The sequence below is a fragment of the Lichenostomus cassidix genome, chromosome 20 (assembly GCF_008360975.1).
Source record: "Lichenostomus cassidix isolate B80296 chromosome 20, HeHo_3.0, whole genome shotgun sequence".
NCBI classification, from domain to species: domain Eukaryota; kingdom Metazoa; phylum Chordata; class Aves; order Passeriformes; family Meliphagidae; genus Lichenostomus; species Lichenostomus cassidix.
The window spans coordinates 8,458,299-8,522,342 of NC_139500.1; the positions used below are offsets into that span (position 1 = coordinate 8,458,299).

Below are 64,044 nucleotides of genomic sequence, written 5' to 3' on the forward strand. Positions count from 1 at the left end.
ACCTGCCACCTCTCTGGTACAGCAGCCATTTGTGAAGTCACACTGACCACACTGACCCAGTTCCTCTAATTTACTGGATGCAAGGTTCTTCCAAATACCTGCAGCAGTGGAGACCAACCCACAGTTTCACCCAAGCTGCCTGGTCATGTCTAATTGTCCCTGGCACCCTGTTGCTCCTTTGTATTGGGCAGTGGCTCTCTAGCCAGTTTCTTCCTTCTGATATAGTTAAATAAAGATTTTAGGAGATATTTACAAGATCTTTGCAAGATATTCATGCTCGTTTTTAGCCCTCTTTTCTGTCTACTCTTTACTTGCCATGTTTTATGGCTTTTCCTTTTCTCCTCATGTGGGAAACCTTTTCACTTCTAAAACACCGACCTTCTCCCTGTGATACCTCCTTAACCTTAGCAGTGAGTCAGGCAGGGTGTTTTTTAGGACCTCTTAGTTCTTTTTTGAGTTGTGGCACATGTTTTGCTTAGGCTTTAATAGAGCATTTTTTAATCGCCTCCAGACTGCTTGCAGGCTCCTTGCTTTCTGCCTGCTCCATTTGGGTTTGTTGTTATTGACTAATCACCTTATTTTTTCATAGTTCCCTTTCTTGAAATTGTAGAGCCCCAGGCTGGATTTATTTGGTGTGCTCTCTCCCACTACAGCATTAAAGGTTGTTTTGTGGTCACTAGCAGAGACCAGCTCTCCCACAAACACCTTGTGAAGCAGGTCCTGTGCACTGCTCTCCACCAAACCCAGAGCAGCAGCCCTTCTCACACTTCCAGCACTGCTCTTGGTCCTGGAGACCCTTTATTGTATCCAAACCCACTTTTTACTCCTTCCTGATGGATAACTGAGCTGACTAACTTCTCTAATCTCATTTTATATTTGCTATTCATTACCATTATCCTTATCACAGCTCAGTTACACAGTACCAGCTCTGCATTTTTTTACTGGAATCTATGATTTCCCATCTCAAGAAATCTATATTAGTACTGGGATTGTTATTCAGGGTGATTGGAAAGCCTGGCATTATCTTATCACACCTCCTCTCTCCCGTGGCTTGGCACACTGTGCAAGCACACACACCCAAAGCCTTGTGCACTGTGTGACAAGCTGGGCACCTCTCGTAGATCCTCCTCCTGGGGGTTTGAAGCTGCTGGGTTTGGAAAGTGCACAGTGGTTTGGTTTTGGTTTTTTTTTTGTAAAGTGGGAGTGACAGACCTTTACCCTGGGCTCATTGATCCCCTTTACCACGAGCTGTCTCAGAGCTTTCTGTACCGTCACCCCAGCACAACCAGCCGCGCTCGCTGCCCCTCGCTGGGTCTACACGAAACCCCAGCATCGCCATCCTCTCCCCTTGCCTTGTCCCCAGCACAGCCCCAGCCGCCTGCGGTACCCCGAATTCCCATCCGCATATCCCTCCTGTCCAGCCCGTCAGGCACAGGGCACAGTGCGAGGCAGGCAGGGAAGGGGGTCCGAGATGTCCGAGGGGTGCGGAGGCTCGGATTTTGGGAATTGCGGGGTTCGGATTTTGGGAATTGCGGGTTCTGGCAATTCCCCCAAATTCAGCGCACGGGCGGTGCAGGGGCGCCCGCTGGCGGCGGGTCGGGGGCGGTGCACCTCCCCGGCCCGGATCGCGGCGTTCTCAAGAACTGGAAAATAACACACCTTGCTCACAAATGAGCCTCGGGATGGAGAGCATGGTCAGCAAAAGCCGTGCTTTAATACCTGCGTATAAAACCATTGATCTCTTAAATGATAGGAGGGACAAATGAGGGAAAATTAAAAAATATCAAAGGAAGGATGTGTTCCCTGCCTGGGAGCAATGTTTCTCCAAGGACCCAAAGGACATGCTGTTGGCATATTCCCAGATCCAAGGCCATGCAGGGAAAACTGTCTCTGAGCAGAAGTCACCAGTTAAAGGCCCCAGAAAAGAAGTGTCCAGCCCACTCCTCTGCTGGTGGAACTCCTCAGACACGATGCTGTGGTCACTGGTTTCATGAGCTGCCGGCGTGCTCCACTCTGTGGTACTGTGCATGTGTGCAGCTCACTCCTCTTCCACGTCTCTGCTTGAACACATTTCCTTCCCACACCCTGCTGGGCAGTGATGAGGGTCAGGAGCAGCACCCAGGGAGCCAGGCAGGGGCTCACAGCAGTCATCCCTCCTGCCCCCTGAGGGATGTGTGCTGCCTCCCCTTGGCATCAGCTGTGAGACAGCACAACCTCTCCTGCTCCAGCAGTGCCTGCCCTGCCACCTTCCATCACAACCAGGATGGCACAAACACCTTTTGATCTTCCCTAGCCCATTACAAGCTTTGTGCAAAAATTACCAGGTGGGAGCCTGTGCTCCAGATGTCTCTGCCTCAGAGAAGGACTAGCCTCGGATTATTCTAAGATCAAATCACAGGACTATCATCCCCTCCTGCCTCCTCCCAGTCCTGACCTTTCTGTCCTGTGTTTGGATCCTGATCTCCTCTCCTCGTTTTTAGCCCATTTTTCCTGAGTGTCACTACTGCCCTCCAGCAGCACAGCTGCAAGGCTCAGGGCAGTGACCTGCTGATGAAGGCACTACAGCTCTCCCACCCTGTCCCACGGCCCTGCCACAAACTTGAGATTTTCTATTTTCTCAGTAGCACTGAGAAGACTTTGCATCAGCCCAGTGCCACAGACCTCAGGGGCAGTCAGTGGGAAGCACCCAAAGCAGCATTCCCACTGGGACAACAGCACACATACCGTTTCCTGGAGAACTGCTGGTCTATCTCCTCTAGGGACTGTCCTTTTGTTTCTGGCACAAAAAGGTAAATGAATATAACAGCCATGGCTCCCATCAGTCCATAGAGAAGAAACATCCAAGAGAATCCAATGGCATCTGCAGAGATTGATGAAGGTAGGAGGTGGGTCACATTGTGGGGTACAAAGGAAACTGGTTGCTCACTGTGAGGTAGTCATTGGTGCCTCAGAGGGGCACCTTATTTTGTGAAGCCTTCAAGAGGGCTTGGAAATTGCTTATCTGTAGGGCCTGGACTGAGAAGTGGCAAAGAGAAAGGCTGGTACATGCCAGGATTTGCCAGCACCAGGGTGAAGAAGGCAGCCAAGCTCCAGGGCCAGCAGTGCCTGCCGAGAAATGCTGTGAAGCTGCTGGAATGGAAGCTGCAAACTCTGTGTTTCCTGATACTGTGGTGCTACAGTGCAGCCCAGTGGGCAATGGGTGATTCTTCTAAACGAGTGACAGAGGGGCTCTGACCAGTGCTGCTGGGGCCTGGCTTCCCTTCTCTCAGCCACAACAGGGTCACACCTATTCCAGCCCCACGTCCTCAGGGTTCAAAATGCCACTTAATGTCCAAATGGCCCTTGGTGGCCACCTTCCCTAACCAGCTGTGGGAGATGGAGGGAGGGGAAGTGGCTACTTACCAATAAGGTCCAGGAAGGAGAGGCTGATCAGCAAATTAGCAGCCCAGTTAAAGCTGTTACAGAAGGCAAAGGCTCTTCCTCTTATCCCAGCAGGGTAAATCTCACTCAGGACCAGCCAGGTCACTGCACAGATTAGAGAGATCAGAAAGACAGTGTGGAGTTAAGCAATTTGTTTGGGAAATGGGCAAGGGAGATTTCAGCAGGGGGTTTAAACTCTGGCTTCACCCAGCACCTGCTGCTGCTGGTGTCAAATATTCATCGATCTCAGAGACAGATCACAGCAGAACACTTCAAACCTCCTGTGTTCAACACTTCATGGAGGAATGAAATGGCAATAAACAGGCCCAGGGAGTAAAGAAGAAAGCAGGCTAGCTGGTCATTCCATTCATAGGAGATGGAAGAGATCTGACAGACCTGCTGTCAGGACATGCTCTTTGTAAATAAATGAGAAAAGGGGGGAATTAGGGAGACAACATTGCATTTGGGCTAAAATCAGAGTTAAAGCAACATACATCTTTAAGAAGTCTCTCCTATCCTGCGGTTATTCTGCTTGGAGTAATTTGCAGGGTGGCTGTCAAACCCATGACACTCACTTAGCATACTTTTCTTGAGTTAAATGCTGTTTTCTCCCATCAAGGCATTTCAATGCCAGAAAACAGTAGAACTCACACAGAAACAAGAACTAATCTTTCATCTCATCTGACGAAAAATAAATAATAAATAGAATTTAAAAAACCAACTGATACTGAGAAACCATCAAAAGAGGTTCAACTTCCAGTTCCTCATTGACTTTTATAATCACACAGCAGAAGCCTCTCAGTCCCTCTGTCCTCAGCCCTGTGTTTTCCTCCTCACCAGGCTGACAGGAAGATTACTTAATGCTTGTAGGGCATGTAGGATGCCCTGATTTTCCATTGAACTTCAGAGAAAGAAGAAAAGCTTCACAAGGGTAGTGAATAGCATGGAAGAGAAAGTTACTCCAATGCTGTAGATGAGAGAGCTGCAGTGCTAGAAAGTGATTCAGTGGGCAGGAGGAGTCATATTTTCAGTTCCCAGACACTGAGCTGCTCAGCACAGCAGACACATAAGAAATGGTTCAAACAGGCAGCTTGCAGATCAGCCCTAGTTTTCTCCTCTGGGTTACTGCAAGGACAAACACCACACTTACTTGGCCCAAATCCAATTGAGAAGGCACTCACGAAAGCCATCATGCTCAGCAGTGTAATCCAATTTAAGACCGTATGTTGTGCCCAGGGAGCAGCACCGAGAGGAGGGCCTGTGCTTTCCAGTGGTCCTTTCTTGGACTGACCTACCAAGTCCCTTTTCTGAGTGAGGGAAGAGTTGGGAACAACCTCTTTGCTTTGAGTGCTGGCAAAATTTTTCGCAAGGCCCCTTGCGGCAGCAAAACCAGGACTTGCCTGATTTTTGACAGCACCTGACGCTGGTGGGATGGGTGACACAGCTGACTGGGGGAACACAGGTGTTGGGGGGTGCTGGGTGAGGCTGTGGGATGCATTGGGGTCTGTGGCTGCTTTGCAGTCCCTGGCCATGGCCAGGGGAGCCATGCAGCTGCTGAGGCCAATGGTGGTGACAGAGATGGCCATCACCACACAGCCAGCCATGAGCAGCACTCTCCTGCCTGCCTTGTCTGCCAAGGCCATTGCCACCAGCGTGGCCACCACCTTTATTGCTCCCAGCCCCACTGAGGCCAGGATCGCCGAGGAGTTGCTCTGGAACCCCACTGAGTGGAAGATTTTGGAGGCATAGCCCAGCACATTGGGCTGCCCAGTGAACTGCTGGAAGAGCACCAGTCCCAGCCCCACCAAAGTCCGCCTTCTCATGTTGTCTCTGGTCCTAAAAAGGTCAAGAAACGAGTAATGCTTCTCCTGATAGGGTTCCCACTTTGCTGCTGTTCTGTCCTCTGTGTCCTGCAGTGGGATGAGGCCTTTCTGACAGTCTGAGTCCCATGAGCTCAATTTAACAGGGTTCACTGGGAGGAAGAGGATGCTGAGGAACTGCATGATGGTGGGGGCAATGGCCAGTCCAAACATGTACCTCCACCCCTCGTCCACATCCGCAAAGATATAATTCAGTGCGTAGGACAGCAGGATGCCCACGGTGATTCCTGCTTCGTAGAGAGACACCAGCAGGCCTCGCTGGTGAGCAGCCACCATTTCTGAGACGTAGATGCAGCAGGCCATGGACGAGACAGAGATGGCAAAGCCCACGGTCATGCGCCCAACGACCAGCACAAGGAATGACCTCGCCAGGGTGAGGATAAGGCTGCCCAGCAGGAGCACCAAGTTGCTGACCAGGATTGCTCTCCTCCGGCCGTGGCGGTCGATGAGGATCCCCCCAGCCAGCGAGGCGAGGAGCGCTCCGATAAGGACGGCGCTCACCACAACTTCTTGCTTGAAGCAGCTGAGCTGAAAGTCTGTCTGCAGCTGCAGCAGTGCACCAGAAATTATGCCCAGCTCGTATCCAAAGATCAGCCCGCCCAGGAGAGACACTGTTGCAGACAAGAGGAGGACCAGCAGTGCACGACCTGGAAAACAAGGAGTGCTTGGTTCAGTTTTCTGATGCTATAAGACAAGCTACCAGCATGCACAGGCTGGAAAAAGCACTCCCAGGACACCCACAGCTTTCCATCTACAAAGCCATGATGTGGAATTTCCCCAGAGGTCACAAGGTCATGGGTGGAGAGGAACTTGCAGACGGTCACACAACCCACCGGATCTGCACAGGCTTCCAGTAACTGCAGAGGCACTCATTTGGGGTGCAGAACTTTGAAATCAGTTACGACTTGTTTTTAAGTGCAGGACAGTGATTTCTAGTGCCTGGAGCTGTACAGTGGAATCTTCTGTCGTATCTTTTGATTCTAATTACAAAACATGTTCTGGGCAGGAAATGCAGCTTCTGCTTTCTGGTTCTGAACTGTTCTGCATTACCATTTTTTACATTTCAGGGCATTACCATTTTCACATTTCAAACCAGCTGTCCCTGCAGGTTTTGCATTCTCACTCCCTACATTGTCGTTAAAAGTCCTGCTCACAAAAGTTTATTTCTCTGAGTTAATCTTGCACTCTTAGCATGACTTTGTGGTGTGGCCTTGATTTCTTCATCTCTCCTACTACAGCACATAGTTCCCAGGATCCCTGAGTGATGCACGTGTGAACCATGAGCCATGTTACAGCAGCAGGGATTGCACTGAGGTGAGAGCCAGTGCTGATGTAGGCACCTGTGGGAATAGCAGTGACAGTGACCTCCCCTCCAGTTACAGTTTTGAAGCACAGGTAAAGTGCATTGGTATTGGGGTTTGTGCTGGTTTGCAGCATGTAGGACTATATGCATTCTTTAATTAGAAATACTCACAGTTTTGGTAGACTGTATGTGGAAAAAATGTGGGCACAACCACCAGACCATGGAAAATTTTCTCACCCTGCCTAAGGACTTTTTTTCCTGTCACAAGCTGTGTTTATTGGGAAGTGTCTCCGCTTGGCCTTTAATTACAGCTAGCAATAAAGGCTATTTCTCAGTGATGGCTGTATCTAAATAAAAATATTTTTATTTATTCTGCAGCCCTCTGTGTTTCATTTGTGCTACTTATGCCATCCCAGATATCCCAGTCCCTCCCACCATGCTCTGTGACCACCTGCACTTTTAACACTCCTTGTACATGTTATACAGATAATTAGAAAAAATATCTACTGAGAACAAAAGGCGTAAGTGGCCATCCCATTAGCTTCAAGCCACAAATTCTATTAGACACAGACAGTCCCACTATAAATACCACGGCTGATTTCATCAGGTTTTGCTGTATTTCTTGTTAACTTAATAAGCAGTCACGGCTTATGAACTTTGACTGAAATCCAGTTTGTACATCATCTATTCTGACGTAGCTGGGGGAACTTGAGGACTCTTCAGATCTGCACATGAGGACAGAAAGTTTGATGGGTCTCGCCAGGAGCTGTGGCCGGTGATTCTCTGCCTGGAGCAAACTGGTCAGCAGGCCGTGCCCCAGGACAGGGCAGTGACCCGCTGGGCTGAGCTGAGCCCGGACTCTGCTCACACCAACGCCAAGGCCAATGGGCGCCGCAGCGCTGCCTGCAGCAATTCCCACTCCACGGCAAACCCAGCTCCCTCCACACTCCTGAGCCCCGCTCCCTCTCCCGGAGCGCTCCGGAGATAGCCCCGGGAGCGAGCCACAGGAAATTCCTTGGCTCTTATGCTCGCTGTATGCGCTGCAGGGACCGCTAAAAAAAGAACAGAAAGAAAGGAAGGGGCGGGGGATGCATCCCCAGCCTCCAGGAAAAGTTGCAAACTTTGGGTTCTTTTTGGAAACTTCTCCCCGGGGCAGGACGCGCCCGTTCCACCCCGGCTGCCCCGTCGCCAGCGGGGCTCGCAGCCCCCCGTGCCCCCCGCCCGTCCCGCACTCACCCATGGCGGGGCCGAGCCCCGGCGGGCGCGGAGCGGAGCGCAGCGCAGCGGGCGGAGCGGGGCGGAGCGGGTCCGGCGGCCGGAGAGGGACCGCGCCACGTCGCTGCCGCCCTGCCCCCGGCCGGGCAGCCTGGGGCTTGTAGTCGCCCTGCCCGTCCCTCTCGGAGGCGGGGGGTGCTGCACCGCCCCGGAGCGATGCCCAGCGCCCGGAGCAGAGCTGGGTCCGGGGGTGGCTGAGCCCGTGGGTGAGCCCGGCGGAACCGGGGCGGGGCGGCTGCGGGGTGGCTGGGACACGTTACGGAGGTAGGTGCCGAGTTGGGCTAGAAAAGGGGATGCGGCTTTGGTGGCTGGAATGACAGCTCTGTCCCCAGCCTGTCTCACTTGAGGGACACAGATGTCCCCGCTGCCTGCAGAGCTGCTCTTGTGCAGAGCTTCACCCCTCTAGACGAGAAAGCCTACAGAAAGTCCACGAGAGATTGACAGTTTGTTAATGTTTTTAGGTAGCTCGGCTGGAAAACCAAGGAAGCCTGCTAGGAAAGGGGTGGCCACTTCAAAGCTAGAAACAAAAGGGGCAGCAGGGGAGGTTTAAGTTGGATATCAGGACAAGGTTTTTCACACAGAGTGGTTGGGCACTGAACAGGCTCCCCAGGGCAGTGGTCACAGCAACAAGCCTGACAGACTTCAAAAAGTGAACGATGCTCTCAGGCACCTGATGGGATTGTTGGGGTGACCTGTGCAGGGCCAGGAATTGGACTTAATGATCCTGATGGGTCCCTGCCAATTCAGCATATTTTTTGAGTCTATGATTCTGTGGTTCTATATCTGAGTTTGTTCTCTTTTGTGGCTGTGGGACAGGAAGAATCGGTCTCTCAAGCTTATCTCCTTCCCCTGACACACTGCTCCATCAGACAAAGCATTCACTATTCAACTTCCTTTGCAATTAACATTCTTTTCCTGCTGAGTGGAACCCAAACCTTCCTGCTGTCCTGCATAAAAGACACTGGGACTTGCTCTTGGATGCAAGATTATTTTCTGAGGCTAATTTCATGTATCTCAAAGTCCAGTTTGTTAAACAAGGATTTTACAAAAAGTCATACACCTCGAAGTGCTTTCAAAACTCTTTAATACAACATGCAAACACTGTCCCTTGGTGCTGTTCATATAAACGGCAGCTGCTGGGCAGGCTGTGCTGTGCTGAAGTACACGAGATGTTCAGGAGTTTGCTGCACCCAGCTGGTGTGGGAAATGGTGAGGGAAGATGTTGTGTGACAGGTGGGAAGACAAGCACAGCCTTCCCAGAGTCCTGCAGCAGAGACTGCTACTGGAGACTAAGTGTAAATGACCACCAACCTGCTTTGTGAGCTGGCATGTAACTGCAGGTAATAATTCATTTAAAACCTACATTAAATTGTAATATTTAATGTGTTATAACCAGACAAGCTCCAGAACAGCACTCTGTGGAGCCTGTGCTGACAAAGCTTTTGGCCCCAACACAGAGCTGGACTGGGGAAGGTCTGAATCAGTGACCATCATGCCTGTGGTGCAGGCACACCCCTCTGACACAGGCAAAAATAAACAGGTTGGGTGAAGAATAAAGAACACGTGAATGGGTGACTTTTTTTTTAAAGAGCCTTTTCAGTCACCCCACATGTTAATTTAATAGGGAATTTAAGTAAAATATTTAAAGAATTGTTACTTTTTGAAGTATGAGGATATATCTCATGTCTCTGCTCTGCAGACCAGTGGTATCAACTCTTTTTGTCCCAACTCATAGTTAGGGATGCTTGAGATGGGCCCTACTAGATCATGGATATCCTTTCAGCTTTAGTCTGTTGGATATCTGGCTGTAATATAAGCAGCAGTAGCAGCAGTTGATCAAAGGTTTTCGTTTTATTTCTGCTCAAAATCACAGGGAATACAAAATGTGTGTGAAATCATCTACCTGGTTTATAGATCAGATAGATGCTTCCCATTCATATGCTCTTATTTCAATAGGAATACAGTATGTAAAAACACTTTTTCTAAAACCTTGTATCTGATACAGCCTGACAGCTGCACAGGGATCACACACTCGTGAAAGAAGGGCTTCAAACACCAGCCAACAGAAACTAACAGTGTTCATGGGAAGAGCTTTTCAATAGGATTTGCATTTCATATTAGAGCAGTTTAAATAGCTCTGAAATCACCACTGAAATAGCTTTAATTTAATAGTTTAAATAGCTCTGAAATCACCACCAGTTTTCGTGATACACAGAGGGAGAAATTACTCCCATTTTCTCTCTTCCCCAAGACCCACACGAGCCCATGGTGGACAGCAGACATACAGCTCTGTGTCTAGACTTATGTTCCACATTTTGGGAACACGGGGTATCTAGGGGATGCAGTGTGATCTTGCCCATGATCTCTGGCCTCCAGAGCTAATCCGCAGAGATCAAGCCTGTGCATTTTGGGTGAGCTGTGTTAGGAACTGGAGGAGATGTCTCCCATGCATGGTTCCCCACCATGCCAGGCAAAGAGCCAGAGAGAGTCTAAAGTCCTCATCACCCTCTGGGCATACGCACTCTTGGCTATGTGATCTGCAATTTTCCTGAACAATTCCTTCCTTCTGACATTATTTCAGTGTGAGAAGGAAGAAATTATATTTTTCTCCGTGGTCACTCAGCATTCATTTATCTGCCACATAAACATTTTCTGGAGGCTTCCTGGTCTCTGGCAGGGCAAGAAATATTATTAGCACAGACAACAAGGAGATGAGGCATTGGGAAGCACAGGCAGAGCTTTATGGTGTGTTTACCAAAGGTGGCCAGAAAGATGGCATCAGTGTGTACAGAAATGCAGCTGTCACATCGGCACTGTGGAGGCTGTGGGTTACAGTGCTCTGGAAAAAACAAAGGTGAAAACCTGCTATGATGTGCAGCAGGGACAATTGGGGAAAAACATCTTTCTTTTGGGGTTCTTAAAGTGCAGCTTTCCTATCACACCTTTTGTAGTCAGTGGGCATTCTCGGCCTGCTGAAGGGACAAAGGGACAAATGTGCCTTTGTCCCTAAACTCTGCATGTGAAGGTCTGGGGGGGTTGGATCCACCAAAGCTTCACGCCTGAAGGCACGTTTCTGTCCTTGCTCCCTCCTGTGATGCCTTCCTCCTCCTCCTCTCCAGTCGTGTGTCTTGGCAGTGCTTTTTCCCCATCTGATGCTTATCTCTGGAGGGTGCGTTCCTGCCTGGCAGCCAAACAGCACATCCCCAGGGCTGAGCCGCAGGAATGTGCTCCTGGAGAGCTCTGTGCTTGCAACGGCAGCCTGTGTTTGGTAACACAACCCGGCTGTGATTACTGGAAAAGTTACCCTCTACCTCTGAGCTGGAGCAGCTAAAAGAGGCTTTAAAATCACAAATTAAAATACAAATACAACAGGAGAAAGAAGTCCATCTTGGAAAAAGGAAGACATGGTGTTCAGCAATCCTATCACACCATCAAACGTATTTTCTTCTATTCTGATTGACCCTTAGGAAAGGGCTTGGGGGGTCAAACTGACCAAACTCAATTCAGTTATTGATGGAAGTGATGATCCCTGAGCAGGCAGCAGTGTCACAGCTGGCCAGGATGGAGCCAGCTCACCAGGAACCTCCACTTATTGCATGTTGGTTTACATCCCAGGGAGATTTCTCCTCCTGATGCCAGGCTGCACCTTTTCTTTTATGATATCCTAACCCAGGGGGGTTTCCTGGTGATGCTGGTCAGTAGTGGTGGTCCCACCAGGAGTCTTGTTTCCTTGCACATTTTAGGGATGCCTCCAGCTGAGACAAGCCAAATTCATCCCTTTTCCAATTCATCCAGCTCTGAGGATGGCAGCCTCCATCCTTAAATAAGTTGGGGAGTGATGGGAGAGCTGCTTCCAGGGCTGTATCCTGCCTGATTCCAAGGGATCTGTAGGACAGCAGGGAGGACACCACGGGACCTGCCTAGGTTTCTATTAGCTTGATTGCTGTGCTGCAATTTCCAACTTAATCACATTGTTTGTGAAAGGGGAATTTGTAAATGTTTGTCACTGGGAGGGCAAAGTTACATAACTAAACTATTTGCCAGTCTGTGGCTTCAGAGCAGTTCTCTGGGGAGATTCATTATTCATAATAAAAATACTGGGTGATATCATAAATATTGTAAATGGCTCTAGATGGTTTCCAAGGGCTATGTCAACTGCTTATTGCATTAAAAGAGAAAAGAATAGGTGAAAGCACAGAGAAGATAAAATTTAAATAAATAAAATAAAGGGAAAAATAAAGCAAAAATATTTTCTTTCATATTTTGAAAGCTCTAGGGGAGGTTTTTGGCCAGCATGAGAGAAAACCATCATGTTTGCCAGAATAATGAACCAAAGGGTATCTGTGAGCACTTGCTTGAAGGTTATATGTGTGTGTCTGTGGGGGCATCTCTGCATAGATGCTCTGGTAAAATCTGTTCACAACATGGGGAAAACCTTTTTTCTTTATTTGTGTGTTTGAGGCATTTGCAAATTCCAGCCACAGAGACCAGGAATGCACTTCTTGCCCTGGGCAAGCTGTTGGGCTCCTGCAGCCCTGCCACAGTGAGGGCAGCTGAAGGAAGGTGCCACAGGTGGACAGAATTGCGGGATGGATTGTCTGTATCATTGAAAACTTGGGAAGGTTGTTTAAAAGTTGTTACTGAGGAAAGATAAATATTTGCCAGGCATGATCCCACCGTGCAATGACAAGTAAGCTGTATGGAATGTGTTAATAAAATATAAATATTCTGAAAAGGAAACAAATGCCGGGTGAGAAAACAAAGACAAAATGGACTTGTGGCACCTCCAAAAGCAACAATTGAAAACATATTTACATGGACTGGGCTGCATTCTCCAGTATCTTCTGAGGAACATATTTGCAGCATGTGCAGATCACCCAGTAGGGCAGTGGGTTTTCAGGGTGCCATAAAACCCCAAATACTGCTCCAATGGGGCTTATGAAGATAATGAGGTTTATTCATCTTTTAATAAGATTGCAATGTGGGACTTGGCTGCTCAGGGAAGGGGAACCACCCGACTCACGGCATGAGTGGCCTGTGGCAGACCTGGGGAAGAAGCTTTGGTGGTGCCCAATGTGGTCACACCATGCCCTGCTGCAGGCTGCCGATCCCCTGCATCTTATGGGCAAATCCCTTCTTCCCAGCCACAAACTGGGCAGCTGCAGTGGATGCACACAGGCTCCAGCAAAGGCTTTTTGCACAGAAGAGAGCAAGAGGCAGTGGTGGATCATCCTGGTGGTGATGTCCCAGAGATGGAGTCCGCATAGCGATGCTCCAGTGATGGAGTGTCCTGGTGGGCATGCCGTGCCAGTGGTGTCCCAGAGGTGATGCCCTGCACGGGGATTCCAGGGTGATGCTGGGAAAACCTCGGGGGAACCAGGAGATCCCACTTGCCACCTTGGGAAGACGCGAATCCAACATGACCATTGCAAGCCCTGGGACCGCTGCAGGTCTCGCTCGTGCATTGGCAAAACCACGGGAGCGCGGGAATGCTCGGGGACTAGTCCCACCGTGCAATACTCAGTGTGGTCCATCACGCAGAGGCAAGCAGAGGGCAGCAGGGTTAGGGGGGAAGCACAGAGAGGGTTCGGAAGGGGCAGCGCGGGCAGCACAGGAGCAAAGCAGCTCCGCGGTTACGGCGAGGGAGAGAGCGGTACGGGCGGGCAGCGGGCGGCGCTTCGGGAGCTCGGAGCTTTCCGTCACGGGCAACCGAGCGTTGCCGAGGGCGGCCGGAGATGGCCGAAAATTGCCGAAGGCGCTCGGCGCGCACGCGCCGTGTGGGTCCCAGTGATGGCGGCGGCCCAGGCGGAGGCGGGCGATGCGCACTCTGCCATGGCCGGGGCCGCGGGCCCCGCGATAGGCGGCTTGGGGGCCGCGGACCATGCCATGGGCGACTTGGGGGCCGCGGGCCCCGCCATGGACGGTGCCGAGGGCGGGGCGGGCGCCGGCGTGGTGGCGGAGGAGCCGCCGAAGCCGCCGGCGCTGCCGGGGCTGCGGCTGGTGCAGCAGGGCGCCGAGGCGCACGTGTACCGCGGGCTCTTCCTCGGGCGGGCGGCCGTGGCCAAGCTGCGCGTCCCGAAGCGGTACCGGCACCCGGCGCTGGAGGAGCGGCTGAGCCGGCGGCGCATGGCCCAGGAGGCGCGCTCGCTGCTGCGCTGCCGGCGGGCAGGTGGGCACGGGGCCGGGGCGGGCCGGGGCTGCCTGGCAGGACGGACAGACAGACAGACACACACCCCGGGGCGCTGGGAGCGGAACAGCCCCGTCCCTTCACACACCGCGGCTCTTCGCGTGGCTCAGAGCAGGTCGCGGGCTCTTGGCGCCTTCCTGCGCCATCCCGAAGGATCACTGAGGCCTGGCAGACCCGCTTTGCTCTTTCAGAGTACCCTCTAAAGCTCATCTTGTCCTCGGTGTGTCCCACAGCGTGTTCTATCGGGGACGCTCGCCCCAGCCGAGGCCGATCTGTCACCAGGTTTTAGCTGCCAGCTCGTTGTAGGACAGCAGGGCAGTGCAGATGGGTTGGACATAAGTGTTGGCCAGGCCATTCATTCCTCTCTGTGGATTATCAGTGGCTGGGGGTGATCTCAACATGCTTTTCTGTTTAAAACTTTTATCAGTTGTGTTTTGTTGTTAAAATAAAGCTGGGAATCATGTAAATTAACTGGTAGCATTTGTTTTGTTCTTTTAAATAGGAATTCCAGCTCCAGTGGTCTACTTCGTGGATTATGTCACCAACTCCATCTATCTTGAAGATATTGTAGACTCAATTACTGTTCAGGATCATATTTATTCTGTACAAAAGAATGGAAATGATACCAGTGGCCTTCATAAGTTAGGAGAGAAGATGGGTGAGCTGTTGGCAAGGATGCACGATGAAGATATTATCCACGGGGATCTTACAACTGCCAATCTCCTCCTGCGGCCACCCACGGAGAAGCTGGACTTGGTGTTGATAGACTTTGGACTCAGTTTTATTTCAGGACTTCCAGAGGATAAAGGAGTTGATCTGTATGTTCTGGAAAAAGCCTTCATTAGCACTCATCCGGATACTGAAACAATGTTCAAAGCTCTGCTAAAGAGCTATGCAGCCACGTCTAAAAAATCTGGTCCTGTGATCAAAAAGCTGGATGAGGTTCGACTGAGGGGCAGGAAGAGATCCATGATTGGGTAGAGGAGAGCAGAGGTAGGGATGGAGAAATAGTAGGTTTTACAAATAGGGTTATTTATATTTCTGGTTGGTTTTATTTCACAGATCACTATTTTGATAACTGTGTCTTGAAATAAATAAACTTGAAAGAGTTTAAGTGTCATAAAGTAACCGAAGTAATTGTGAGATTGGGGCACAGCCAAGAGGGAAACAACAAGAGGTCACTTCTGTCCTAATTGTTAAATATTTCTAATATAGAGTAGTTTACAGTGCCATTCCACTCATCTATATGTGGTTAGAATCATTCAGGGCAATCTTTCTCAGCCTGCAGACCATGAATTTATGGGAGGTTCTTATCTCAGAGACTACGAAAGAGCATTTACAAAAGGTAACTGAGAAAACAAGTGTGTTATTTTTTTAAGAAGACTTTACAACAAAGCATTTAAATCTTTAAACAACACATCTGGAAAATTTTTAGGACAACTGAATTCTGGGACATGGGCAATGCATAAATACAGCACTAAACAAACCAGGTTTATTTACTTCCTGTAGTAATTTTTGTGGTTTTTTCCCCTTTCAGTCAATAGTTCTTCCTTGAGGAAATATAAAACTTGTTAATCAAGAACAGTTTTCTGCTGAGAAACTTCCACTTTAAGCAAGAAGTCCACTGTGAATTTCCTTTTTTTGAGCTCTGGAACGGGGGGCTGCTGGTATTGCCTTTGCCTGCCCAGGTAGGCAGTTGGCAGAAGTAGGCGATAATACTCTTTTTCTGGTAATGTTTTCTCTATATTACTTCATTTTTCTGGGTTGTTGTTTCTAGTAGTGTGAATGTAAAATGTGCCAGAGGAAAATCTTACGCACCCCACAGCAGGTGGGTTAGAAGATCATCAGCTCTCTGCTTTGTAAGCATGTTGGGATGTGTGTTGGGTGAATGTGGGAGCTTTATCATTTACTTCAGGTGATGATAGGAAAGAAACAGTGTATTTCTTCGTGAGCAATTTGCTGTCCTGGGCAGCCTTTATCCATCGGGAAGATCCTCTGTTGTCTTGCGCAGTCACTGCTGCTCTGAAACTGCCCATGAAAAAGAGGTAGCAAAGTGCCTCGCCTCTGCACGGCCAGGAGATGTGTCCTGTACGGATCCTGCAGCCGGATGGGGAGAAGGCAGCTGTGAGAAGCTGCTCTGCGAGGCCGGGCAGAAAGGATGAAGGCTGCTCTCCCCGCTTGGAGCAGTACAGCCCGAGCAAGGGGTCGGGCCGGGGCGGGCGGCGCCGAGAACCACAAGGCGCCTCGCGGCTCCAGCGTCACTCCGCGCGGTGGCGCCGGCGCAGCGCTGCCGCCCTTGGTCCTGGAGGTGCGGAGTTCGCGTCCCGCAAGTGTCCTAGCGCGGCGGGCTGCCCGTGCCCGGCGCGCATTCACCTCTTGCCAGAGGAGCCGCCTGGGCGAGTGCCCGACCCCGGCGTGGGGCTCGGGTTCCACCGCCCAGCCACAGCTTTGGCTGCCAGGCCGGGCACCCTTCTTCTGCAGAGAGCGAGCAACCCTTGTCGCGGCTGTGTTCGGTTTTCATTGCCTGGGTGCCCCGGCCGTGCTCCACCTGCCTGGCACGGGGGCGAGAAGCAGCCGTGTGTCCACGCAGGGAGCAGCGGGGCTAGAGGAGCACCTTCTCCTCCCTGTCTCGAGAGTGACTGCCCAGCCTGAGCACACACGGTCACTTGAATTGGTGTTCCTCAGGTGTCCAGTGGGCTGCTGGAGCCAGGCCTCGTGGCGTGGTGGGAGCAGGTGGATGTGAGCTAACGAGTCCCCTAATGAGGCTGATCTGAGCCTCGAATGCTGGCCCCACTGAGGGGAGGCAGCAGCCTGACCCCCTTGCCTGCCATCCCCCATCTGTACAAACACCACTCTCACTGTCTCCCGGTGATGCCAGGATTGAGTTCTGTTTGCAAAGCCCTTTGAAGAAGTCTGTTTCCAACTATCATCATGTTTGTTAAAATGCAGCTCTCCCCGCAGGACAGCGGAGCAGAAACAAAGCCGATCCATGGGAGGTTTTCACGGCCGGCACGGTGCCCTGAGCCAGGGTCAGCAGCCTGTGGTGAGGCCAGTCCTCCCAGGGAGCTGGTGCATGGGACTGGCCTTCAAGCAGGGACTCCTGAATTGGCCTCTGCTGAAATCAGCTCTGGGATGGAGCTTCAAAACAAAGCAGGACATTACTGGTCATGAACAGCAAAATGTTTTGCTTTTTCACTGCATGATAAACTCCTCCTTGTTATATAAGTGTTACTTTCTGCACATCTGTGCTACGGCTTGTTGATGTTTCTTCTTGATCAGCCTGATGTGTCATATGGATTGCTATAGGGAATGCTGAGCTGTTGCTGTTTGAAGGTGGAAAAATCTCAGCAGGTGTATGTCTAGCAAGAAAGGACACCCTGGACCTGCAAACTGTTCACCCCACATCTTCTTGCAGCCTCAACTGTATCAGTCTATCAGGAGCTGGACTCAATGATCCTTGTGGGTCCCTTCCAACTTGGGTTACTCTGTGGTTCTGTGGCGAGTTGTGTCTGCAGCAGCAGCTCCTTGGGTGAAAACCACTGGTTCCCTGACTGATTCACAGGGCAGGTGGAGCTTCCAATTTTTGTTGACTGGGAATATCTTGACATACTGCTGTGTTAGCTTTCCGTGCATCTGTGTGGTCATAAGTAACACTGAATTACTATTGTTTTTGTTATTGAAGTAATTCACCATTGTATTATTAACATTCACACTTTATGTCCAGTGAATGTGCATTCTCATTAGGTAAATAGGATTCCTATTTTTTTTCTTTTTGTTTTTCCATGAATAATTTATCTGCTGCAAATACATTTTCAAGTCCTTGCAACCCACTCTGGCAGAAGTGGTGATGTCCTGCCCTGACTTACCCAGAGGGGCCATTCTCCAAAAGGCTGTGTTGTCCCTCAGATCGTCCAAAACATCCTTGCTTGCCTGTCAGGAGGACCCTGAGATTGTGGCATGTGACAGGTGATGGCTGGTGGTGCACAAAGCCACTGGGGGTCTCTCTGCCACCATGACTAGAACCAGAAAAATCTGCATGTTCAGGGAAAGTCTTTGAGCAGAATATATTTACAGCTGTGTGTTGGATAGACAGTTGATCACTCTGGGTCTTTCTACTGTTTGAATCTTTCTGCTTTATGAATTACTTGTTGTGTCAGGGCATCAACTTCAGGCCTGCTAGGAACAGCTTCATTTCCAGAGGCTTCCCAGCGCCTGCTTGATCTTGCTCCATACCTGGATATCACTCAAAAATGTTGTGAATACAAGAAGGTACAAATAAGCTGTGGAAAGAGGAACGAAAAGAAAGAAGAAAAGACTAATGAAATGTAAATAGAGGCATTTTATCAGCAGAAAGTGCAGTGTCAGTATTTCTGAAGGAATTGCTGATTATTGATGGAGTTGCCTTTTCTGTTTTTATTTTGGTATCTGATATCATCAGTGATTTCTGTGGTGGGAGTGGGGACATAGATTACAAGCTCTTGTCTACCAGCCTGACTTTATCTTGGCAATAACACCAAGTTCTGTTTTGCTCACTTGACACCATGAGAGCAGAACTGAACTAAGGGGATTTTTCAAGATAAATGTGAGTTGGAGACCTATAGGAGCACTGAGAGGAAAAAGAAACATGAAAAAAGCCCACATACAAGCAAGGAACAGGGATGAAGACTGTTGAATTATCTGGGAATGCTGTTGCCATTACTTTTGGACCGTGGCTGCTCTGTGCTGGAAGTTACTGTGTGTATATGTAAAAACTTTGCATACAAGATATACAGTGTAGCTTTTTGTGGTGAATTTTATTATAGTCTAGGCCTTGATGTCTGCAGGAAATTGATATTTTCCAGTTTTGCAAGATGAAGAACACTGATAACCTTTTGCAACCCTCTTCTCCCATCTGTGCTGATAGGAAACCAAGTTAGTGCAATAAAAGCATAAAAGCTCATATGTAACCCAGGGTTCACTCCATGAGGGTCACTACAGATAAATAAAGCCTCTCCCTGGCCCAGACTCAAGCTGTGCCCCACAGTGGTCCCTTTAGGCACTACATAACACCTCTTTCTTCTGCCAATAAACTAAATTTACTTTAATGGCCCAGAAGTGGTCTGACCCCAGTGATGGCCTTGGACCACAGGGAAGGCACAGCCAGGGCAGCTGCAGCCACTGCTGTTACTGGAAATGGGGAGTTTACAAGAAAACAAACCAGTTAAACGTTAATGCCCAGCTGAGGTCCAGGAAGGCTGAAGAGAAGCAGCACTAGCCCCTGCAGAATGCACCCGGCTGGTAAGCTCTGAAGGCTGAGCCAGCATCTACCCTGCTGAGCTGAGAGGGGCTGGGTGGGATCTGACAAGGAGCTGTCCAGGCACGAGTTGTGTCTTGGAGGGGAATGTGCTGCCCATCCCCTTGCCCTTGGCACTGCCAGAAGTGTGTGTCCTCATAAGAGAAAGAACAGACTGTGCCAATTGTTATTGTTTTGAAGCTTTTTTTAACTTACAAGGTTGATTTTGAATGAAAAAGTTTTGTAAAGCTCCTTTGGTCCAGCATGTGCTTCATACATGGGCTTCCAGTCTTTGGCTGATGGGTATTTTGGATAAGCTGAACCTGTTTTAAACAGTTGCATTGTTTTAATGGCCTGAATTTTGCTTTTAGGTCTTCAAACATCCCTGTGCTCATTGTCTCCATCACGCACCACCTCCCGAGTGATGAAGCAGCTTCTGCTACCACTGCCCACTGTAGTGGCATGGAGGCAGCGCAACAACCTCCCACCCATTTATTTTGGTCCTGATAACTTTGTATTCATTTTGTTGAACAGTTAAGGAAAAGCAAGATGAAAAATCCAAAGAGATTTCACTCGGCCAGGTCTGTGCTCTCTTTTAGGCCCCGAGAGAAGGTGCATTTGCCAGCGGGGCTGGGCAGCCGCGGGGCCGGGCGCCAGGCGATGCCGGATCCTCGCCTTGCCAGCGGCCCCCGGCAGTGCCCGGCTAAAGCTTTTGTGTCCGTTCTGCTGTTTGAAAAGAGCCGCAGTGCTGATGCCGTCATCCTTTAGCCCCCGCCCGGGATGGCTGTGGGGATTAACTGATTTGTTACTATTTGTGCAAAGTTACATATATGCTGTTGAGGAGAGGGAGGGGAACGGAGGAGGTGCATGCAGATCCGGAGCAGAGTCCCTTCAGACGGGAGCACAGTCCTGTCTCTATTGCTGATTGTACCACTACACTCTTAATTTCTTGTTCCCTCTGTGCCGGTGATTCGTGGGTTTGTATAAGGGGGACGGGGCTTTCTCACATCTGCTTTTTAATCCAATGCATTTGACTCCCAACTCCCTTGATGATCTAGGAAATAGTATCAAGGAGGAGTGACTCTCCAGAGAGCTGATGAATTGTGAAAGGGAGAGGTTTCTCTGCTGAACGTGAGTTTTGTACATCTTTCATATATGGGTCAATTTGCCCAGATGTTTAATATGTTTGAAAGCACTCAGAGGATGGTGGTGATGTACTAAGGGTGTTACTTTGCTTTACCATTTTTGTCCCCACCACTCAGCTTTGTTTAGCCTTCAATGGCAAGAATCCAGGCAGTGTGAAAAGCAGCTCCCTTGGCTTTGATCTCTTGCTCATCTTGATAGTGCCACAGCTCGGTCTCCTGGGGTGTTTGCCTCTTACTGCGAACAGACGAGACCGGCAACCTCTGCAGCGCTTGCTGAGGTTCACTGCGGTCAGCGAAAGGGATCCTGTCCTGCCCCACATACTCCCCCATTTTCTTTCTGATGACCCCCATACAGGGCAGAGCTGGCAAGAAAATCCACCCTCAGAGTTCAAAATGGGCAGCATTTGTGTTTTATTCTTGACTCATGATTGAAGCATCCTTACTGTCCAGCCTGATAAGACACCCAGGGTATAGTCATATGCTCCTTGCTTGCTTGCTGGAGCTCACACTTGTGTGAGCCAAGACTTTGCTTCTTGCTTTTCTGCTATTTCCCATGGCTCTATCCCGCTCCGCTCCACTGACCTTTTCTTTGATTGTGTTTGCTTATTTTTAATAAGAAAAAAAAAAAGAAAAAGAAAAAAGTCTGGGAAATGGTAAGATGGGGGAAAGGAGGGGAATGCAGGGGCCGTATAAAGGGCGGTGTAGGGGATAGGAGGCGGTATAGCGGGGCGCAGTGCCGTGGGGCGGTGCGGGGAGCCTCCCGGTGGGCGAGGCGGGGCGGAGAGGAGCGGGGGGGTCCCGCCCACCGGGAGGGCCGTTCCCGGGGGATAAAGGGGGTGCGCGGCCGGGGATGCGGCGATGGGCGCGGGATGGCGGCGCTGGGGGCGCTGGTGAAGAAGGCGTGGAGCGTGCGGAGGTTCGTGGTGCTGCTGTGCGCGCCGCTGGCGCTGGTGCCCATCCTGCTCAGCCTCCCCGCTAAGGTACCGCGCACGGGAGCCGCGGGTGGGCTCTGCGGGCTGGGGATACCCGCTGCGGGGCGAGGGGCACGGGCACTGACAGCCTGCGGGGCACCGAGCGGGGCCACGGAGCAGGAGTACAAACTGGGACACTGAGGCGGGACCGAGTGCATGGAGCGGCGTTACACCCCGGGAGCCGTGGGGCTCAGCCCTGGGGACACGGACCGGGGACACAGCCCGGGTGCTCCGTGCCACCGCTTGCTCAGCAACAGCAGTGTTTGGCTCTCGAGAGGGTCACCCTGCTGCCTACCAGGGCTTGAGCATGGAGGGAGGGAAGAGCAGAGAGTGTGGGCTGCCACAGCTCCTCACCCTTCTGCACCAGCTTAGAGTGCGAATGGATGGTGCATCCTGCGGCCACATCAGGTTTACAGGGAAAGAAGGGATAGGTACCGCAAACTGTGTTTAATAGTTCTTATACAGACATTGGGAGGTGGGAGGATTCTGTGGTTCAGCAAGAGCTCGAGCTAAGTGGCAATAATTAGTGCCTCTTGCTGGTACCCAACTGCCCTGTAGTTTTTATCGGTAGTACCCAAATGGCATCTGGGGAAACTGAGGCAAGACCAGCATCACCCAGCGAGGGGCTTGCAGAGCTGGGGTGGAAGGTAAGTGCCCGCTGCTGAGAGTCTGCCTGGCATCGCTGGCCCATCCCCATAGCGATGGGAGTGGCAGCGGAGAGTGGTGCCGGCAGTGGGACAGTGACCTGCAGAACTGTCCTGCTGTTTGTGCCGCAGGGCTGGGAATGCCAGGGAGACCTGAGTGCTGCCCACACCGCTGTGGGTGACTCTCGGGGGGACCTTTGGTGCCGTATCTGGAAAGGCTTTGTGAGTAAGATCAGTGGTGTTTTGTAAATGTGGAAAAACTGGTCTCCTCTTCAGGTTCGTGCTTTTAGCATGTGTGTTGAGCTGCCCATTAAGCAACCTGTGGCAAGACTTTGGAGGCTGGAGGATTTTTGTGGCTGTCCTACATACACAGCTCTTGTGCACCAGGAACCTCTGAGCCTTGGGTGGAAGTCCACGGGGCAGTGAAGTCACTGTGGAGTTTTGCACCGTTGACTTCAGTGCAAGCAGGATTTCTCCCTCATGCTCTGACTCAGACACATTTGAGAATGACTTTTTTTTACATCTGAAAATAAGTAATGATAAGTACTTAGTAAATATGGAATAGTTCAGGTGCTGTAAGGACACAACGTTGGCACTTAGTTCTGTCTGTACAGTGCTGGTCAGGTGAAACCTTCTCATTTGAGATACAAAATAAACCTGTGAAATTAAAAAATAATATAGAATGACCATGGCTTTATTTAATGACACCATATATTAAAAGTGAAATTTCTTTGGATTTCATCTCACTTATTTCCTCTATTTTGTGTTATTGGCTGAATTATGAATAAGAGTATGTTAAATGTCTACCTCAAGGAGCAGAAAACACATTGCGCAACAGGTACTTAATTCCTTTGCGGATTCATATGGTTACATTTCTACATTCATTTTCAAAGGCTGAAAACATGACTTTAAGTGTATTTAAAGTTTGACTTTAAGTTGGATTCTTGTTTGACTTTGGCACTTGGTAAAATTGTGAGAAATAGGTAGAGAGTGAGGAGATGCACTGTACCCTAAGTGCAAGCTCATGTCTGGACCCTGCAGGGGTAAATTGTGAGAATAAATCACAGATGAACCCAGCACTGTGGGAAGGGTTTTGATCTAGATGCTCTGTGTGCTGGTAGAAGTGTATAGTGTCATACAGGCTGTGTAAAGATTTGGGTGTTCAGGAAAAGGGTTTCTCTGTGTGTACAGAACTAAAAAATACCTCTGTGGTGTAATGGTGCTGCTCACACCCACTCAGCTCCTCCAGTGAGCTGGTAGCCTGCTCCAGGGTGCAACTATGGAGGACCTCATGAGCAGTGCAGTCTGATCAATGCTGTTTTATTAAAGAAAAAAGGGTATTGGGAAAGTGGAAATGTTTGCACCTGAGGGAGTGGAAAAGCAGGGAAGTAGCTGCGGTAAAGGAAGGAGACCCTGGCAGAGCTGGCTGTTCTGCTGCTCACCTTGGGGGTCTCGTCCTCATTGTCCATGGGCTCTAAAGCATCACAGGTGGTAGCAGTGATGCTGGTGCTGTCAAAACCTGGATGCTCACATGGCTGTTAACCCGTGCAATGTTCCAAGCAAGTCCCACTGCACCTTCCCCAAGTTCTCCGGGGGTTTGGCACAGGGGGGAACCTGTAGCTGTGAGCTCCTGTATGCAATTGTATCTTTCATGTTCAGGGGTCAATGATTCATCCAGGGTTTCAACACTAAACTCTCTCACTTGTTCAACAAGAAAAGAAACTTGCTGTTGCATCAACAGGGGATTAAGCTCTGACGTCCGGAGCTCGCCTGACCCCGCTGTCTGCAGCCCAGAGCGTGAGGGGCTGCGGGAGAGGAAGGAGCAGGTTACGCTTTTAACCACAGTGTGAAAACACCACGGGGGAGGAACAGGCTAGGGGTCAGCAGGCAGGGGAGCAGGGGTGGCAGAGTGTGGAAGTTGTCCTGGCTCGTGATGGCAAAGCCATGCCCTCGGCTGCACTGCCCGAGTCAGGCGGTCTGGCCCGACATGGGACTCGAGTACAGGTTGCAAGAGCTGCTGCAGGTGTTCAGTGAGAACTCAACTGACTGGGCTGCTGCTGGTGTTACTGGGAGTCTGTCCCAGGCAGGGCATCCAGGGAGAGCAGGCTGGGCCAGGAGGAGCTCCTGGGTGAGGTGGAGTCACTGTAACAACTGTGATGCTGCTAAGTGCTTGCGCATCTGAAACACGGGGGAGCTGGAGAAGCTGGAGAGCCCTGTGCTCCTGCTGAGATGGTCAGAATGCTGCCTGGCAGGGTGTAACAAGCAGGCAGGCGATGAGAAGCAGTGAGGCTCAGCCTTTGCTGGTCCTTGGGTGAGGCTTCCCTTGCGAGAACTTCTTACAGGCACCTCTGCAGTACTTTCCTGCTCTGCAGATGCTACAATGTGTTCCTACATTATGTCACCATTTTCCTTCTCCCTACTGGGATGCTCAGCAATTTAATCTCCCAAGGGATAGCCACCATAAAAAGCCACCTCAGCTATGGTTTCAAGGGGAGCATTTCATGTGGATCTGGAGACCAAGAAACCTTGACTTAAAGCTGACAGAACACAACAGGATGTGCCTTCTTGGATTAGTGTGTCCTTCCTGAGTGATACCCTGTGATGTAGGTGCAGTGGGTTTTCCAGTGTAACCTACACTTAAGTGACATCTCTCTGGAAACAAAATCCTTTGAGAAAAATCATCCATCAAGTCTGCTCTTGCTTACTGCTGATGGACTCCAGCATCCAGATCTTCAAGCTCTGATTAAAGCTCTTGCCAGCTGTCACCCTGCAGTGGTTGTTCTCCAGATCCCTATGTGAGTCCTTTCACAGGGGGATGGTGACAGGCCTGGCACTGCTGCTGTTATGTTAATTGCCCTTGTTTTCAATTGATGCCCTCTGTCGGTTGTGGTTGTGGAAAAGAGGGCTTGTGTAAGTGGTTTTGTCTACAACCTTTCTCTTAAATAGAGAAATGAAAATTCTGCCTTGTGGGTGGGTTTGCTGAGACCTCAGGGTGTGCTCCCCTAGCTGTGTGTGGAACAGTGGCTTGTGTCCATCACATCAGGCAGCAGAAGAAAGTGCTCTGTGTGGAGCCACTTCCCAAGAGGCAGTTCTCTGCACAAGGGTCTGTGTGTCACCTCATGCTCTGGTTGCTGCTGAAATGGCTGAATATTTGTCCTGTCAGTGGAAGTGCCTGCGACCCCCCTGCTCGGAGGGCTGTGAATGATTGCAAAGAGCTGGGGCAGGGCAGGAGGGGCTGGAGGAACTGTTCTGCTGGAAGGGCCATGGGGGCACTTTTAATGAGCTGTGCAAAGAGCTTGTTCCAACAGCTTCTAATGAACTCAATGTCTACAGCCTCTTGGCTTGGTAACAGCTGAGGCAGCCAAATCTGCTAAAAGGAGCTCTGAGCAGGCAAATAGGGCCCAGTGCCTTCAGAAAACAGACTTGACTTCCTCGGTGGCCATAGAGCAATTTAAAATTAACTTGGATGTAATGGGTCCTCCTGGTTAGAACAAGGAGACTTTAAGAACTTCCAGAAGAAAAATTACATTGCTTGCACTGGAAAGCAAAGAGCGTGAAGGGCATCTTTGTGGGCAGAGGAGTGATGCAAATGTAGACAAGTGGGATGGGAGTGGGGTGTCCTGCAAGGTGGAGGGAGCTGGATCCTGGCTGGAGAGCACAGCAGCAGCATGGAGAGGCAGGGAGTAGACCAGAGAGCAGCCTGGCAGGAGAAATAAGTGATTGTACATTTCATACACAAAGTCCATCTCTGCAATGTTTGTGCATGGTTATTTGGGAGGGCCAGTTTCACAAAACTGGAAGCAATGGTCACTTGAAGGATGAGAGGAAGAATTTCAGCAGGGAAAGAGGGTGATAACTGAAAGTACAGTGACTACATTTTAATCATCCTCTGTGAGCTTCAGTCCAGAGAGAGGGCAAGCCTGGCAAAGAGCAGGCTGGCACTGGGAGGATGTGAAAGCAGCAATATTCAGGCTGGGGGAAAGGGAAGTGGACAAGAGTCAATATTAATTGGAAAACATGATTGCATATAAAACGTCTGCCTGATTTCTGCCTGTGTCTGCAATGGTTGATTCAATGGTTGTAAAGGTCTTTTCCAAACTAAAAAATTCTGTGTTTCTATGAAAAGAGATGTGGAAGAATCGAGGAAGAAATCCCTGGGCAGGGTGTTGAGGGTGATGAACACAAATGTTCATCAAAGGAACCCAGCCTGTGGGAATCTGTTGCCACATGGACAGTGCAGAAAAAAGCCACATCCAGTGAAGCATTTTTGTTCTACACTCAGCAAAGCTCTGATAGTACAGTCCTGCAGCATAAGAAGTTGACTGATAATAAATATTTTTAATGTGACAGTAACTAAAGGGAAATTTAAAATGTCATACATCCAATTTTGGCTACTTTAAAATCTACAGATTTGAGCAACTTCCATACAATAATTTTGCAAGAGCCGCCTGAGGAGTTTTTTGTGTACCAGTAAACTGGGTGTGTTTCTACAAGATCAAGTATGGATGGACATCACCAGGAGTGCTGACCATAGGCCAGGCTGATCTGTAGCCCCCCTTGGGAAGTATCTTAAAAGAGCAACAAAAGGGGGAGATCATAATATGTAATTAGCTGAATACAGCTACAGGACTGGCTACCCACAGCCAAGGTGGTTAATGTGATATTCGTGTGTATGGGACATGTGAAAGTTGACAAGAGCAGTGAAGAGTCTACCAGGCTGCTATTTGCTGAGTTGGTGACTTTTTGCCACATGCTCAATTTGCCCACTCTATCTGAGCTTCAGCTGTCTCATTTTAAAACAGAGATTTTTTTTTTTTTGCCAACCACAAAATACTTCAAGAAGTTTAAATAAAAGTGTTTAATAAGGTTTATGTCATTTTATCAGAGGAAAGTAGATTCCCTGAAGCTCTTGCAGCTTGTGGCCCTGTGTTACTGGCCCCTTTCTAGCCACTCTGCAAATAGCCACTGGGAGCAAAATGACTCCACTGGCAGGAAGGCTGGTAAACAGGGCTTGGGTTTTGTCCAGATTACATAATGCTTGAAGGAGCTGGGTTAGTAGAAATCAGATTCACATATCCATGCTGCTGGAGAACAGGCAGTGAGCACAATGTGGCTGGTAGCACAGTTACAGGTGTGACATGAAAACACCCAGTGGGTCTTTTTGCTCCAAGTAGCTCTTGAAAAGCTCAGATTCAGCCAAAATCTCTCTTGGTTTTGGGATCAAGGTCCTGGAGGAGCCCTGTCTGCCACTCTTTGCCTGGTTATAGGGTGTGATACAGGAGCCTGTGTGGGGCAAATGGGGCTGTGATAACCATGCAGCATTCAGGGGTTGATGGAGAAAACCCAAAGTTTGGCAGTGCCAAGGTAGGGCTTCTCTGAGCACCGAGTCTACCTGGTGGGGTAGCTGTGGGCACTGGGTCTGGTGGGGAACAAGGTCCAGTTGAAGCTCCTGGTGTCCCTTTCAGGCTGGCATTGGGGACTGGTGGCTCCTGCCTGTGTCTCAGTGCTATGCCTGGGTGAGCCAGCTCGCCTTACCTGACCCACATTCCCTGCCAGAGCCTCCTTTCCCTGGAGCACCTCATCTGCCCTTCCTGGAGACTGCCAGCTCTCCTGCCCACAGGAGACTACCTCGTGGCTTGGCTTCCTCTGCCACAGCTCAGCAGGACCCCCAGTGTGGAAAATCCCCAGGGCTTTCAGTGTAGCAAAGACAGGATCTGTGTCTGGAGGGGCAGAGGTCGATCCCAAGGCTCTTGAGCAACAGGAAGAAGAGCTGCTGCAGTCCAGACCCGCAAGCTGCTTCCCTGGAAATCATTAAATGGTTATAAAATTAACCTGATCACAAGATCCATTTTAAAGTTCATATGTGCCACCATTTTTCCCCATGAACTTTGACAGAATTCTGTTCAAAAATATAAATCCAAAGCTGCAGGGACATCCGAGAAGTAGAAGGAATCTTGCCAGGGATGCAGCCAAGGGATCAAAGGATAAAGATCATGTGGAGGTGATGGTGTCACACAGAGCAGTGGGTGCAGCTCACTGTCCTGGGGCACCCGTGGTCAAATCCCTAAAGGACCATTCTCCTGCCATGTGTTGGCATTTATTGATTGTGTACTAACCAAACATACTGGTGGCATTAATTATTAACATTTGCAAAATATTTTGAAATCAAAAAGCTTTCAATTTCTTATAGAGTTTGGTTTAATTTTATTTATGGCTTTACTTTTTTTTTTGTTGGGTTGTTTTGGTTTTTTTTTTTTTTGAGAGTACTTGGTCCAAATTGAAGTTACAATGTGTCCTCTTTTAGGGTGGAATAAATTGGATAAACAGCACTACAGCTTTCTTCAAGTGGTTTACTGTTGGTCCATATAGGTTTCAAAAATTCAGGGAAGCCTTTCACATAGCAGTTATTTCTGCCCTGTTTTGGTTTTATCCCTTGGCTTTTGATCTTGCAGCGAAGATGAGTTATTAGATTGATGCTGTGTCTCATTGCAATGTTTTCCAGAACATTTTCCATACACTGGAGAATAAATATCCATTACTTATAATTAGTTTTCTAAATTGTGCATAATCTGTTTTGTAAAGTCAATTAAAGCCTTCACTGATATGCTCTTGTATCAAGGCATTGTTAAATATTTTCAGTTGCTCTACTGCTGTAAGAGCCAAAATGTCTTTATTTTGATGTTGACTTTGGTGCAACTTGCCTTGCAGGAAACTAAAGAATATTTTGCCAGTGGGAGAAAAATTTATCCATATGGCCTTTGGAAATCAAATGGAAAAGAGCTTAATGAGAGCAAAGCTATTTCTTTGGCATATAAAAAAAAACATAGTGAAGAGGAACAGTTGGCACAGGAATGAAATCCCTAATCTTGTGGCAAACAACTTAAAACATGATTCTTTATTTTTGTGAAGTTTAGCACTGCCAGTTTTGCTGCTCTGGCCCTGCTGGTTTTGGGGAATTGAAGTGTGAGGAGCCCATGGGAGCTGCCAGGTGCCAGGGCTGAGCTGAACCTGAGGGTTTCACTTCACACTATCTCATATGTCATTTTATTGGCATCTGAAATTAGGTCTAAAAGTAATCTTTAAATCCAGATCTTGGGCACTTCATATGAGGCATTGACACTTCTACAATTAATGTATGAAAAAATCCCTTTACACTCAGTTCTGCTGTGCTCATGTTTTCATGTCCACTGAAGTCTTGGGGCTTTGCTAGCAGGACCACTTGTGAATGCAAAGCCTGAGTGCTAGAAGCAAATTTGTCATTTTGTCCACTTTTCAAACCCTCACTGCAGATGTAGAGAACAATAAATCCATATTGGTTTTGACCTCATTCAGCACAGACCTGCAACAATATGTTCGTAGGTGGACAGGCAGGTGGTGGCTGTGCTGTACCTGCCCTGGTGCCTGGCTGCACCCTCAAACACTGTGGCTGAGGCCATGTTATCCCCAAAATGCAGGTCCCCACAGTCCCCAGCCCACACTGTTCCCAGCCTTGGCAGGGAGCAGAGCCATCATCTCCCTCTCAGAAGCCCAGACTTGGTCCAGGGAAGGTCCCAGCAGAGGGACAGAGGTGTCTTTGAGTAGCCGTTCAACCTGCTCAACAAGCTGGAAAAGTGATAAAATAAATAGTTCTGTGGCTTCCAAGTGATTCCCAGTGGTTATTTATAGTGCAGTGGGCACTCTGCCCCGTGCTCACTGACAATATCCCTGTTCAGCCCCGCTGTGACTGAGCTCAGCTCTGAGCTGGGCTCCCCCAGGGCTCTCTCTGGGCTTGGGGCAGCTCTCCTGACTTCCTTCCATTGCTCATTATTTTGGCCATGGCTGTCGTGACAAATGGCTTTGGTCTACTTTGTGCCTCCTGGGTGGATGGATGAATTCATGCTGTGGCATGGGGACACTGGGTTTCTGCCAGCCTTGGCCAAGGCTGGGGTGATGCGGGGTGATTGCTGCCCACAGGAAGTGCTGTGACACCAGGCTGCTTGATTTACTGATTTCCGTAGGGGCTGGGATGGGTTGCCATGGGATGGGTTCTCACAAAGCTCTTGGGAGACTCTGATCCAAGAAAAGAAACCTTTCTGTGTGCTGCCTATTGCAAATGTGTGGAACATACATCTCCCAGGGCTGTTTTTCCATAGCTATGCAGAGCACGGTCTGTGGAAGTTGGAGGGAAAGCACAAACACTAAATGGGTCACATACTGGGATACCTGGGGATGTTAGCAGCAATGCCAGCTGACAATTAACACCTAAATTCAATGGTTTGGGACAGTTCCTGCTCTCCAAAGGCTCCTTGGTTGATGCCCCTGTTCACTGCCACCCTGCAGCACATGAAAGCTTGGGCAGTCAAGGAGGATTTCAGTTTTACTGTAGTCTTAAATCAATCCTGAACCCCTTACACAATGTAGGGGGGATGATGTACTTGACAGAAATAGTTTGGGAGAAATACTGTATTCATGAGGTGTAACTGGAGCATTTTGCCTGTTGAAGTGTCTCCAAGTGCCAAGATGTCTCTGTAACAACCCATGTCTCACTTTCCCTCTCCTCCTTTCGCAGGAAGGAAGATGTCTCTATGTGATCCTGCTGATGGCCCTGTACTGGTGCACGGAAGCACTGCCCTTGGCTGTGACAGCTCTGCTGCCCATCGTCCTCTTTCCCTTCCTGGGCATCCTCCCATCTAACAAAGTTTGCCCACAATACTTTTTAGACACCAATTTCCTCTTCCTCAGTGGTTTAATCATGGCCTCGGCCATTGAGGAGTGGAATTTACACCGCAGGATTGCTCTCCGGGTCCTCATGCTGGTGGGAGTCCAGCCAGCCAGGTGACTATGGGAGCAGGGGGCTCTCCCTGGGGAATGGGAGCTGCAGGTGCTTGGGAAGCAGCTCTGCTCTGCTTCTCCTACAGCCTAAAAGGGGGCTGTCCACATCCCCTTTCCTCCAGCTCGCTGTGTTTGTTCAGCTGTTTGCTTCTGGAGCACAGGGAGAATTGTTTGGTTCACCCTCATGCTTGTGCTCCATCCAGTTTCAGGAGAGTCATAGAAATCCTTTTTGGTGTTGGTTTTATCTTTGCACATGAGCTTTTCCTCCTAATGTGTCAGAGAGCTTGGTACACTGAAGAAATTCAGCTTTTTTTTTTTTCTCTCTTTCAGACTGATCTTAGGGATGATGTTGACAACGTCTTTCCTGTCCATGTGGTTAAGTAATACTGCCTCCACTGCTATGATGCTTCCAATTGCAAATGCAATTTTAAAAAGCCTCTTTGGGGAGAAAGACCCATCTAAGGATATGAACAGGGATAATGAAGAAAACCAAGGTAATTGAGACAGGGCAGTAGTATAAGCCAGCTGAGGACTGCCCTGCTGCTCTCAAATCTCCCCATTTTTTCAACCTCACTGGCACAAATACCACATTCCTTAGCTTGCAGCTCAGTCTCAGAGCTGGTCCCACTTTACTGCACACTTTATTCCCATGGTGAAAGAATATTGGCAGAAAACTCCCTTCTATCCTGCCCCTTCCTCATGGCATGCAGGAGGAAATGCTTATGAGTGGCCTGGAAAACCAAAAAGCAGCAATGCCCAGCCAACCTGCTCCATAAACCTGCTGCTGGCACAGGGTCAAGTCCAGCTCTGTGGCACCGAGGTGGTGGGATTTGTAGGGATATGTTGCTGTGGGGATGGCTGGAGCCAGGGAGGGCTGTAGATAGGGCAGGTGATGGTGCAGGGTGGGTCCCTCCCTGTGGCACACAGGGCTGTCCTGAGCTTGGGACACGTTTTCTCATTTTCCTGCTTGTTCACCCATGGAACTGGAGCCTGAGCTGGAGGAGAAAGCAAGGACTCAAGGGAAGGCTGGCAGGTCAAATATCTATCTGTAAAGTGTTTTGTGATTTTTCCATCTTGATGCTGCTGTTTGGTGGTGGTCCTGAGCAGGTTGTGGACAGGTCAGGGCTATGTGGCCAGGTAAGGCCTTCCTCTAGCCCTCTCTTCATGAGTCATTTACCAGAACTTTGGGATTCTGGCAGAGAGTGATGAGAAACAGCAAACCAGAAATGATGAGCTAACATCCCCTTTGCAGCTATTGCTGACAGCTGGAGCAGTACTCATAACTTCTGCTGCTGCTGCTGCTTCTTCCTGCACTAATTAGTAATTAATCTGCCTCTGCAATTTAAAAGCAATGGCTTTTTGGTTCCTGCTGAGTCCTAAGGCAGATAAAGGAGTCCCCAGAAGAAGACTCAAACATGTTCACTCTCAAATATATAATTAATCATTAATGTTTAGCAATCATGAGACATTTGCATTCCAGGTTGCTTTATCACAATTGCTTTATGAATTTTTGACTGTTCACATCTATTAAAATCAACCTCACGGATTTCCTTGCTATAATTTCCTGTTCTGTGTTTTGTCAGTTTGCTTTTAACCTTCTTGACCCCAACCTCTGAAGTTATTTGACTGTGTAGTTGTGGCTGTAAATACAGTAGAGTTTGGGAACACATCAAAGGAAGATTCCCCCCTTTGTCCTTGTTAATTCCACAGAATTAACATCCTTGACTCACAACACTTGCAGTGGTGAGAGAAACTGGGAAAGGCAAGAGAGGGGCATGCAGGTAGAAGAATTAATAAAGTAATGCTTTGCTAATATTATGTGATGGTGTGATGATGTTTTGGTGTTGGGTTTTTTTAATGAGATAGAGGCTTTGAAAAGTCATGAAAAGAGGTGAAGGAGGAATCACCTGTAAAATGTACAACATTTTGTACATCAAAATGCATGTTTTCCTGTAAACTTTTCATTTGAACTTTAGTGTCCCAAGGTAAACTCATCCTTTTCTGTAATCTTGCTGAATGGATGAGCAAAGCTGTGTTCCTTGAAGGAAGCCCTAAACCTGCAGTCAGTCAAAAATGGCGAATCTGATGTTACACTTAAGAGTGGAGATGTGCAGATGAGAAAAAGGTATACTCATTTCATAGTTTACTAAATGTTTATAATCTATCTGAATTGTAATCTGTGCTCAACAAAAGATGGGTTTATTTGTGAAGGGGGCTGGATGTGGAAGAAAACTTGTGCAGAGGCATGTGATCAGTTTGCAAATTGACTTGGTTTCCTAACACTGTATTAGAGTCCATGAGGCTAAAAAATATTTGGGTGATTAAAAATAATAATTTAAAATATAATAAAGAATATGTGACATGTAAAACCATTTGATTTACAGAAAAAAACCTCAACAAGTGTATGAAACCAGTTTTGTGTAGGGCTTTGCTTACACATACAGTGCCAGAATTTAAGTAATCTCTGATCAGTTGGTGACACTTTTTTCCTGAGAGAATATCAGGCTTTCAATCTCTTATGTCCATACTCAGCCACATGGGCAGCATGTTACAGACACAAGATTGACATTCTTGTGTTATTGACAGCTAAAACTGGGTGTAATCATTTGTTCATTTTGGCACTATTGGCTTCTGATGCAGGAGAGCAGGTAGGGAGGTTGGGTGGCTGAAGCCCCAGCTGGTTGGTGAATCAAAGCAGAGTTTTAAAGTTAACACCAACAGACATTTTCCAGCTTCTAGAATTTTCCTTTGGGAGGTGGGTTACAGATTCCTTGCAATTCTGTCTGACATCTCCAGCAATAAGTGTGTGACAAGCTAGAAGCTGCTGTGCCAGTGAGCCTGACCTCTCTCCTGCTTCTGCCCACTAACCCATCACTGGCAATATTTCATTTCTCTGAACACCTTTAATATCTCCAGGTAAAAATCACAAGAACATCTTTCCATTTATTTTTTCCTTCATAGAGAATATTCTGCAAATTCAAGATAAACTGCAGTCAGTGCTTGAGGTGTAACTCTGGATCACCGACTTGGAAATAATGTAGGGAGAGGTGGGAAATGTGCATTTTTGGACACTTCTGCCTGCCTGCACCCCTCAGTGGGTGGAAATATTCCTTCTCAGGTCTTCTCAACTTTTTAGAAACACTAAAAATGTCATCAAAGCAAAAATTATCTAGGAAATGCATTTCTGCCTCTAAGGTATATGAGGTGTTTTGGTGAAATGGCCACAGAATCCTCATACTGCTCTGTAAGAGGTGTACAGCCAGATCCAAACTCTGTTATCTTTGGCCTCTTCTGACTTATGGACCAGTAATAATTTTCAATTCCTTTTTTACAAGTTTCATAGGAAAAGTATGCCTGGCTTTCCTTTGCATGGTTAGCTTTACAAACTTTCCTTGAAAGATAACTCACAGATGATCCTGGCCAGATGGGATGATAGTCTGAGCTTAGCAGGAAAAAGAATTGAAAAATGCTGAGGTAGAATGAAATGTCTTTGCAGAGCCAGGGCTGGGCTTGAGTGGGACAGCAGTGTAAGAGCCTTTGGGCTAAATCCAATGAGGGATCAACAGTCAACCATGGGTTAATGTTCATCCTTCTAATTACATCCCTTCATCATGGCAAGGTTGGGATGAAAGCTCAGCATGTGTGTGTCCAAGCCAATTAACTGCAATTCATTAAATTAGCAATGTGTAAAACATGACATTGCAAAAATCCTTGGGTCACTGAGCAGGAACGAGCGCGGTGTCTTTGGCACACATGTGAATGAGTCCAGAGACTTTGACCACTGGCTTCTCCCCATGCTTTAGGTCTCTAGGTCATATTGGGTGGAAGTGGCTCATGTTTTGGGCTAAGAAGGGGTGCAAGGAAGTTTGGGGAGTGCTTGGGTGGCAGTAGCAGGAATTGGGCTCTGTGTAGGAGTCTTCAGAGCCCAGGGAAGTGCAGGCACACCAACCTCTGGAGCCAAAACCACACAGAGAGCACAAGGAAAGGCAGCAGAGCCAGCAGGGGTGGGGAAGGGCCACCTGGGCTGAAGGTAGACAAAACTCACAAATGCTCCAGTCCTGTGAGGAACATGGGAAATGGGGTTTGATAGCACATCTCCCAGCCTCAGGCGGTCAAGCCATGACCACAAATGCCACGGTGATGTCAGGTCTGGTAACAGAGAGTGATTGTATTGCATTTCCATCTTTTGACTTCTGAGTGCCCCCCTGGGTTGCTGTGGTCAAGTGGTGTGCAAATCCCAGTTTATAAGCACTGGCTGCTCAGCCTGTAGGGTCTGTCATTTGTGGAGGGGATGATGGGCTTGGAATGGGCCTTGCAGTCAGGGTGGCTTTTGGAGGACTTGGTACAAAACCTAATCCCCAAATGTGTGTCTCTCTTATCCTTAAAGAAGGAATTACTGCCTTATGGTGACTGCACTAGATGTCTGCAGGGTGAAAAGTTCTCACCCCATGGGAATGAAGCTCAGTGACAGGAATTGCTCCTGCTGTGCCTTGGGGAACTTGCCTTACAGATACAATGAGGCCCAACACTGTTTCTTTCTAAGAATGACTTATGGTTAATCCTCCCCAAAAAAACCCACCCCAAACCCATGACTTGGTCGAGAATGCCCTGGAACTCTAGGGTGTGTTAGAAGATCCCAAAGCCCAGCTTGTGGCAAAAGCAATAAAGGGACCAAGTGCCTGGGAGGCACTTGCCTGGAGGAGAAGCTGGGTGCCATGGTGGACTGGAGCAGTGGCAGGAGGAGATGGGCTCATTCATCCCTGCCAGGTGCTCCTGACCCCATCCCCTTGGTGTGAGCTCACCCTTCATTTGCACAGCCCCTCCTCTAAAATGGTAGTTGTTTCCCCTGTCCCTCTGTTTGGTTCAAGGAGAATTTTCTAGATGCTTTGAGCTGTCTTAAAGTCCTCATCTTTCTTTTTCAGCATCTTTACAGCAGAATAAACTTTACACTGTACCAACTGAGATGCAGTTTCTGGCAAGTACTGAGGAGTAAGTTAACTATAAAGTTTGTATTAGAGAGCTGAGAGAGAATTATCCCCTGAGCTAGACCAAGCTTTAGGATTTTGAAATTCAATTATTGCAATGTTTTGATTATACTGAACATCCCAGTCACTAGCAGCATTATGATAAAAACCCTCCTCTGTGTGTCCAGCATCCCTCTGCATGTCCAAACCATTGCAGAGGTTTTTTTCAGCCACTCTGAAATCATTGCCAGGGGTGTCTCCTGCTGGGAATTTGTGCCTTGCTTTTCTCAGGAACATCACATGTGTGAAGTCAGTGATGTAAAACCCTCCAGGATTTACACACTGGTGATGCTCCTGCTTTGATAACAAGGATGGGAAGGAAGCATCTTTTCAGGAACACAGGAACAGATGTTTCTTTCCTCAAATCTATAAAATTTTAGTTCTTTTCCCTTTTGGCAGTCCTGTGGACTTTATGCTCAGAGTTACAAGCTGCTGAGGCTCTGGGCAAGGCACAGGCACAGTTAGCTCCTATGGATGGGTGCTGAGGGTGCTCTGTCCTCTGCAAGACTGATAGTCTTTGCAGCACTTCACCAAGCAGACCCTTTGCAGCACTGAGCTGCTCAGGTGTCCTTGAGCACACTGGTAGCTTGGATTTCTAAAAATGGGGAATTTTCCTTCTGTCAAGGCTCTGAAGTGGTTGCACTGTATTTAAACCAGGGCTTTCACCGGATTCTCTTTTGGACTGTTTTAAAGCAAAGATCTGGCGGAGGAGAAGGAGATTTCCAGCGATGCTCTCTCAGACTTAAAGAAGGAGGAGGAATACAAAACAAACATATGGAAAGGCTTCCTCATCTCAATCCCATATGCAGCCAGCATTGGAGGTACAGCAACGCTGACAGGAACTGCACCAAACCTCATCCTTCTGGGACAGCTGAAGAGGTATGGGAGACTGTCCTGGGGAGCCTCGCAAATCCTGCAAGACAGAGACATGTTCTTCATTCCTGCAGGAAATTCCCCTCTGTGCTGAGTGCTGGTTTGGAAAATTCATGCCCTTCCAGGACATTTTGGGAAATGAAAGCAGGGAGTGCACCAGTCTCAGACCTAATAAGCAGGTTTCCAGCATAGCCAGGCAGGCTGTCAGCCAAACTGGAGCATGTGTGCTTCACCTCTCTGATGCTCTTAATCCCATTGAATTTAATGGGACTTGACTCCACGCTTACAATTAACCTGGTAACTGTTTTGATGGAGCAGACTGTGCAGTGTTTTGTGAGCAATTATAGCTACTGCTGTATGGGAGAAAGAAAAATAATGAAACCACTACTTCTGGCCTGTTTTCTTAGTCATAAAAGATTCCTCCTATGTGCATGGGAGCAGAGATTTGTGCCAGCCTAGGTGCCCACAGGTATTTCTTACCTTTTGCTGGCCTCTACAAGAGATACATACTGCTTGTCCTGGGCACTGCAGCGTCCCTGCAAGGTTCATTCCCAGACTCTCCAGCAGTTTCTGTAACAGGATTTAATCCTGGGTGTTCAGGAGTATCTTTGTATGAAGGCATTTGGCATCTGGAGAGAGATTTCCAGATCTTTCCTTGCAGGTTTGCACACCTGGGGTAGGTGAGATGGGGGTCACAGGGTGTCCCTGGGAGTTGTCCCAAATCAATGTTCCCCACATTTCCTTATGTCCAGATAACTCCTAAGGCACCCACAGGGATTGTTTTAAATGCACAGGGGCAGGTTTGTGGGATATTTCACAGCTGATTTCAGATACTTGTTTACCCATAAATGGAAGGGTTGCTTTCCCATCTTGCATTAACTTGATTTTTCCCGTTTGCTTAGTTATTTTCCAGAATGTGATGTGGTGAACTTTGGTTCTTGGTTTATGTTTGCATTTCCTTTAATGCTGATTTTTCTTCTCATGGGATGGCTATGGATCTCCATCCTGTATGGAGGAATTAACCTGAGGTATGTTGATATTTGCTATACATATATGTAGTCTGGTTATATGGGTGTTGTGAAATAGTGTGTTCATCATGATTCTCATCCTAAATCTACTGATATCACCCAGGACCATCTCCTGGAAGGTGAGGGAATTTATAACTAACTCCAGCATGCCCATCCCACAACAAGTCATATATTTTTAAAAAGCTGATATACAATAGGAAGATACTAAGATCTCTCATAGTTACATATACTCATTAGTTAAAGATATCTCATAGTTACAGATACTTTATCCAACTTAAATACATGTACAGAGTACATATTGTATTTATTCAGTTAAATGTACAATTTTTAAAGGTTGTTTTACTGCCCAATCTGGGCCTGGGGAGGGTAAGTGGCAGATTTTTAATGACAGAGGGAAAAGCAGGATCTATCTTTTAAGACCATGATAAAATCTTGGTTCCCCTGGAAAAAGAAGCAAAAATCTCCTAGAACATAAAAGACACAGGATTTGTTCTTGGGGTAAAAACCTGGGTTTGGAACAGATTACTTCACAACAGGGCTTAATTTTACAACAATGTGTTAATCTGTAACTGAGAATAACATGTTTTTCCGGTAAATCTTTGCTGGATACATGCAACCCCTTAGTGTACACGACCTAAAGCAATTGCAGCATTGCTGTGCTGCTCATATGGAGCCCTTTTCCTCCCTCCACACTCTCACAAGTAACAAAGTCAGTCTTGCTTCCTCCAGGGACCAAAGAGAATTTGTAATATTTAGAAAACTCTTTAATTGTTGTTTTGACTTTAAAATGCAAATGTGGGGAGAGGAGGAATAAGAGAACAGGTGTCCAAATATTTACACTGTCTCAGACATAGGGAAAGAAAAATCAGTGGGAAAGTTTTAATCCAGAAAATGCCAAAGGCTTGTCCTTAACTTGCTGGTGGGGCTTCTCAGGAGGCTCTGCGTGCTGCCGTGTGATGCTTGGCTGGCTCACACTGCTGAGAGCTGTGCTGCTCACACCCCATGCCAGGGCTGGTGCAGAGATGAGCCTGAATTCCATGTCCCATGGTGAGGGCTGGGCACGGAATTCACAGCCCTGGAACACCCCTGGACCATCAGGTGAGGGAAGAAGCCAAAGCCCCTGGTGAAAGGCAGAGCTGCTCTGGTGCTCAGGGAACGTGATGCTCTGTGTTTGGTTTGGCTCAGCCCCAGCAGCACAGAGCCTGGCTGTATTGGGATAGCTGGGCCAGTGCAGATACCAGAATTCCCCAGCGGTGAGGTGCATGCAAGAGACACTGCAGAGCTTCACAAGTGCAGCCAAGGCTCCACAGGAGCCTGTTGGGATGCTCGGGCTGGAACTGCCTGGGGATAGTGGCTGGGCTTTCTCTGTGGGCAGGTCCTTGGTGTCTGCAGCAGGACACAGGCAGGTGGACACTGCTCCAGCAGCAGGTCAGCTTTGCTTGAATCCAAAAGGCATTAAAAGGCTGAGGTATGGACTGGCTGAGCTGAGGCTGTGGTTAATAACACCTCCCAAAACCCAAGAAATTAAAGGGCCAGGAGCTTGAAGTGCAAGAGCTTCTGAATGATCAACCATTCATCTATACAGAACATCCAGCCACCATATCCATTTGAAACAATAAATGAATTAAGAAAGGGCAGGAACCATGGAGATGGGCAGATGCATCTGATACAGAAATTTGGAGTTGCAGGTTTAATCAAGGTCACAGGCAGCGTTAGAAACCAGGTTCAGTGTCAAGGGATGTGATGGGAGATGAAGTGCAAGATATGAATATATCATTTATATGCACATGCTACAAAGGAGCAAACTGTGTGCAGTCAGTGCAGCCAGGCTAAGAGGCTTAGCCAGGAACACATTAACATTCCCGGCCACTTAGAAATTCCTCACATTTTTGTTGATCCTCAGCAGCATCCTGGGATCACCCAGGAAATTACAAGTGACTTGAAAAATGAAGGGAGAGATTCATTTTCTGTGCCACCCTATTCCTAGTCATTGTGCCCAAGTAGGTAACTTGCTTGGAAGGAAGACAAGGAAATCCTGCAATGTTGAGACTTCCATTTGGCAATCTCAGCCCATGCCGGAGGAAGCAGCTCAGAATATAAATGAGAGGAAACTTCCTCACCTCTGCAGGGTCTGCTCTGCATGAATGCACAGACAAAGGATATAAAAAATAAATCCTTGTTACCTGTATCTCAACAGAGATCTTTGTTGCCAGTCTTCATAATCTGAAGATAACACAAACTGAGCTGCCAGAGCTGTGCAGCTCTTTGCACCTTGCAGAGCAGTTGCTGGAGGAGTACACTGAGTCCTGCTACAGTAGAAAATGCAGCATTTCCTATGTGCCACTTGGGTCAGAGGCATGTAAAAATGTAACTGTCTTTCTTGGCAGGGGCTGGAAAACAAAAAAGTCAAATATAAGAGTGGATGCAGAAGCCCGAGCCAAGGAAGTGATAAAGGAAGACTATCAGAAACTGGGTCCAACAAAGTGAGTTGTGAAGTTGGGATGGAAATGAGAAAGAAATTAAGTGGGTTTGGGAATATCCTGTCTTAGGAGTGGAGGACCAGGGGGAATGGGGTTTTTAAAAGAAAATTACACCTATATTTGCACTCAGCCTGTTTGTAACCTGCTGAACTTTGCTTTTTGCCTGCTCCAGCCTCCTCACCTTCGCTAACATGAATAAATGCAAATAGCAGCTTGCACTCAAATCTTCCCAAGAATGACATTCCTATTATACGTGGAACTCATGCTGGGTTGTTTAATTACTGTTTGTGATTTTTCTACTGCAGGAACAAACCCAGTCCTGTGTGTGTTAGGTGCTAACCAACACAGGCTGGATTTCAAAGGTTTGTGCATACCTGTCCTGCAAAGCAGGAGGCATTTGTTGAGAAGGCTGGTGAATCATATTATGGATATGAATCAAATGGATTGTGGAGTTACTTTAAGAAATCTTAAAGCTCAGAGAAAGTATATCGAAAGAAGTCAGATCCATGCAATGGAATACATTATTTTTTCTGAATAATTCCTTTGATTGTTAGTCAAAGAAAGAAGAAGCTGGTACAAATTGTAATGATAGGGATTATTTTTGGGAGTAAGGCACCAGCAGAAAGAAACATGAGCTTTTGACTTCTGAGAAATGCTAAAAAAAGGGGGGGAAACAGGAAAAGATGAGTATCTCTAGAAATCCAACCCTGGATATATTCAGCCATCCACTGATATCTTGGGCAGCCAGGGATAGTGAAGATTGTTGAGACTGTAGGCTTTATCCTTAAATGGTCTGTATTTCTCCATCTGTACAATAACGTTTTCATACTCAGGGCACTGCTGTGAATATCCAGTGATGTTTGTGTTGTGCTCTCAATGTTGTAATTATTGCTGTTGTGTGGAACATGGAGTGGTTCTTCAAAGACAGCTCTGTGTGTGTGTGCTGTAAATGAAAGAAATTGGTTTATATGTTCCATTCAGTACATTATCGAGCAGCCTGCAAAATGTCTCTGAAAGAATCAAAGTCCCACTTTGAGATCTAGGAGTGAGAAAGTCCATTAAGCTGAGCTCTACCAATTTGATTAGCAGCCCCATAACTAAAAATCAGCACAAGCAGCCTCTTCCCCAGGGCTTATATGCCCCTCTTTGTGTTCAGAGAGATTTTAAATAGCATTTTGAGGCATCATCCTGGTTAAACCTTAACTCCCCAAGATGCTAGGTGAATGCTATTGCTTTTACTCTGCTATTTGTCCTGTGTCTAAGGGATAGCGTTTAGATTTTGACCTTGGAGGAGTTTGTTCCTGCTGTCTCATGTATGATTTGAATCTCAATCATCCTTTTGTATTGCTGAGCTGCAGTGACACCATGCCTGGCTGGTATCCTGGAGGGACATGGCAAGAGGAATGACCAGGAGGAGCTGCTTGGCCTTTCCTCTCTGCCACACCCAGAGGGTCAACCTTGTATCCAACTGTTGTGACATCTGGGCATCCCTGATCTCCAATATGCCCTCCTTAACATCTTCCAATAAGAAAGAATTTCTGGCAAACACCAGTATTTGCAAATAGATTTACAGTCTGTTCCAATGTTTCACTGTAGTTGTTTTTACAAAATCAGCTTCACTTCTCTGCCAAGATGCAGCAGCAGGAACTGGACACTTGTCCTAGCTTGGATCCACCCCTTCATCACATCAGCATTTTAACTTTATTTTGTTTCATTTCAGGTTTGCAGAACAGGCAATTTTCTTCTTCTTCTGCTTGTTTGCAATCATGCTGTTCTCCAGGGATCCCAAATTCATTCCAGGCTGGGCAAGCTTGTTTGCACCAGGGTAAGACTTTATTTTCATTCCACTGTACCATTTTGCAATAGCATTTCCAAGTCATTGATATTCCTGAGTTTCTGATTGTGTTGCTTAACACTATTACTCAGATTTCCTGGAAAAAATTAAACTGAGCATCAAGTAGCAGAGCAAACTTTATTTTTTCTGTTTCCTAGAGGAGGTGCATGAAGCTAGTGGGAAGTTGGGATATGTCTGTTTGAGGCCATCTCTAGGATTCAGTGTTGGGAATGCTGTTTATAGGTAGACTTACAGTGAAATACTGAGTTCTTTAGGAAATCCACAGATTTCACAGGAGGTCTGAAGACTGATGAGAAATGGCAGGAGCTGATTCTGAGTGCTATCCTCTCTGTTTGCCAAGTTTGTGTCCCCTGTGACATCCATACCTTGGGAAGATGAATAGACAGAGCAGCTGGGGAATGCTAACCCTCAGAGAGGGTGTTGTTATTTCTTAAAAAAAGAGACCTTCATAGTTTTGTGTGTTTTTCCAAATAAAATCCTAGTTCAAAAAATGATGCCTTAATATAACAAAGTAGTTATGGACTTTTCCCTCCTCAGTTAATAACTCCTTAAATCTAACACATGCTTAAGCTTTTTGCTGGATGGAACCTCTCTTTCACCTGAGAGTTTGAGCATTTGCAAAGAGCTCTTGCAAATTAGATGGTTTGGGCTCTGTCTCTCTTCCTCCCTGCAGTGAGCTGAGGAAACTTGTCCTCATGCCTCTGCAATCAGAACAGCCAGAGCATCAGTGTGGAGGGGATTAGATCTTGGTTTTTACTTTTGTAGGGCAGCTTTTCTGGGGGGTTCACAGCCCAGTGTAGAAATGCAGCTCGACAGGGAATTAAAAAGGAAAAGAACTGTGAACAACGAGCATTGTTCAAACCTGATGGAAACTTGTAATCTTCTTTGGTAAATCCCTGTTCTCATAAACTTTGTAATTCTACAGGCTTGTGCTTCTTACAAGTGTTTCTGCTGTTTTTGGCCAGGTTTATCTCGGATGCAGTTACAGGAATCACCATAGTGATTATACTGTTCTTCTTCCCTTCACAAAAACCTTCCTTCAGGTGGTGGTTTGACTTTAAAGGTGAGTAGGAGACTCCTCCAGGCAGGGACTCTGCTTGCCTGAGTCCTGGCAGGACAGGCATGGAGCAAGAACAGAGGCTACCCTTCCTTGGACCTGCAGCAGCAGTGCTGGCTGTGTGGAGCAATGTGGCTTGAAGGAGCCATTTGATCCTAGAGAGGCTTTTTTCTGCAGTGCCAGGAGAGGCTCAGCAGTCACTGCCCTGCTGCTGATGGCAGGAAAGACTCAGTTGCTCATGTAGCTGTCAGGGTTGGGTGGGGTGAAGTGAACCGAAATGGGTGTTGATTTACCATAGCAGACCTGATTGTGGAAGAGAGGTTTGGTGTCTGACTCCCCAACAGCTCCTGTCCCTCGAGAGAGACAGCTCCTGTCTCTCTCTTAGAGAGCAGAGCTGGGCTAGCTGTCCATTCTCAGATATAGGTGCTCTTCCTTGGTTTCTAGAATGATTTGGAATTTAAACTCCTAAAGCTTAAACTTTCCAGCAGGTTTTTAAGTCTTGGGTCAGTCCTCTTGAGCAGCAATGAAATGCAAATTTTCATTCATAAGGTGCTTGGAATAAGAGATGGTCTTAATGTGGAGAAGTAGCTGATGAAGACCTTTTGTAGATGATGGAGCATTGCTGGGGTCTGTGGGAACAAAATACCAGCTGCTCTGAGTCATGCACATTTGTTGTGTTGTCCATACACAGGAAGATGTTTAATCAGGCCTCCTGTGGATAAAATATGTGCCCTTTTCCACCAGAAAATTTCAGTCCCATTAGTGCATCCTTCCATACAACAGAGCTCACTTTATCATGTATTCAGAAATGGCTTCCAGGGGAGATGAGCTCTCTGCCATAAAACTCATTGGCTGTTGAATGACAAATGGAAAATTAATAACGTCTTTGGAAAATGTCCTCCTACCACTGACCCCCTTCTGTTGAAGACAATCTTTATATCTGTTACAGAGAGAAAATTAACCTGATATTAAATGTTCCCCCAGAAAAACCTCAAAGAAAACTTTAATGCTTGAAATTATTTTTTTTACATGATTCTAAGCTAAATGTTCCTTTAACTGGCTAACTTAATAGACTCTGTATGTGTATTTGATCAGCAACTCATGGTCAGTGAGCTTCAGCACTGCTGTCAGACTCATGGTACCATTCTGCCAGGTGATGACTGATGTTCCTCTTTGGATGGGTGTTTGACACAGGCCTTTCCTCTTTGCCTAGCACCAAACACAGAGACCCAGCCCTTGCTGACTTGGAGGAAGGCTCAGGAGACAGTGCCCTGGAACATCATCCTGCTGCTTGGAGGAGGCTTTGCCATGGCCAAGGGCTGTGAGGTGAGACCTGCAGCAGATGCCATATGGCATCATCCTGCCCAGCAGGGTTGGATCTTATCTTGGTGTCACTTGGGGCTCTTGTTTGGCTCTGGAAAACTTGTGTCAATGGAGTCATCACACTCAAAGGACATATTCTCAATTCCATGTGACAATAATCCACAGCAGATGACTAAGGAGGTTACAACTCCTTGCAAACTGCTTGCTGTGAGACACCCTGAAGATATTTTGCAGAGGTGCTTGTATTGGGCAGTGAAGATCTTGTATGTAATTTGCAGTTCTAGGAAAGGATCAGTTCCCCTGCAGGGATGCAGGAGGATGACTCTCCTTTTTGCTCTCCCCTTCTGCAGGAGTCTGGCTTGTCTGTGTGGATAGGAGGCCGTCTGCACCCCTTGGAGGGTGTGCCACCTCCCGTGGCTGTCATCCTCATCACAGTGGTCATTGCCTTGTTCACGGAGTTTGCCAGCAACACTGCCACTATTATCATCTTTCTGCCTGTCTTGGCAGAGCTGGTAAGGTCATCCCATGGCAAGACCAGCTTGTCCTCTGCCCCCTCCTCACCCTGCCCCTTGGGTGGGCAGGTTTGTGTTGTGTCTGTGCTGGCTCAGGCACTGTGTAGCTTTCCCTCTCCTGGGCTTCAGGCTCTCCAAAACCCTCGGGAACAACAAGCCCTGTAGCATAATGTGGACACTGAAGGATAATAATCCTTTGGAAGGATAATAATCCTTCAGACTTTGTTGTGAGATATGTGATTATTTATCACAGAGTGTGGGATAGGGCTCTGCACTGGCCATTTGCCTCCTTTGATTCATCTCTCTGTGACTCTGAATCCCCAAGGTGCAATTCCTGTTCCTTTCTGGTTTTCCAGGCCATTCGTCTGAAAGTAAATCCCCTCTATTTAATGATACCAGGAACCATAGGATGCTCCTATGCATTCATGTTGCCAGTCTCAACACCTCCCAACTCAATTGCATTTTCTTCTGGACATTTGCTGGTCAAGGATATGGTAAGTTCCTTTAGATACATAAATTGATGAAAATAATCAGCCTGACTGTTTAAAAAGGGATTTTTCTGGATTCTTAGTACTTCAATATGAAGTAAAGTGAGAAGACAGAAGTCTGATACTGTTCTCAACAGTGTTTGAAGGTACAGGATGGAAGGAGCTCATATGAAGTTTGGCCCTGTGAAATTTGGAGTCACCATGGCTCCAAATGGTAGCAAAAGTGATCTTGAATGGGCTCAGCATCCCCCAGCCCCTTGTCCTGTTCCTCTAGTGTCAGCAGCTCAGCTTTCATAGGTTTCTGGATGCAGAAAATGTTCCCCAGCTCAGTGAAAAAAAGCTTATGAGTAAAATTAGGCTTAGTCTCAGTTCCTGCTCATATTCCTGAGGCTAAACAGATGTTAATGTTTTTGATGGATCAAAGCTTGGTAAGCAGCTGCATAATGGCCTTTGTGGCTTTAAGTCTGCTTAAGATGTTGCTAATATTAACAGCAATTAAGCCTTCCATTTTTGTAATGTTTGCATTCAAATAGCTTCATGCTTCACATGCTGTAGATGTCCAGTCTAAACTCAACAGCTGTCTTTGTATTTCTTTTGTAGGCAAGAACTGGGTTGCTCATGAATCTTATGGGAGTTCTGCTTCTTAGCTTGGCTATGAACACATGGGCCAAGAGCATCTTCCAGCTGGGGACCTTCCCTGCATGGGCCAACATCCATGCAGAAAATGCCACCTCACTTGTGACAGCTGTAGAAAATGTCACTTTAAGTGCACTAAATAAAATATGAGCAAAGCCACCCCCGGGGAAGGACTCACTCACTTAGGACTGGGGCACTGGAATCATCAGAGTTTGCACAGGAGGAAAAGCCATGTGGCCACTCACACTGTGTGGGACCTTCTGGTTTAATTATTTTGTTAGGAATACTGGTCAGTGTCACAACATCCATTTGTTATTTTCTCTGGAGATCTTTCCCCACCTTCTGCAGGTACAAATCTGGCTCTCCCAGAGTCCTTCTGTCACAGGTGGTTGTTAACTGGACAACCCATAAGCATGGAGCATCTTTGGGTAGATGCCTGTCCCCCCATGAGAGCTGGTGAGCTTTGCTGCTCTAGCTTCTGATACCCTACCTCGTTTTGGAGAGTAGCCCTGGGAACAGGGTGCAGGCAACTGGATTATTTATGTGCAACCCAATGTGAGTGAGTGTATCAGAATCTGGCCGGGGAGAAGGCGTTGTGGCCAGGTGCTTCTGGCAGGGTGTAAGGATGGGATCTCATTGCCATCTCATGAGTAATTCTCTCATGGAGGATGAAGACTATTTCTTCAGATTTGTATGTGAAGGGATGATTCAGGAGATGTGTCGGTAGGACTTGGTGCATTGCTCCATGCTTTGGAAACAGGAAGGCCACAGTTTGTTTCCAAACGTGTTCAGTGTTTTGAAAACCTGGGACAGCGATTGCTGCCTTTTTTTGATTGCTTTGCACTGAGTACACAGATGGGGGTTTGGGACCAAATTAATTTCTGACGTAACTTTGGACATCGGTGGTGTTTCACCATTGGTAAATGTGGCCAGTCTTAGGTTTGTGAGATTGACTCACTCACAAATGACCCGCTGAGTCACAGGTCAGTGGACAAGTTGCATTGGAATATTATTGACATTTCTCAAAAATAGGCTTTGATTCTTAATGTCTTTTTAAATCAGATTGCTTGGGTACTTTCAATGAAAGCATTACAAATTGACTGTGATTTTAATCACCATTTTATCCGATTATTTTTATTTTATTTTCTGTAAGAATCTAAAATATTAAACTTAAATCATCAGTCATTTAAATTGATGATTGAATGATAAAGGATCTGATTCTTGTTTTATGGAAGGTGAGTGACTGGATCCCTGTGCTGGGACAGGTTTCTCTGACAATGTAAACTGGTGGAGTTGACAAGGTGAACTGGCCCGGGGTAGGGATCCAGTGCATCCCCCCTGCTCCTGTGCTGCTGATAACCCCCAGGGCCAGGTGGGAGAGCTGAAGGGAGATGTTCACCAGTCACAGCTGCTGCTGTAGGGGTTGCCCTAGGGGGGTTGTTACCCTGGGGTCATGTGGCAGGTGGGGACTTGAAGAAGTTGAACCAAAATCGCCAAAACCAATTGAATGTGGAACTTCGATCAATCAAGTTAAAAAAAAATCCTTAATGTTCAACAAAATCCTTAATGATTGTGGAAAACTAAAAATAAAGCACATTTGTTAGCACATCACATGGTCCTGTTTGCTCTGTAGATTGAGGGGAGAAAAGCAAAGGAGTCTCCCCCTGCTCCAGCTTCATCCCTGATTTGGGCAGTGGCTCCCCAGGAGGAGCAGGAGGGCAGTGCAGTCCTGTTAAGCAGTGGAGCAATGGGAAAACCCTTGGCCCAGCATCTCAGGGCTGCTCTGCTAAAAAGCCTTTGAGCAGACCCCAAATCCCTGTCCTGCTTGGCTGTGCTGGGTTTTGGGCACTGTTGTTCTGCTTGGATGCTCCTCATCACGCCTTAGCAAAGATGGGCTGAATGAGAGGGGAAAATTGCTCCCTGCAGTTTGCTTTCTCAGCCAGCTGTCCGTGAACAGCACGGGATTGCTGTCCGGGGCCAGGGAACAGGGAACAGGGAACAGGCTGTGCTCAGTGCCACAGCAAGGAGCCCTGCAGTCCCACTGCCCTGAGCTGCTGGAGCTGCTGCTGGTGCTGCAGGGATCCATGTCAGCCACTGGGACAGAGCTGCCTCTATCCCTGCAGCCTGGAGGACAGGCAGCAAGAGCTTTGGGGTCATCCCGTTTTGAAGGGTAACATCCAGTCCAGCTTCCTTGCAGATGTTGGGGTCACAGGTTTGTTTATGGTCTCAGCTCTGAGTTGGTGCATCCTCGTTGATTGAATCCAGGAGGATGGTTTTACTTGCTTGAAAGCAGAGCTGAGACCACAGAGTTTGTGTAGAAGTCTCCCAAAATCACTCCCAGTGTCCTGGCATGCCTGTGGCACTGTCTATGGAGGGATCAGGAGGTATTTCACAAATGCAGCCAGGGAAGGTTTGTGATTTCTGTGCCAATGTGAGAAACTGTGGTGGGGGGGATGACGAGTGACTTACCCAAGGTCCACAATGAGGACTTGACACACCTGGAAAAGGTGTAAGAGGCACCTGGATCCTAAACCTCTTTAGTCAAAGACCTGTCTGCTAGCTCTGCCAGCAGCCCCTGTGTTTCTCAGGGCTCCCTAGAGGATCTGATTTAAGGCAAGGACAACAACATTACGTAATTCTGCTCTTTCATATCCAAGCATCTGTGAGAGCAAGACTAGTCTGGCATGCTTGAGTTTTAATTAAGTTTTTAAGAAGAGATTTTAAGATTTAGTATTTCTGGAGTTCAAAGGTGAAGAGGCCTGCATTAATAATTTCTGATTCCCTTTGCTGCTGCTAGTACTAAGATTTGCCAAAAGCAGCTTTTAATGGCAAGTCAACCCCATTAGTCTTGAAGGGCCTGTGATATGTGTAGAGATATGAAAATTCCCAGGAAAGGGAATTTCAAGTGCTGTACTAACCTTCTATAACTTTGACCGTGTTATTTAAAAGGAACTTTGCTTGCCTATGCACCATTTCTCTAGGAATGTAAAAATCCAACAACCATCACAAAAGCCATTCACATTAGCAGCCTCCTTGTGAATTTTAATTAACAGGAAATGCCACTCACGCATTGAAATTCAACATCCAGAATATCTCTGCTTTACTCCTTTGATGTTCCCCATCCAGTCCTGGACCAACATCCATATGTTCTCCTGAGACACTTGGAGGAAAATAATTTTGGTTTATTTACAGTAGGAAAGCATTTTGTCGTTGTCTTTTATCCCAGAAGCATTCAAGTTGCTTTACAAACTGTTCACACGGAGGAGCTGCTCTGTGGGTCCTTACAGCAGGGAGTGATTCCAGAGCTGTGCTCAGTCAGTTTGCACGCAGCAGTGATGCTGGAATTTCAGGAGAGACAGGAAAAGATTCGTGCAATAAATGAAAGTCCAGCACGATAGGGAATTCAGCTATTAGAGGTTAGATAGCCTTGGTTCCCTTAATTATTTATCCTTCATCAGTCACTGAAAGGATATTGCTGGGATTTTCCTATATTTCTATAGTAGTAACCTAAGAAGACATGATTGGGCTCTGTGTTACTGGAAGTCCTTCACTTGCATGTGATTTTAACAAGCAAAAAACCACCCCTCACTGGTTAACCTTTCCCACACCCTCAATTTCTCAAATGGGTAGAATAACATGATCAACAGGTGCTGATGATATTGGCATGGGGAAATGTCTTCAGACTTAAATAATTCTATTTTAGCCCTTCATTCATCTTGTTTCTCCAGTTATTTTCTTAAGCTGTACAGTTCATGTACCTCACCCTCAACCTGGGGTACAGCACTGCACCCCCTCCACCCCAATCACTGTCACCACCACAGGTTTACACTGTCACCACAGGCTGAACTTGCAGGTGTTTTGGCACAGACCCACCCTGACCACTGCAGTCTGCAGTCAGAACTGAATTTAAAATCTCTGTCCTGGTGGGTACAGAGCTCAGTCCTCATCCCCAGTCCAGGTAAAGCCAGGCTCTGCTTCCTTGCCACAGTGCCAATGGAATCCTCTGTTATCTCATAGCTCCAGCAAGCTGCTCACAGGTATGTGGGGCTCTGTCTCCTCCTGTAGAGCTTGAGCTCTGCAGAGATTGGAGCTTGTCAAGAAAGTTAATTCCCTTTATACCATCTGGAAACAACACGGGGTGGGAAAGAAGACCTTGGAGCATCTCAGGAGGATGCATCCTTCATCCTATCTTCATCAGTTTTCCTTAAAACTCTCCCAAGCACGGTATATTTTTTCAGAACCAAAATGAACCAGACCTCAGGGTCCTTGAGCAGAGTGTGACCACAAGATGTCTCAGTTGCTTCGCTGCGATGTGTGGTCCTGCCTGTCCCGTGTCCCCGTCCTGCCCCTTTCCCACTCCCAGCCTTCACCCGCCGTTCTCCAGGTATCCCTATGAACACACACGCTGGTATTTGGGTTTTTTTGCGGCTGTGTTTTGTTTACTGGCTTTTTTTTTTTTTTTTTTGGCAAAGCAAGCTTGTTCATTGTGTTCTGGGGATGTTAGGCATTTACGTTTCTAGCTCGTTTACAGGTAGTTCATAGTATAAAATTGAAGTTACCCCAGATTATTTCTTTTGCTGTAGATCCAGCTGGCAGAGAACAATTTTGAGTTGAGCCAAAGGAAAAAATCTAAGTATGACTTTGCAAACAAACACTACTTGGTGCTGCCAGAGTTACTGCTCAGTGTCCCCACAGACCTCAGGTGCTTTTGCCAGATGATGTAGCAGACTCAGAAAACACTCACCACAATGTTGTGAACTTGAGGGGGTTTTGTTCTTTATATCCTATTGCTAATTTTTTTTTCTCCTACCCCAGAAAGCTGCCTGCCTAGCCTGGATGGAGTCCCAGGGGCTGATGCTAATATCAGTTTGCTCTGAAGTAGAATGAGAAAAGAGTTTAGTCTTAGGAGAAGCTGATGAGCCTTGCAGGATCCTGCTATGGGTCTTTTGGGTTAGTCCCTTATAGTCTGCACATTGAATTGAAGACCTAATTCATGGCCTGTGCAAGCAATTGCTATGGATGCTCCAAACAAACAGCACTTTCTTTCCCGCCCGCCTGGCTGGTGCCTCTTCCCGGCTGGAGCCAGGCAGAGTTTCTCATCCGGCCTCAGTGCTCCAGGGCACCAGGAGGAAAGCTTTGCTCCACCAGCCACGCAGGAAAAACAAAACCCCAGCTGTAAAGCGGAGTTGTTGAATGGAGCAGCGAGGGCATGAGGGACCTGGTGCCTGCAGGAAGGGCAGAGGAAGCAGGTGGAGCTTTGCCCTGCCTGTTGTGCTCGTCATTCCAGTGCCTGCCACTGCCATGGGGTCCAGCCATGTCCCCTGGGGAAGGTGCTGCTCTCCCTCTCCTCTCTCTGGAGGGCAGAGCCCCACGTGCTTTGTCCCCAGGGGTAGCTGGGACAGGGCTGACCTCCAGCCCCTTGCCCTTTCCCGCCCAGGGGAGCATGAGAACATCCCGGGGGCCTGGCAGTTCCCAGCTGGCCCAGGGCTCAGCTCAGCACGGGACAGCAGGTCCCCAGAAGGGATGGGCTCAGTGGCAGCTGGGTGAGCTGTGTCACCTTTGTGCACAAATGGTGCCTTAGCATGAGAGTGTCTGGCCAAGGGGCAGGTTTGGTGGGAGCCAGGGAAGGCTCCTGTAATCCCTGAGCTTGTATCTGAGCAAACACCGTGGCTGGTCCTCATCTCCCAGTGAGCAGGTTTAGTGGCTGGAGCTGTGTGCTGGGCACATTCTGGGGGCCAGGCAAGTTGGTTCCATGGGAACTGCACATCCTGGCATGTATATCTAGGAGCTTCTCAACAGTTTGACAATCCTGATTGTGGCTGGATTTTTCTCTGCAGTGGCTTTGCTGGCTACAGGGAATTGGGAAAGCTTCATGTTTGAAGCTTCCTCTGCTAGGGCTGTGAGATGAGCCTTGAAGCAGTTTGTGAACCCTGCACAGTCTGAGCAGGCAGCAGCAGCCTGTCAGAACAGATGAGAAGTTACCAACTGGTTTGCTGGATCCTGTGCCCTTTGTGCCATGACTGATGTCTGAAAGAGCAAAAGGTCCCCTCCTCTCCGAGAGAGATGCCAGCCCTGCTCACTGCTTGCTGGTGGACAGTGTGAGGAGTCATCTGATTTCCCCACAAGGAGTGATGACACCCCAGGTTCCATATGATCCTTGTTCCATCTTCGTCAGCCCATGTGTCATTGACTCATTTTTTTTTCAGCTGTGTGTCATTAAAAGAAGCCTTCTCTGCAATAACAGAAAGACCAGAAAAGTGTAAAGCCTGAGCAGTGCTATGCATCCTGGCACTCTCCTGTAGTGCTGTTATTGCCCAGGCTTCACACACCAGCTTTCACACACTTCAGGAATTGCCAATGTTGCTGATCTGAATTCCCTTAAAACATCTTGGGTTTTGAGTCCTGGCTTTCTGGTGCTGCCTTGGTTTCCTACCCTACCTCTCCTAACAGCCACATCCAGGATCCTCTGTCAGAGCAATCAGGCACTGGAACATGGGAAGTTTTCGGGCAAGTCTGGGGCACCTCACTGCCACTGGGTATGTAGAGTCAGCTTCAATCCCTGTCTTTCCCTCTATCTTGATAGCTGTTGCATGGTCTTTTTCCACAAAAAACCTCCTTTGCTATTTAAAAATCTCCCTCAAAGGATAGCTGAGGCTGCTGTCAAGCGGTGGGAGACAGGGCTGGCCAGGCTGGATTTAACCCTGGGGACAGGCTGCTCTCCCTCCAGGTTTTCTGTTTTCTGGAGAGTTGTTCCAGATGCGAGGTCTTAGAAATTATATTCTTTCCCAAATATTTGTTTCCACTAGACATTTAAATAGCTTTATGGGACATTTCATCCTGTCTGTAGTGGCCAAATTCTTGTCCTTGGAGATTTCCTCTGGCACTGCAGCTTCAGTGTGAAACTGTTTTCTCTGTTTGTCACCCTTAAACATGTAGATTTGTGTTTGGCCTCCTCTTAAGAGGCAGAGAGAGCAGCAGAAACCCCACTCTACTGCCTCTTGTCCATGTAACAACTTTTAAATACAGAGCTGGTCTAACAATTTCCACAGAAGCCAGCAGCCTCCGCTTTCTCCCTCCAACATACTCTAGATAATCACTAAAGCCTCAGCCACTGCCAGAGAGTTGACCCCTTGGAATGACTCTATTATGGTCTTTTATAGAATAACACAATGCTTTCCCGTACTTGTATTAATAGAGGAGCAGTTGCATTGTACTTACTGTTTATTTTTCAATAAATGCCCTGAATGTCCCTCTCCTGCCACTTCCAGAGGAGATGTCAGTCCCTGTCAGCTATGCAGGGAAGTTAGCAGGGAAATAGAGAAGGGTGAGACCAGAGGCACACAGAGGAGGACATTATAAAGCCTTATAAGTGACAATCTCAAGAAAGCTTCCTAATTAGTGTTTATGAACTTCCTCTGCTAACCCCCAGCTACTTGTTCTTTTTCCAGGATGAGAGCCCGTGTCTATTGTGAAGACTTTCTGTTCCCAAAGGTGCACAGAACTCTGGCAGACCTATGGTGGATTTACTCCAAACCTGTGCCAGCAGATGGCAGAGAGCTGACGACCTTGTTTCTGCAGTGCTCCTGCATTACCATTGTGATAGGAGGCCTCTTTTACAACTGGATGTTTGCTTCCCTGGAGTATTCCTGGCACCTCTCTGTTGCAATGACCATCTCCTTCAGCCTGCTCCTTCTCCTGACTCTTGTTCTGGTGCATCCTGCCCGTTGTGTCTTCAGCATGATCATGCCTACGTTAGGCACCAAACAGGGCCGCAAGCTGCTCTTCTCAACCTGCACCATGATTGCAGTGGTGAACATAACACCCAACATCATCAGCAACATTAAAACCATACTGCAGGTTATTGAGTGCATCTGCAAGAACTCCTCTGACAGTCTTCTGAACTCAACTGCCCTGCTGGAGACAGTTTCCTGGGAGTTTGGGGATGCAATCCAAGAAACCATTCATTCCCTTTACAAGCCTATGAATGGGCATTTTCGGTTTTCATTGCTTCACAACAGCTCCTTGATTTACCAAAAAATGCACCTTGCGGGTGAGAAAATTAGTAGAGAATTCTTGTCTGTTGAGGTTCTGGTCAAAGACTCTATACGAGTAGCCAACAGACTGGTTGCTGGCTTCTTCATGCTCTATCTCTGTTTTGAGTCCACCTGGTATTTGAAAAAGTATCTCACCAACCTCCGTTTTGACAATTTTTACATCACCAAGGAGCTGGAACATTTAGCAACGGACAGAAAAGCAGCTCATCTGCTGGTGGGCTCATCCAAAAAACTCCTCCGACCAACAGGCTTGAAGCTGTCCTGGGAAGAACTGGTGCTTTGCCTGGTGCAGGCCATGCTGGTCACTGTGGCCCTGGTGCTGATGCTGGTGGTTGTGGCCATGGACCACTTTGCATTCAGCATGGCAGACACAGCAGTGAGGAAGGCAGCTCAGTTCTCTGCAGTGCCCATCACTCTCAACATTGAATACCAGGTGAGTGCTGGGGTGTCCTGTCCTCCCATGTACAGGGACCCCACTCTGTGTCACTTCCTAGGAGGGGGCAGTGGGGATTGCTGTCTTTGTACCCTTATTTACACAACCCTGACTTCCCTCCCCAGCCCCAGGAGCCTTAGTGCCGATACCTGCTTATAATAGATTTACAGGAAAATAATCAGGGCTTAGAAAAAGCCTCTAATGCTGCAGTCTGGATGATGTATTTCACCATAAATGTCACACAGTGAATGTCTGTGATCTCTGTAACAGTGGATGAAGATGACAGATAGGACATTCCTCACCATGCCCAGTACTCAGTGCCTACACATCACAGTTACGCAGCCTGAAGTGATCACACACTTCAATGTCCTTCTCTTAGTCCTCTAACAGTGATTCCACATCCCCTGTCTGATGTTTCTGTAGTAACCAGTTGATTTTGGTTTCTTCATATCCCATTTACCTTTTAACTCTCCTCATTTCAGGTTGAAATGAGGATTGTGCCCTTTCTATTCAAAGTTTTCGGGCATCCTTCTGAGAAATTACTACTTGGGGACTTCAACAGGACCTACCACCACCATCTAATCTTCAGCTCTGCCCACTGCAGAATCAGCCCCCCTATAGCTCCCAACCCCTCTGTGCTGCTCGTTGTGGGGCTGCTCTTCTGCATCCTCTACGCCACTGTGTTCCTGGAAACCTACGCACGCCGCCTGTGCCGGAAAATCGCAGCTTCCTTCTTCCAGAGCTGGGAGGAGCAGCGAGTGCTTTACCTCTACAAGAAACTGTCCAGGAGGCACAGGAAGGAGAAAAGCTGTGTGAAGAGCTAAGGGTGCTTTTGGAAATGGGGGGAATGTCTGACACTAGAGCACAGGCTTCTGCCACAGGATCGCACATTTAATTTTCCAGAGTTGGAGAAGTGTCTGGAGTCTGGAGAAAAATAATTAAAAAAAGAAAAAAGAGGTTGAAATACCTCATTTTTGCATTAATTTGAGAAAAATGGGCTAAATTTCCTTTGTGTTTTTTAATATCAAGAACGTCTGGAGTCAGCTGTTGCAGGAATGGTGGGAGATGGCTCATATGACTTGGAGCATTTCTACAGCATTAGGCAAGGCTAACTGGGAAATTTATGGGAACTGGGGTCAGGTAGGCACTCATTTACTTTCTCCACCACATCCATGCTGGAAGAAGTACATACTTCCTTTCTTTCTCAAGTTATACCTTCAGGCAGCAAGAAAGGAAACTCATCTGACTTGATTAATATAATTTTCAGTGAGGTTTTCTTTCACGTTTTGTGCACAGAAACCCAAGTAGACTAGATAAATTTAGCAGTTTATTCACCAAAGTCTCATTTCAGCCTACTGAAGTAAATTCAAGACCAATATGACCATGAGAGGCACATCCTGGGCATGGGTGGTGCTGGAAATCAGCACACAATGACTTTACAAAATCTCTTCAAAATGGCTGTTCAAAATAAAATAGAAATAAAATAGCTGAAGGATCTCAGAAGAGGATGAGAATAGTCAATAAAGGTCAATTTGGGTGTTGATCTCTTTCCCCAAGTATGAAGTGATAGGATGAAACAGTCTCAAGTTGTGCCAGGAGAGGTTTCGATTGGATATTAGGAAAAATTTCTTCAACGTTTCTCAACCACTGGCACAGGCTGCCCAGAGCAGTGGTAGGGTCACCATACTGGAGGGATTTAAAAGACATGTAAACGTGGCACTCAGGGACGTGGTTTCATGGTAGCCTTGGCAGTGCTGGGTTAATGGTTGGACTTCATGGTTTTAAAAGTTGGGTTGTTTCAAATGCAGAAACTGTGTTATTGTATCCAAATGAATAAATCCATCACTTGGGCAGCATCTGAAATATGTTATTTTTGATAGAGAGGCACACTGGACAACTCTGTAAGGGCAGGGGCTAGAGGAGGGGAAGATAAATCCCTGCCAGGTTAAAAATTAAGCAACTTCACAGCTTCATTTCTTCAAAGCATCTCTATTATTTTCCTCCCTTCTTCCATTAATGTCTTCATTAAGGTAATTATTTGACATAATGCACCTCAATGAGATTAAATGACAGAAATTAAGTGGTAGCTGCTGCCAGATGCACTGAATTTTCTCGTCTTCTGAGGTACTTGAAACAAGTAGGTCTGGATTATACTTTTTTAAGCATTTATCTATCAAAACCCTGGTGAATTAACTCCCCAGGTTTCTTAATTCCCTGCTGTTCTGATGATTAATTCAAGCACCTTTATGCCTCTACAGCAACTGGGGGCTTTGTCATGGTGTTTCTGTAGAAAATGCCCTGTGCTCTTCTGTTTGGGTGAAAGCAAAAAGATTTGCACTGAGTAGCCAAAATTATGTGGAGCCAGGGGTTCAAAGAGCTGGGAGGGAAAGGGAGAATCCCTTCAGCCAGCAAACTATCTGAGCAGCATGTTGCCTTCCAACAAGAACAACTTGTAAAAGAGTTTTTCCTCAGGAAGACTCATCTTTTTGACATCAACCATGTTGTCCCTGGTGCCACATTGGGCTGTCATGCTTTCCCCTGGCAGGGGAACTGGCAGGAGGCAGATCTGCTGGAAATTGCTGGGCTCTCCTGAGAGGCGTTGTTCCTCAGCCAGATAAAGGTGTGACAAAACAGAGCACATTGCCATTACAGAGCTGTATTGCCCACTGGAGGGGTGAGCTGCCTTGCCACGGTTTGCTTGATGGTGCAACAGAGAAATGCGGAGCAGATTAAGCAGCAAGCAACGTTAATTTATTCACATATTTTTTATTAACTAGGACTAATGTACAAGCCTCATTATTTGCTAAGGGATTTTCATCCCTCAGAGCCTCTCTGTACTCACACCCTCACTCCTGCTCATTGTGGCTCTTGTTGCCTTTATTTTCACTCAGTGCATCCCTCCCATTCCACAGGCAGGAGGAAATGGGGAGCAAGGCTTTGTCCTGTGTCACTGTCACCCACCAGCCCCCAGTGCTGGGTCTGGAGCCCACAGGGTGGGTCCTGAGTATCCACCTCCTCCACAGGGAAAATCCCTGCTGGTCAGTGCTGCTCCCACTTGTTCACTCATTTGCTGTCCCTGGCTGCATTCTGCAGGAAAGCATTTCACCCTCTGCCTTCTGGGTTTGGATATTCATGAAGTTGGAAGCTCAGGCTCAGAGGTTTGTGTGCAATGAGGCAGAGGCAGAGCTGGGGTGCTCCAAGGGGGCTGGGGAGGGTTTGGTCACCAAACTGTTGTTCATTAGTGCCAGTGCCAGCTCCCAGCCCTGCTGATGCTGTGACCCTGCTGCCAGGGGCTTGTCACTCACTCAAATCTGCTTCAGCTGCCACCAGGGGAGATGTCGCCATGAATTTTTATCCACAGCTGCTGTTTTCCCTAAGAGTTACCACCACATGTGGAGCTGTCTGCCTGGCAGGACACACAGGGGTGGGCCAGGGCTGTTTGCCTGGTTTCTTCTTTGCATTTGTTGAGGTTTGAGGCTTCTTAGTTATCTAGAGAAAAGTGTTAATCACAAGAGAGAAAGGCCCATGGATTGCTTTTTCTCCAGCAGTGCACCAGGGGACAGAAAGACACACGTAGGACAAGTTCTACCCTGAAGCACCTGATTCCCTTGGAGTTTTGTGGTGTATTTTAGCGGATTTTTCATAGGTAAAATACATGCAAAGCTCCTGCTTATGGCTGTCTGACAGGCAACAATGGATGGCTTTAATATACTGAGGTGCAAGTGTAAATAATCCAGCTCAGAGAGTCTCTAGGCAGGATCTCATTCATAGTCACAAATCTGCATCTACCAGAGCAGACAGGCAAGCAAACAAAAAGCTGTCTCCAGAAGAATTTCCTGATTTTTAGGCAAACTCCATTTTTACTGCATTTATCCTATCTATAGTATTTGCAAATAACCATTTTTATTGCATTTACCCTATATATAGTATTTACACTGTGATTGCAATGGAGAAGCAACACTTCCATGCACCAAATCTTAGAAAGGGAAATATTCATGGACATAAATAGATGTAAAAAACCTTCATAGCATTGTGCATGCAATCCATGGTGAGAGTTTCCCAAGTCCTGGCTCTTTTAGATGCAGATTGGGTCAGGATTTCACTCTGAACTCAATGCCTCACATTTTGCAATAGAAAATTTCCAATTTAGTTGCAACAGGCCTTCAGCCTGCAACACAAACTGTGGAAATGAGGTAGAAGCAACGCTGGTTATCCCATAAGGCTGCTAAAAGCTGGGATGTGGATATAAAAGCCAATCCTCCAGGCACCTTTCTCAGTCCCCTGATTTCCAGAACTCTGAGCACATCACTGATTCTCACTCTTCAGGTACTTCAGAAGCCTTGAGATGCATGAATTCAGCAAGGAACTCGAGGGGTCCACAGGATAACAATGACTCATTGAGGAGATGCTGAGGAAATAGAGTTAGTTCACCTCCCTCTCCTCACAGCCCTTGCCAAGCACTGAGGCAGGGGCAGTTCTGTATTTCTTTGCTGATGAGCAATTGAGGAGATTAAATTGCCAGAAGACATGTTTTCAACACACAAATATAACATGAAAAAAGTACCAGGTTTTTCTACATATTTCTGACCTATATGCAATCCAGTTGAACCTTTGGCAATTCCTCATCCTAACAGGAAATAGCTGGTGAGCTGCTTTCATATCTGAGAAGGGAGAGAGGCCAATTCTGTGAATTTATTTCCCAAGAGATAAAAAACCCAGCAGTCTGACTAGTCAGGGGTGATCCATAGCTTGGATGGGAGGTTTTCCTTTGAAGAGGTTGAGGAACTGAAACAGTCAAGTTGAAAGGCTGAAAGCTTCCTCTTTTGCATTAGGAATTATGGTGTTCAGACAATGAAGTGGGAACTCTGTGAATTATAGGAAGGAGCAGGTCGAGCCAAGGCTGGAATGGGATGAATCACCTTTTCCTTTTACCAGGAGAGGGAAGAAATTGTTCCATGTGCCCAATGCTTCATGCTCTGCACTGCCAGGGCATCAACAATGCCAGGTTCACAACCACAGTGAGGGAGAGAGGAACTTTGATCCCATCTAGACCTTTCCTAAAAATAGATGCCTAAAACCGTGTGAGTTTTGCTCTCTCAGGAGCAGCTGATGATGCATATGTGGTCCTGGGCTCTGTGGGAGGTGAGTATGATGCTCTGGATGGGGCTGATGGGAAGAAGGACATTTCTCTGGCATTAGGACAAATTCCTCTTAGAGCAGGGAGAGATTTGCCCTCTGTCTGGACACTGCAATGAGCAGTGCACACAGCAAAGACTGAAAAAATATTTGAAACCACAAACTTGGTGGAGGCTCCTGAGCAGCAAAGCTGCTGCAATTTCACCAAGTGCTCTTTCAGACTAACCATAGCAGCTCTGAGGAGTGGAGGCAGATGGATCAGAAACACATTTGGGGGACACATCTGCAGCAGCAGGACCAGAGAGGTCAGCTTTAGTCAGGTTTTTTCTGTCCTTTCATGCCCTACACAGCTGTGTAGGGTGCAGTGATGGAGTTCAGTGACGAAGAACTTTACAGACACCAGTGCCAGTGTTTCCTGGGTGTTTGCATTGGTGCTGACTAAGAACTTGGAGCATTTTGTCACCCCTATTTTGTCACACCTGTTTGGTGTAACATCCAGTCATGGTATGAGCCCCAGAACTGGATACCAAGTGAGGGTGGGCTCATGTTTCCTCCCTGATTCATGTCATAGCTCTGCCTGCATGGCAGGGCAGTGGGAGCAGAGCTGGAGGCTGCTGTGCTCTCCTGGGGCTGTGCTCATCAGGTGTGCAGTGTGTGCTGTAACAAGTGCTTTATGGTGTTGACATTTAGATGTCACAGAGTATTAAATAACCCATAATTACCATCTAATTGTTCTGCCAGACTTTTATTCTTTCATAATATGCATGAAGAGCTTTTGTCTCCCCTTAGCATTATTGTGCTATTATACCCCCAGGACACTCCTCCAGCACTGCATCCACCCTGAGCATTGCTCTGGGAACTGCCTATCACTCCGGCTCCAGGCACATCCTACTCTGCATGCTGTCCTCGGGATAAGCACTGGGATGAGGATTTAGGTAGGATGTGTCACACACAGTGCTCAAAAGGCACATCAGGAGATGTCTCATTTTTCACAGCACAGCTCCAAGCCTTGCTGGTTCTGGCAAAGGCTCAGCTTTGGTTGCCCAAACCACAGTTTCTTCTTACAGACATCAAGATTCAGGAATGACTGGGACTCCCAGTGCTTCCATTTCTTTGGAACAGATGTGATGTAAGCCAGGTCCATGAGCTGGTTCCTCTGGGGCTGTTTACAGAGATCAGTAAAAATCCACAAGGTTCTTTTTTTACATTTTTGTGTTCACGTTGCACAACCAGGTCGATTTTGCATCTGTTTAATTCCTTGACAGCTGCCTTTTTTTGCTTGATCTCTGAAGGCATTAACCCAGAAAGCCCCAAAGCAATTTGCTTCTTGGCTGTGACTCTGAAACACAGTGGAGGTGATTTTGACAGAACTTCTCTCTCCTGTGTATATTTGTATATTTGATTGAGCAATAACTGCTGTTTCTGTCAGACTGACTCATTCCCCATCTCTATTGGCACTTATCAGCACTCAGGCTGCTTAGCAGAGTCACCAGCACCTTCTTGCCTGGTCCCTGCTGAGCTGCAGAGATGCAGAGATGGGAATCACTTCCCCACCATCACTTGCAATTCAAAATTTGGCCATTTCTCTCAAAATTCTGTAATTCCACTTCTCCACATTCACTGGCACCACATGGATGCAGTCCTTGTGCCCCAGTTTTAACAGCAGAAGTTTTATGGGTTTAATATTTGCAGGCTATGAAGCCCCAGGGAGTGGAGAGGTGTTTTTCTCAGATTTGGGTAAGAGGATCACTTTCTTCCAGTACTGTTTTTTAAATATGCGAAACCTCAGAGTTCTTTTCTGTCCACAGGACTAAGGGAGGCTGAGTGAGAAGGATGAGCTGCAAGAGGACACCCTGGACATCCTGAAGCTGGTGTTGAACTGCCTGAGCACCCAGCCTGGGCACAGTGCTGCTAATCTGGCCCTGGGACTGCACAAACACTCCTTTCCAAAAACAGCCCAGCCAGCACCCAGGGCCATGGCCATTCCCATTTGGGGACCTCAGGAAAATGAAGACCTCTCCTTCCTGATGCTTCAGACAGTGGGTGATTGCAGGTATTTACAGAGGATAGTGGTGCCAGGTGATGTCAGCAGAGAAGGAAATGCTGAAATGTGGTAAAAGAACAATCACAGAATGTTAGTTTAAAAAAATCAATGTATTTGGCCATCAAAACATTTAGATTTAAGTCAAGCTGGAAGAAAATATTTTATGTAAATGTCAAGCTGGGTACCCTCTTAAATACATGCGTCAGTCGCATCCTGAACATCACAGTTACTGAAGAGGTCTGTAAAGGAAATATTAACCAATTGTCACAGCAAACCTGAAGAAGTCTGTAGAGGAAATATTAACCAGTTGTCACAGCAAATCTCACCATTTTGACAAAACAAAATCCCCCATGAGTGCGTTGGGCAGGCAGACATCCCCCCAGCCCAGCCAGCCCCAGCCGGGTGATGGACACAGACCAGCTCAGGGACTGACAGTGAGGTGATTTAATGCTGTTGTTATCTGCACTAATAACAGCTGGATTGTAAGTGCCACAGAGCAAAACAGTCAGGAAAATAATTATCTGCAATTATCCTGCACAGTGTTCCAGGTTTGAACCAAAACAAAGCTTTTTCCAAAGGCTGCTGGAGTTTGTCTTGGTTTTATTTCCTGATCTCACAAAGCCAATTCCTGGAATGGGTGTGAGGAAGCAATTGAACCCCAACTTCCCCCTCAGGACACTTCTGCTGGCTTTGTCCCTTCTCCTCTCCCACAAACAGTTCCATGACACAGTCCATGTCCTTAGGACTCCCAGCATCACTGTGAGATAGCAGCAGTGGCATGAAGTGTTGGAATTCTGTCTGTGTCAGAGTCACTCCAGAGCACTGGAGTATGCAAACCATTGGATTATGTGAACAAACACACATGCCCACACTCCCAGTCCTTCCCCCAAATGTGCAATAAGGGACAAGACCTGCCATGCCTCCCAAAAATGGGGCTGTAGAGGACAGGGTATTCCAGTGTCCTCTGAGTAGGACAGAGAACCTGGTGCAGGCTGCCAGTGGAGCCCTAAAGAAACCAAATGAAAAGAGAATAATTGTCCTTTCAAACTGACCCAAAGGTGAATGAAATGTCACGGGAAGTAGTGAAAAATTACATGGATTGTCATCTGCCAACGGGCAGCATAAGGATTCCCAGAGCAAAGGGGAAAATACTATTTGCTACAGCAAGTCAAAGCCTGGGGACAGAATGCTGCTCCTTGGGCTGAGGCAAAAGGCATTTAATCCACCCAGGTTGGTGCAGCCCAGGTTTAGAAATTTCCCGGTGAAATGCTGGACTTGAATCACCCAGCATCAGAATGATCCTTCACAGTTTAGATATGCATGTCAGTGACTGGGATTAACAGGACACCTTTGCCTTTAATTAACATCTAATCTAATAAAAAAGAGAGCTCTCCCGTTGTTCTTTCCTCCATTCCACAGGTTAGGGGATCCCTAGCACTTTAGCCCTTCAGACACAATTGCTCTTTCAATTTGAAAATGCATTTTCTGACAGATTGCAGAGACGTCAGGAGTAAGCATGGTGCTGGCAGCAAATAGTGGCTACTGCTGACCATCAGGGAGACACTGGATCTGCCAACTTGAGCATCAGGGAGATAACAGATACACCAGCCTCATTGCAGGAAAGATTTGGGATCTCCCAGTCCAGGAGTGGTTAAGCCTTCTCCCAAAGAATTGACACCTTTTTGGGACAGGGATGGCTACAGGAAAAATAGCCCAAGGAGGTCACTACCTCATGTTCAGGGAAGGCATTCCTCTGTCCCTGCCCAAAGGAAACAGGAAAGGCTGTGGATCTCAGCGGCATCACTCTGCTCCTATCCTCCTGAAGATGATGAAAAAAGGACTCCTTGCCTTCAGCTCTCCTTGTCCTGGCGGAACAGGGTAGCCTGGGGACACAAAGCACCCCCAGTCCCGGCTCCCGGAGCAGACCCACTCACTGCTGGCGCACTTCGAGCCTCTGCGCCTCCCCACCCCGGGGTCTCTCAGCTGCACCCCCATCCCCTGCCTGGGCTCCTTCCTCCTCCTCTTCCTCCCCGTTGGGCTCAGCGGTGCGCTAGGACCCGGCGGGCGCAGGCGAGGGATGCCGGCGGGAGGCGATGAGGGGTCCCGGGGGCGGAGGTAGACCTCGCAGGGTTAGGGGTGTGCTGGGGAGGAAGTCTTGGTGGTTCCCGGGGGTCCCGGCGGCTGAGGGAAGTC

General features: G+C 47.6%; 4 protein-coding genes across 5 annotated transcripts; 3 read left to right on the forward strand and 1 right to left on the reverse strand.

Annotated features, from left to right (window-relative positions):
- Positions 1–1,694: 1,694 nt before the first annotated feature.
- Positions 1,695–7,993, reverse strand: SLC2A10 (solute carrier family 2 member 10). 2 transcript variants are annotated; one of them, XM_085079008.1, is made up of 5 exons: positions 7,840–7,993; positions 4,571–5,947; positions 3,403–3,525; positions 2,725–2,860; positions 1,695–2,088 (listed from the first exon to the last, which is right to left on the reverse strand). In XM_085079008.1, exons 1-5 carry the CDS (start codon positions 7,841–7,843, stop codon positions 1,989–1,991), a joined length of 1,740 nt encoding a protein of 579 aa, XP_084935134.1. In that variant the 5' UTR covers positions 7,844–7,993; the 3' UTR covers positions 1,695–1,988. The 2 variants fall into 2 exon arrangements, with proteins under 2 accessions (XP_084935134.1, XP_084935135.1); XM_085079009.1 differs by having other exon boundaries at positions 1,695–2,085; positions 7,840–7,988.
- Positions 7,994–13,646: 5,653 nt separating this feature from the next.
- Positions 13,647–15,189, forward strand: TP53RK (TP53 regulating kinase). The gene is made up of 2 exons (XM_085079100.1): positions 13,647–14,047; positions 14,568–15,189. The coding sequence occupies exons 1-2, from the start codon at positions 13,669–13,671 to the stop codon at positions 15,044–15,046; spliced, it is 858 nt and encodes a 285-aa protein (XP_084935226.1). The 5' UTR covers positions 13,647–13,668; the 3' UTR covers positions 15,047–15,189.
- Positions 15,190–21,317: 6,128 nt separating this feature from the next.
- Positions 21,318–47,792, forward strand: SLC13A3 (solute carrier family 13 member 3). The gene is made up of 13 exons (XM_085078896.1): positions 21,318–21,462; positions 30,646–30,911; positions 31,239–31,402; positions 35,831–35,897; positions 36,626–36,811; positions 37,708–37,833; positions 40,221–40,316; positions 42,034–42,138; positions 43,134–43,231; positions 44,439–44,551; positions 44,899–45,060; positions 45,417–45,554; positions 46,149–47,792. Exons 1-13 carry the CDS (start codon positions 21,352–21,354, stop codon positions 46,332–46,334), a joined length of 1,818 nt encoding a protein of 605 aa, XP_084935022.1. The 5' UTR covers positions 21,318–21,351; the 3' UTR covers positions 46,335–47,792.
- A 4,331-nt stretch (positions 47,793–52,123) lies between these two features.
- OCSTAMP (osteoclast stimulatory transmembrane protein) lies at positions 52,124–56,527 on the forward strand. Its single transcript, XM_085079266.1, has 3 exons — positions 52,124–52,720; positions 53,633–54,671; positions 55,154–56,527. The coding sequence occupies exons 1-3, from the start codon at positions 52,677–52,679 to the stop codon at positions 55,493–55,495; spliced, it is 1,425 nt and encodes a 474-aa protein (XP_084935392.1). The 5' UTR covers positions 52,124–52,676; the 3' UTR covers positions 55,496–56,527.
- The last annotated feature ends 7,517 nt before the right edge of the window (positions 56,528–64,044 follow it).

Excerpts from the sequence above, each read along its gene's own strand:
- SLC2A10 (XM_085079008.1), bottom strand. Across the intron at positions 2,861-3,402 it reads CTCCTTCCTGGACCTTATTG|ATGCCATTGGATTCTCTTGG; the intron begins GTAAGTAGCCAC and ends CAATCTCTGCAG. Across the intron at positions 2,089-2,724 it reads CAGCAGTTCTCCAGGAAACG|CAGGGTGTGGGAAGGAAATG; the intron begins GTATGTGTGCTG and ends ATCACTGCCCAG.
- TP53RK (XM_085079100.1), top strand. The coding sequence starts at position 13,669 with ATGGCGGCGGCCCAGGCGGAGGCGGGCGATGCGCACTCTGCCATGGCC. Across the intron at positions 14,048-14,567 it reads GCTGCGCTGCCGGCGGGCAG|GAATTCCAGCTCCAGTGGTC; the intron begins GTGGGCACGGGG and ends TCTTTTAAATAG.
- SLC13A3 (XM_085078896.1), top strand. The coding sequence starts at position 21,352 with ATGGCGGCGCTGGGGGCGCTGGTGAAGAAGGCGTGGAGCGTGCGGAGG. Across the intron at positions 21,463-30,645 it reads TGCTCAGCCTCCCCGCTAAG|GAAGGAAGATGTCTCTATGT; the intron begins GTACCGCGCACG and ends CTCCTTTCGCAG. Across the intron at positions 31,403-35,830 it reads GGATAATGAAGAAAACCAAG|CATCTTTACAGCAGAATAAA; the intron begins GTAATTGAGACA and ends TTTCTTTTTCAG.
- OCSTAMP (XM_085079266.1), top strand. The coding sequence starts at position 52,677 with ATGGGAAGTTTTCGGGCAAGTCTGGGGCACCTCACTGCCACTGG. Across the intron at positions 52,721-53,632 it reads GGGCACCTCACTGCCACTGG|GATGAGAGCCCGTGTCTATT; the intron begins GTATGTAGAGTC and ends TTCTTTTTCCAG. Across the intron at positions 54,672-55,153 it reads CTCTCAACATTGAATACCAG|GTTGAAATGAGGATTGTGCC; the intron begins GTGAGTGCTGGG and ends TCCTCATTTCAG.